Genomic DNA, 72,089 nt, shown 5'->3' on the forward strand with positions numbered 1-72,089 from the left:
AATAGCCAGTTGTATCATTTGATGTTAATTGGTTCATAGTTTATTTTTGGAGTCGCACATTTTTTTTCTTTATAATTGATATCACATTTTATCGTTATTGATTTATATTTCATTAGTTAACTTTATTGTCATTGGTCAATGTTTCTTTTAAAAATGACTAAAAAAAATCGTTACCTTTGTTTCTAAAAGATCGAAGGTAAATTCGTCTAACCTCACCCCAACTTCTATGTGATAATCTCTTCCAGAATCCCGGCTTGAAGCTTATCACACTTGACGCATCACAGCATTGTTGATAAAGAATAATTGCCACATACACAAATCAATCGCAACTCCTTTTCACTCTTCCAAATTTGATTATCCGACCCGCGCGTTGGCCACTAGACCAATAATAAAATAGAAAAGAATTATTTAAATTATATTGCAGTTGGTTAGTCTGAGGGGCGGCGGGCTACTTCTCTTGTTAACTTCTTTATAGGTGAAAATCAAGACACCTTTATATATTCCAATTCTGGATATAATGTTTTATATTTTTTAAGAATATATCTATGATCTATAAAATCTTTTGATATGAAATCTTTTACATGTGAATCACTATGCCTAATGGTATACTCAAGACATTTTCCTACTCATTTTACAAGTTGTCATTGTTCCCACTTCCCCGTTGCATTGAGAGAACTTGATGCACAACCAGTGTTGCAACCATATGGATATATTAAATTAATCCACAGCATTAGGGTCTAAAGCTCAACTAATGACAATTTTTTTTTTTCTAGGTATGATTTGACAGGTGGTTTAATATGCATTGTACTGTCTAACCATACATCCAATAATAATTCATCATATTGTCACATAAACACATTTTTATAAGATACTAGTAGTAGTATATACTGTAAGTAAATATCCAGTTTTCTGATTATATATATCTTGAAATGAAACATTTAGTTTCACCAAACCATATACTGTATTTTTCTCCAACTTTCACCATCTTTAACAAAACTTAATATTTCCCTTTTTCCTTTCATTTATAGAATTTGATTCACTATGAGTCTATGATGCATTACCTTCATGTTCATTTACCAAGCCACATTTTATTTTCTTCTTTCAATTTGTCACTCTAACTCATTTTCTTCTTTTTATTTACTTTTTATTGAACTGTTTGCTTTCAGTTTCAACCCTCCAATTTTCTTTGTCCCCCTAGTTTTTCCTGGTCGAGAATTATGAAAGACACATCCGTTCCATTTCGAGGAATTAAAAATGATGTGAAAAAGAGATTGATGTGTTACAAGCATGACTGGATTGTTGGTCTCACTGCAGGCTTTAGGTACATCATTCACATGAAGTCATGCAACAAAAACACCGACTTCTTTTTATGGATTTCGATATTCATGATTTATACTTCAATGAAGACAGAAGCTTTTCTTTCTTTATTTAGCTGATGAAGAAATGAATATTACTATACTTTAAGGCAGTTCTTAATAACTTCATATTTCTTATTTTAATTGGAATGTTAACTTGGCACTTGAATTGTTATTTCTTAGGATATTAGCCCCTACCACATATATATTTTTTGCATCAGCAATTCCAGTTATTTCATTTGGAGAACAATTGCAAAGAGATACAGGTACATTGCTAATTTCATCGATGCATGGAATCTTGTTTTTGTTAAGATATCTGATTAGATAATTTAGTATATATTCAATTTAATGTCATGTGTTCCAACAATTTCTAGATGGGATACTGACTGCGGTACAAACATTAGCATCTACTGCACTGTGTGGAACTATACATTCTATTATAGGAGGCCAGCCCTTGTTGATTCTCGGTGTAGCAGAACCAACTGTAATCATGTATATATTCATGTTCAACTTTGCCAAAAATAGACCGGATTTGGGTTCCAAGCTCTTCCTAGCATGGACCGGATGGTATAGTCTTGTCACATTCATATTTGAATTGATATAATCATTTTTGTTGTCTCATGACTTTTTTGTATGGGCAGGGTATGCATGTGGACTTCCCTCTTGTTGTTCCTATTGGCTATCTTAGGAGCTTGCTCCATCGTCAACAGGTTCACTCGTGTCGCAGGGGAACTGTTTGGCCTTCTCATTGCAATGCTATTCATGCAAGAGGCTATTAAAGTAAGATGCATTTTTCTGTATTCTCAGTCATTTATGTTAGTTTTGCTTTAGCAAACATGATTATGCAGTTCTTGCAGAAAGTAAGGGAAAATAATTAAGATGAATTATGATATAACGTATCTGATAAAGATGCTCTCCCATTGCGTTTGACAGGGAATCATTCACGAGTTTCATATACCTGAGAGAGCAAACCCTGAATCAACTGAGTTTCAATCTGCATGGAGATTTGGAAATGGCATGTTTGCTTTGGTTCTCTCCTTTGGTCTTCTGCTTACAGCATTGAGAAGCCGAAAAGCAAGGTCTTGGCGATATGGATCAGGTAAGACTTGTGTGAAATTTTAGAAGGGTTCAAAGTTACTGAATTTAATATTTTCAACCCATCTTTTGACCTCGTTCTTTTATTATGTTTCAATAATAGATTATTTTCCTCATATTGCAGGAACTTTACGGGGCTTCATAGCAGACTATGGTGTCGCGTTGATGGTTCTGTTATGGACTGTTGTTTCTTATATACCAGCTGGAAATACACCAAAAGGAATCCCTAGGAGACTCTTCAGTCCAAATCCATGGTCCCATGGTGCATATGAGAACTGGACTGTCATAAAGGCATGGATGGTCAATCAGTCCAAATTATTTCATTGTTAGGACATCTGCAATCGTTTTCACTTTTATGTGCGAAAATCTCAACTAATTTTCACCTATTTCATATTTTCTCGTTGTTTTCATTTTCAATATTTCCTACGCAAATATTTAAAAACCAAAACCGAGTGAAAATAAGATGGCGTATCTGTAATAAAAAGTGAAAATAGAAAATAATTTCACACTTGTGTTCATAGTACTTCTTTGGACATTTCTCATGAAATGATTCTAAATCAATGACAGGACATGCTGAATGTGCCAGTTCTCTATATTATCGGAGCATTTATTCCAGCTACAATGATTGCTGTGCTTTACTATTTTGATCATAGTATAGCATCTCAGCTTTCTCAGCAGAAAGAGTTCAATTTAAGAAAACCACCTTCTTTCCACTATGATTTACTTCTTTTGGGATTCATGGTACATGATCCTTCTTAGGTTTATTTGAAACTCCTATCTTTCTTTGCCTAAACTGTTCGATTTCCTCTTGCGATTAAGAAAATTTGGATTTCTAACCTGTCCACAAACTGAATATGATGTGTTTTTTTACATATATTTGACAGGTCTTATTATGTGGTCTAATTGGAATACCGCCATCAAATGGTGTCATTCCACAATCTCCAATGCATACCAAAAGTTTAGCTACATTGAAGCACCAGGTATACATTTGCATACATACTTATATTGAAGTAGGTTTCCTGTTTTCTTGTTTTATAGCTTGACTGTGATAAATGTTGCCATTACACTTCCAATACTAAAAGCTTTGGTAGGCCTACAGGTTTATGGTGCAATGATGGACCATTCTTATTGGCTATTGCAGTTACTTAGAAACCGGCTTGTTGCAACAGCTCGAAATTGCATGAGAAAACAAGAACCCTTAGGACAAGTATATGGAAGTATGCAAGATGCTTACTGGCAAATGCAAACCCCTCTAACTGACCAGCAAGCGTCCACTCAGGTATGTATGATTGAAGTCTTTTTACCACCCCCTTCTGCCTTTAAACTATTTGACATAATCAAAGTTGATAGCAATTTTCTGGAGTATAATTCCTAAGTTCTGCTTTGTGTTTTGACAGTCACAAGTCTAGGACAGATGCAAAAGAATCTTTCGTCATGTAACTTTATTATATGTTTTAAGAAACTGAATACCATACATCAACTAATATCTTGCCTAACTTTGTTTTGACAGGGATTAAAAGAGTTGAAAGAATCAACAATTCAATTGGCATCAAGTACGGGAAGCTTAAATAATGCAGTTGATGAGTCAATATTTGATGTTGAGAAAGAAATTGATGACTTATTGCCTGTTGAGGTTGAAGAACAGCGAGTAAGCAACTTGCTTCAATCTTTGATGGTAGGAGGATGTGTAGCGGCTATGTCTTTCCTGAAAATGATTCCAACGTCTGTATTGTGGGGATATTTTGCTTTCATGGCCATTGAAAACTTACCTGGCAACCAGTTCTGGGAACGAATTTTATTTATTTTTACTGTGTCGAGCAAAAGATACAAGTATTGTCTTTCACACCATTTCCCGTCTTCTTTTCTTTTCTTTCGGAAAATTTGTTGAGTGATTCACTAACCAGATGTTTTTCTAGAGTTCTGGAGGAATGCCATGCAAGTTACGTGGAAGCCGTACCTTTCAAGATAGTTGCAGTATTTACACTCTTCCAGACTGTATACTTGCTTGTTTGTTTTGGTATCACTTGGGTTCCAATCGCCGGCGTTCTCTTCCCATTGATGATCATGCTTCTGGTTCCTGTGAGACAATACATTCTGCCCAAGTTCTTCAAAGAGGTGCACCTTCAAGAGTTAGATGCTGCAATATATGAAGAGGTCCCAGCATTACCATTAAACCTATCTGCTGTAAGTTGCTAATATCAAGGGTTTCTTGGCTGAAAGAAATGGACGAATGTGTTCAAACTATATATAAACAAATTATGGAATTGCATGAAATATAAATGACATTGATATCAATAGTTTGAAGTATCTCTTTAATGATTTATATTTCTATATGAACTAAGCTTTTTTCTCATGTTTACTTCTGGCAAAACTAATCTGGAGTCAATCCACACTTGGGCTGTTTCCGTTGCTTTTTTTTCATGCAGACAACTTCCTTTGTAGATGATGGAGAGATTCTGGATGGGATTATCACTAGAAGCCAGGGTGAGGTTACACAAACTTGCATTCCAAAGGTGATAAGCGTCACTGTTACACCATCCAATGAGTTTACATGTCTTCCAAAATCCAAGCTTACCAGATAAAATACACAACATTCCAAATTCCAAGATTACCATATAAGTACACAACCCTCATGTAAATCAACTCAGAGGAAACCCTAATACTGTAGCCCTAGAGGTAGAGGTGTTGGGAGAATAAAGTATACTGATATACAGTTTTTGTTTGGAACTTATGCCTATAATACAAGGGTTGCCATCAAAGGTGGCAATGCCACTTGCTTATATTTTAACATCTGAATGCTACAATATAATTTAGTGCAGGGATTGTTACAAGAGGTCCCTCTTTTATATTTTTCTTATAATATAAAAGCTAAATTGCAAGAATGGTTTTTTGTCATTGATTGGTTAGTGAATGCACCTTGTGGAGGAATTTTGTTTTGATACCTTGTGGAGGAATTGTCTTGTCATCTCACCAACTTCTAATCAAATGTCTCCATAAATCTGTCAACAGTGAAATCAGAATGAAGCTCTAAAAAGCATCATTTATGTAAATATACTATCAGGGAGCTTACTGAAAAATACTATTTGAGGAGGCCTTGGTTAAATTATTCCAATATATCTTGACTTCACTGTGTGTTAAGAATTATTCTACCATATTTAACAATTAAATAGTGAAGAACAATGTCAGGGTGAGTGAAAACTTAATTTTGTAGCTTTAGACTAAACTCAGTGGTACAAAGGAAATAATGAAAAACATACGCAGGCTCAAAAGTAATGGATTCTTGAGAAAATATGAAGTTATACTTATTAGTTAACAAAATGAAATTCGTCTTGTATATTCCTTGGTAATATATTGTTTCAGGAATTGAACTTAGAAATTTGAAGCATAATAATTTACAACCTTGGTTTAAACTTCGACACTTTTCAATGTAACCACAATAAAAATTTAAAAACGAATAAAATTGACTGATTCCTTCCCAGGTTTATTAGTTCTAAACTGATACAAAAGTCAAGAATCAGCCACAAGAAGGCATAATTTAGGAATCATTATCTGCCAAACGATGAGTTAACGAGACACTGAATCATTTGCCAGAAACTAGAAAATAGTTGTAAGAAACTTGAGCACTCTTGATATGAAAAAGAGTGCAGATAGAGAAAGCAATTGAGCAATTTTCTACAACTTTTTTTATTTCAACAATATAATACAACCATCATAAAAATCACGGAAGGTCATGTCTATATGCTTGATCTGCCAAACCCAGCACTGATGAACAAACTGAATCAACAGGGATTATAAAAATTAAGCTTCTTTAGGAGGAGTCTTGGTAAATTTTCGACCAGAAATTTTCTCAGACTCGTACAGTATGTGATTTATAAGTCCCCTTGCAGCACTACAAAACATGAGAAAGGAAAAGAAAAATATTATTTTGTGCTTGGAATAACCAATCAATTCATAAGTGATTAAATATAAAATTACTATCTTTTTGTGCACAAAGACATCAGAATTGTATTGCATCTGTTGAAGGGAAAGGAGAACCAACGAAGAAAAGAGAACATGCTAGGAATCCAGAACAGATGCACAATATAAATGCAATATATATTAGAGCACAAACTTACTCGTCCTTTAACTTTTGAACCTTGTCAGGATCTGTCTCATGCAGGTTTTTCTTAAACTGTTGTCTCACCATATCAACAAGAAGCTGTGTGTTATGTTGCTGAATCAGAAAGAAAGTGCACAGTTCTTAGTTTTATCACACAGATAGATATTTGGTATAACAAGTACAGTGCTTCAGAAGAACGAGCGCTACTAGGTGTGAAAGGAAGAAAAAGATACTAATGGAAGTGACTGATTTAGAATAAGATAGGAGGTAGTACAACCCCCCTTCTCCAAATTTTACCCTCTACCCCCCAAATGAGTTAAAATGTGCACCATTATCATACATGATTGAATTAGAATCTGGAGAGGCTCTAGAATTACCCTTCTCCAAATTTCGCCCACCCTCCCCCAGGGAGGGTAAATGAGTTAAAACGTGCACCATGATCATACATGAAAAGTGTACCAAGCAAAGAAAAGGACAATTGTTTAACTAACTATTGTGCCGACTAAATCGTCTTCAATTATTTTTATTTTAAAAACTATCTTAACATGTTATATTTAGCAATCTTTAGTTACCCACATTGTATTATTTTACCTCTTTTGACCTCCTTCACTTTCATGTTGTGCAAGCCTTAGTTCTAAAGTCATATCAGTCAAGGATTTCACTCATTCACTGTACTTTCTTTCCTCTGTCCACCTTCTTTAAGGCTATAATAGTAAATTAATTTTATATTTTCCTCTTCCCCTTGCAAACTAAACAATGGAAGATAAAATAGAAGTTATATTCACTCAGCTTCCATTTGAACCAAACAAGGAAATTTTACTTCGGATAAAACATACACACAGTTCGCTATCTCCCGTTCCTACTATTCTCCTATCAGGGTTTCACATGTGTATTATTCTACCGATGTCAGATATCCTAAACTTAACACCGTTGCCTTCGTTAAAGAAGTTTTACAACAGAGGTTCTGTCAAAGAGGGCTTTTCTGCAGCATCAACGAAGGTTGCATGGGTGTTTTCCATTCACATCTTGTCGTGCATTCCTACTTGTAACAAAACCTTTTTTTTTTGATGAAAGGGAGGGCCGAAGCCCGGAAAAAGAAATTACATCTTAATCAAGCGCGGAAAAGTAACCCCCACTTGATCAGCAGCTAACAAATGGTTAATTTGAGTCGGACACGACTCATAAAACATCATCTCATTCCCCATGATACATCCAATATTAGCTAACGCATCAGCGCACCTATTTGCTTCACGATACGAGTGTTTAACCTTCACTTCCCATTCCATTTGAAGAAGTTTTCTAATTTTTTGAACAAGACTCCTACCACTCGCATTGCTTTCCTTCCCACTCGTAATAATATTCACAACCACCAAAGAATCCACATTTAATTCTACTGCAGTGAACCCCATACATTTTGCACACCGGAGACCTTCCAAAACTCCCCATAGCTCTGCAATAAAAGCATTACACTTCCCTAAAAATTTGGAGAACCCCGCTAACCACTCGCCTTCCGAACCTCTAATAAGTCCCCCACACCCCGCGATACTACCATCCTTACAAGCACCATCAGTATTGATCTTGACCCACCTAATCGGTGGTTCCTTCCATCCCACTTCCTCCAAATGTCTTGGCTGAGATGTCACAATAACAGACTTTGCTATTGCATTGTGATAATCATTAACATAACTCATAATAATATTCTTAGCATGTAAAGGTCTTTGGTAGTTATCATTATGAGTTTCCTTGTTTCTCCAATTCCAAATAGCGTGACAAGCAGTGGCCCAAAAGTCTCTCCACTCCACATTATGATTCCAATAGACATTAGTAAACAAATTAAATTTAATCCAATTAGATAAATCACCTTCAAAGAAATTTGGTCTTGCATCATTGTCCACTACACACAACCAAAGTGCCGTGGCTTTTGGACAGTCCCTCAAAACATGAATTTCAGACTCAATCTCATCATGACAGAACCTACACATAGGATTACCAATCCCCATCTTATGCTTCCTCAAATTTGTTAACAATCTTCCATGGTAGAGCATCCACATAAAATGTTTTATACGTTCAGGTGCTCTAATCTTCCACAACTTTAACCAAGTCTCATCTTGTGCAGCATTGTCAAAATTTGACAGCATATGATAAGCTGATGCAATTGTGAGTTTTCCATTAGAAGAAACCGACCACATTTGCTTGTCATTTCCATCATTCTCATCCTTTTTAAATGCTAGTGATGTTTGTATTCCATTCTTCCAACTTCTAAGTCACATAAGTCTTCTACAGGCAGGCTGCTACTGGTAGCCTCTTTTGAAAAACACAAAAATTCTTATAAACAAACTGAGAATATTTTAAAATAGATCCATATTTTGAGAACCCAGAGGTAATAAAATGGAGTCACAGGATCATTGTTGTAAACGGTGGCATTATTCTAGGATCATTGTCTCCCCAATCTCTTCTCAACCAATCACCACCACCACTGATCTCATAATTAATTACCCCAATATCAACGCCAATTGTAGCTGCACCACTCAGACAGAACAGACGCTAGTAATGGCATGAATAAGAATGCAAGGAAGAAGTCATCACCATGTTCTTCATTTGTCCACCCTCTCATATCTCCAGAAGGGACCCCCTAAATAACCATCAGCCCTGTCACAACTCACAAGTATCGCCACAGCCGCTAGCACCTTATATTCCACCGTCCAACATCTCAAATCCCATCATTAACGACTAAATGAATCCGGTCCGGTGAAGTCCTGAACCTCCATTAGAATGATAGTAACAATGTAGAGTTAAATAAACTATGACCTAGAATACATTGCTAAAACGTAAAACTGTGATACGAAAACATTACAAACAAGATGTAGAGAACTGTCTGTAAATTTTACCCTATAATTTTCCTCTATAGTCTCCTCCCTCCATTATATCTCCTACCCCCCACATCCCCCTCTAAACAAAATAATCCACAAGTAAATGAAGCTGTGTACTCAAACTCTCAAAGCATCTGAGTATGGCTACCATGTTAGCTAAAATGCTAAATCTAAACATCTAAATATAAGAATATATGGATCTCAATTACAGGCCTGTTTGGATTAGCTTATTAGATCTTATCCACGAGCATAATCACTTGCGAGATTGTTTTTGAAAACAGCTAATGCCATGTTCATAAGCTGTTTTCAGCTTAATTTCATAAGCTATCCAAGATAGCTTATGTAAACAATTTGTAGCTTATACGAAAATAATTAAACTTTATTTTATCTTTTGTGATAGAAACAGTTTATACATAAACACTTATAATGATACGTGCTTATGCTATAAGATAAGCTGCAAAATAAGTTGTTTATCCAAACAGAGCCTACTTGTTGTCATTAGAGCTTTCACCACCAATAAACTAAAATTTAATTTCAAAAGAATTCACTATGGCAAACAAACAGTTAACAAAAAACTTCTACTAAACCTGATTGATAGAGACATAAGAAATAATTACTTACCCGATGACCAATATATTTAGCTCGTCGTAGGCATTCACGGTAAAGCTGAAAATAGTCATTTTTTTTTTAATCAGCTACAAAATTTGAAAATTTAAAACAAAGGTAAAAATCTTACACCGAATGGAACAAAATGATGTTATATTTTACCCTAATGGCATTGTTGGCGAGTTCAGGAGGGAGTGAAGTTTGAAGGGAAGGCATTTTCGAAACTAATTACCAGCAAAATGGAAATTGAAAATGAGAAACTTCATTGAGACAATTCATCAAACAGCTTGGAGACAGAAATGGAAAAATGGTTAAACAGAAAATAAAGATGAAAATGGTGGACTGGGATCATGGGTAGTTACTTACCTGATTCTAATATCAATTTCTGAGGAGTCCGTCGCTGAGAGAGAGAGATCACTAGCACAGAGAAGAAGACAAGAACGCCGTGTGCGTTTTGGTTGAAACGACTTGGCCTTTTTATTTGTAATAATTTTTTATTTTTTTTTATAATCTTTTATTATTTTTTTTATACATTTTTTTTATTTTTTATAATCTTAATAAGTTAATATATGTTGTTCCTAATTTTATCCATTTTCGTTTACCGACCAATGTTATTTTGGTATTTTAAACATATATTTGTGAGAAAAATGTGTGACGTGATTTAATAAAGGATAAAAATTTAAATTTTTTTATAAAAGAAATTTATTCACTTTTTGTTCAGTTTTTTGTCCTTAGTTTGTTCAAGTCTTTTAAAATTTTTTACAATCAAATACATTACAACTAAAATATCATGTTCAATCCCTTATTTTTTAATAAATCAAACGCACCTTTATCACTACTCTTTATTTTATCATGTTTGTATAGAATACGTACTTGATTCTCAAGTCTATAAATAAGATTTCCACCATTGTCATATTTTATTAGTGCAAGTTGTTCTATTATTCTTACAAAGTTCCACCGCAGTAATTATGGATTATGTGACATCATTATAAACAAGAGAAAACCATTACTTATTTTTCTCTAATAAAAATTTAAGGTGAGAGGATAGTACCCTAATTAAAGATAGAGAAGACCTTCAAACTCAAACAACATTTAAAAAAAACATTACTTAACATTAAACATGCTTATCTAGAAAAAAATATGCTTGAAATGGTACACGAGCTGATTATTGAAACCTGATATATAAAAATCCAATCAAGCTATATAGCTATTACAATGTAAGTCCCAAAAAAATAGACTTATCTATATCTCATTACTCATCACACAATACGGGACTAATACCCCCAATAGGGACGAAATCCTAAGTAACATACACAATACAACAATTCCCACTAACACAATAAATTATAATGTCTCTATACATATAGTCTATAAGATATACTTTCCATATATTAGCAACCACAATTTAAAGCAACACTATCTTAATTAAGGGTAATCCGATGCACTAAAGCTCCCGCATACGTAGGGTTTGGAAGGGGTCCCATCATTTAGTGTATTGTAAATAGTCTTGCGCTGTTTTTTACACAAGAGAGTGTTTTTAGGGCTTGAACCCGTGACCTTTCAGTCACATTCCCTTAATTATTGCATTCATATTCAGATAACTCCACAACCGTTTCAGGCTCACCTTCCCTTAAACAATCAAGTGGAGGAATAGTCAAAGTCTCTTGTCTTCCATAAGCATTCCAACAAAAAGGGTCATCAAGTAATTCACCTTCATAAGGTAAAAGTTCAATCTCAGAGAGGGTGATGTTTGTGCAAGCAACAGTGTCACTACAAGCAAAGTGTATTGGAGGTGTTCTCACATCATATGTACCCTTTATTTTTCTGTAGGAGATATTGTTTACATATACTGCTGATGTTTGGTTCATACACTCTTTTGATAAACAGTAGAATTGGTCTATGTTGATACAGTTTCTTACATTCTCCATTTGGATGTTGTCAAATGTTAAACCTGTTACTGATCCTGTACCTCCTTGCCATGTTTTGATTCTTAGTCCATTGTCTGATTCTTTTATGACTGAGTTGCGGACTGTTAGGTTTGAGACACATGCATGAGAGTTGTGTACTCCAAGGCTTCCAATGCTGTCGAAATCACATCAGTAAGGTTTTTAATTATAGCTACATAGAAGCTTGGTACTCAGAGCAATTCTTACATGGTCACAGACCCAAATCAAATTTATTTGGTCACACATACACAAATGTAATAAATTTAAAAAAAAATTATTTAGTCACATCATTCAAATTCATTCTCTTTTATTTTTTCTTCATTTATGAGTGTGTGTCCAAATGAAATTAATTTAGGGTTGTGTCCAAGTTAGAATTTCTCTGGTACTCAAAATTCCATAGGTTCCAAAATAGCACATCACATGTAACTTCTAGGAAGATGTCTCATACTAGAGACCAAAATAATTCTAAGAAGATGTATACTAGAGACCAAAATAAATTTGAAGAAAAAAAAGAACTCTCATAACTCAATGAACATTTACAATTTTTCATAAAATGATTACATAATTGGAATCAAGCCATACGACATAAAACAACTTCTAATCTATGACACTGATTGCAATTATGTAATTATTTTATGAAAGATTGTAAATGTTTTCAGAGTTTTTTTTTTTTTTCAAGTTTATTTTGGTCTCTAGTATCAGACATTTTCGTAGATGTTATAACATGTTTAGTCCACTAAGTGTGTACTTCTCATCAACTGTGGTATAAGTAGTGCGTTGAATGTAAATTTATTTTTTGTTGTATATATTTATGTAAAAGTGAATTGAAAAAAAAAACTTAATCTTAAAAACAATTGGAGAGTTAGAAGCTCAAAATTCTAGCTTAAGTTAGAGTTAATTTTTGAGACAATATCAATTATACTCTATAACATCCAAACATATAAAATCAGTTTTATACCTCTAAAATAATAAACTTTGATTTTAAAATAAAATCATATGAATATAAATCAGTTTTCTTTAAACTCAATTTTATGTTAATAAGTTTTACAAAATCAACATCTTTAAAAGTCATGTCCAAAAAATTAGTCCCCAAGGTAATAGATTGCTACCTAGGAGCAGGGGACAAAACAGAATTACAGAAATGAAGAACAAAAACTATTGTCACATTAATGATTGGCAGTTTGAAACTTCCAACTGTTAAAGTACTATAGTCACATAAATCTCTAAAAGAAGAAAATTAATCCTGTGATCATTTGAAGTTAGAAAGGTTTCTATTTCAAACAAAAATGTTCCATTATTTATTTATTTATTTATTTATTTATTTATTTATTTTTCTTGAAGATAAATTGCTATCTTATAAGACACCTTCAAGAGTTATTACACTCACACTACAGGTTAAAGTCACTTTTCATTCATTTTGCCTTTTGAAATGATTTTTGGACCACAGAATTTGGGTGTATATATTTATATGAATACCATCAACTAAGTTTGTAGCTTATTTTTATTTTATTCCTAAATTAATCATAATTAATTGATAGTTAACAACCCAATTTAACTAAAATAACAGAAACTATGTGACATACCTAATTCCGTGGGTAGGAGCACAAGTAACACCATCCACATTCACATCTGAACATCCAGGACCAATTGAAATGCAATCATCACCTATTAAATAAAATGTAACATTATGTGACATAATTAAATAAAAAAACCATAGAATAAAAATTCTATATTGAGAAAGTGTGACAATGATCTTTATTATTTACCATTGCTTATCAAGGAATTATATATTCCAACATCCCTTGTGTTTCCTAAGTGGATTCCATCAGTATTGGGACTAAGTTTTGGTGCAGAAATGGACAATTCATCAATTAATACTCCTTGACAACCATCAAATTTCACATGGAATTGAGGACTATTTTGTATTTTCAACCCTCTTAACACCAAATTTGAGCTCATGAAGAACCTTATCATCTATAAACAAGATATTTCATAAGAAAAAAAATTATAAGGCATTTCATATTTAAAAAAAAAAAGAAACTGTGATGTAATGGTTAAGGTAAATTCTGAATATTTTACTCACTGTAGGGCTAACACATGGTCCTGATACAGTTTTTCCATTTGGACTCTGAAATGAAAATGAAAAATTACTAGAATTTTAGTTTTTAACATTAGATAAATAAATAAAAAAAATAAAGTTTTAATAATAATTATTATTATTACCCTATGAGGTTTGCAAGGAAGATCCCACCATTGTTCTCCATTGCCTTCAATAATTCCTGTCCCATTTAGAGTCATTTGATCAAGTCTATAAAACACAAGCCATTGGCTTTTACTGTCTGCCTCAGGCCAACAATTTGGTCCATCTGGTGCCATCAAAGTACCATCAATCTGTATACATTTCAACCTTGTTAGTTAATTATATAGGAAATTAAATTTTACATAATCATGGTCATGTTAAATTGCGGTTCCAATTACGCTGCAAACTTTTATATTGCGGCAAAATTAGAGATAATGCAGCTGATGCAGTCAAAATTATAGTTACAATGACTTTGAAGAGACTTCAAAATCCTTTACGCTGCGGCCTCTATTACTGTTGTAGACCACAATTTAAAACCACGATCGTGATTCTAAATTGCAGTCTATAACTGCAATTGCGACCACAGCGTAAATTAAAGTTTCGGCAGCCTTTGCAACCATAATTGAAGCTACATCAGCCACATTTGTCTAAAATTTAAAGGATCGCAACGCAACTGTGACCATAAAAGGAAATTCAAGAAACATTCTTACTTGAAATACCAGTCCTGGTTTGCATGGACCAGAAAAGATAGTAGAAGTGATTTTAAAACAGTAATTTTCAGGAGCTAAAAGAACTCCTGAATCAACCGCACAAGCTGCTTTCCATGCTGCTCTAAATGCAGCTGTATCATCAGCATTACCATCTCCAACTGCTCCAAATGATCTTACATCGAAAACGCAATCCGAAGGAGATTCTCCAGGATTATTTGGATATGGATATGGATCAGAGGGAACACTAGGAGATGTAGGAGGATTGGAAGAAGGTGGTGAAGGGTCACTAGGTGCTGGGGAAGTTTTCTTTGGTTTCTTGTGATGGTACCTTCCTTCCACATTATGGATGAAAAGAATCATTGTAATCCATAGGATAAAAAATCCATGAATTAGACTCATAGTGATTTTTTTTTTTTGAGTCAATGAATATTGTACCAATGTTAAATCATACAAGTTTCTCCAATGATGATATATCTGTGAAAAGAAAATATAAAATGTCTAGCTTAGAAATTTTAATACTGCAAAGATAAATGAAATTTCAACTGATTTTCAGAAAAATCAAAGCAAATTGGCCTAGTAAGACATTTATGAATCTAAAGGTTATTATTTATACCAAGAGAATTTGTATGATGGCTAAGATATAAGTTCTCAAACATAAAGTTGACACGTGTTGATTAATGGTTGATCAAAAGTGTAGTGTCTCAAGGAACAGTTGGAAGTTTTTTTAGACCTTTTGTGAGGTCAAATTTCTTTAGGAACACTTTTATGCGTCTTTTTTCTCCAAACTCATTTTTTTTGGACCAATTTCTTACTTTCATTCTAAATGTACATGACTTTGTGTTAAAATTATGTTATTCATTTGTTATGTTTTTATTTCTTATTCCTCCAATTTTGTTCATCCATATTTCCTTTGTTTATTTGTTGAAGAAGCTAAATTAGTCTGCTTAAACTAGCACTAGGGAGAATCGAACCTGAGACCTTGCGAATAAACACATTCCCAAGTCCCAAGTCATTACCACCAAACCAACTCAAATGAGTTTCCACTGTTCAGATATATTTTCTCAAATTAAGCTCCCAAAAGAGAAATAAATTGTTATCAGTACTTAGAATAAAAAAACTCAATAACAATGTGGCTTCTTGAATTTCAAGTAATTGAATTATGGCAACTGATTACATGCACTAAATGAGTATTAAATTTCAATTTTATAAATATTTGTATATATATATATATATATAATGCTATAAGCCTATAATTAAAAACTTAGGTGAAAAGGCAAGAACAGTATCTAGACAAAGTATATTTGTTTGTTACTTTGAGAAAAATTGACTAATTTTCAGAAACTGAAATATTTCCCATGGTATATTATTTAATCTAATACCTCATTTTTATTATAATGAGGAAAATAAAAAAAAGGAAGGAGAAATTGTACACCACACTTCTACACCCTCATTCTCTCACTCACTCACACACATATAGGGCCAATTGTGTAAAAAATGAGTATAACTTTTTAAAATTGTAACAAGGCTAAATGCATTGTAAATTAGAATAATGAAGATAAAAGCCATTTTTGTATACTCTCAAAGAAAATTATTAAAATAATTCTTAAAGCTGAAAATTAGATTTTCATATATAATTTTGTCCTAGTCATACGTACATCTTTGTTTACGAGTTTTACCTTGAAAAAGGTGAAACCAACACATGCAACTCCATAAAGAAAAAGAGAAATGATATTTATACAACCATTTTTGACAACTTTTAAACAACTTTGTCTCTCATATTCACATTATATTCTTAATCTCTCTCTTCCTTTTTCTCTCTCCATTGTTTTTAACCAATAAAAAGAGAGGAAAAAAAGGTTGTCACAAAAGTTGTTAACAAATGGTTGTTCAAATATCATTGCTCAAAGAAAAAAAATCAACATTATATAAGATATTGCATGTGAGTATATATGGCTATATATGAGTTAGAACCAGAAATCTAACGACCAAATTAAAGTACTAGCAGATAGTAAAAAAAGAGAAAGCTACGCATCATGAGAATCGTAAACGTAAGAGATCTATCTAATATTCTATTGGAAGACATAAAAAACAATTGAACTTGCATATATAGAATCACAACAACTTCACTAGTTTGAGTTAAACAAAATTTTAACTTCCACTTATGAATAAAAAAAATTTCTCTTGCTAAATTAAGAACTCTCTAATATATTTTGTTTCCTCGTATATTAGTCGATTATTTTACTTGATTTAAAACAATTAATCCTAATGACACTGCCATATATTTGATGTGTTTTGAATCCTCTACGGCTGCAACACCATGTTGCAGCCCTAGAGGATTCACGTTCTAATTTTGAATTAATGCCACTTCAGTTTATACCAAAATACATTTTTTATGCTAAAGTTAATAACAATTTCTTTGGTGATAATAAGAAAATATAAACCACTATGTTGTGTAACATTTGGGGGGATAAATATTAATACTCACATTTTCAAAAATTGCACTTGAATTATTAATTATTGAGATTGGAATGTGAACGTTTCAAACAAGTATTACACCAATTTTTTTTGCTTTAGTAATTTGAGATTCGTTTTGATTGGACAAAAGAGAAGTGTAAAATGGGGGAATATAGTGTTGATGTAAAAGAAAACCATATCGTGACTCTTTGTTGTTGTTTAGCTCATTGTGGCCCTGAATTTATTGTAGGGAGCTTATATTGGTACCCGACAATAGAATTAAGGCATTCACGGGTGGAATCAAATTCTCTACGATTCAAACCAAAAACAAGGGTAAAGAAAGCCAAGATACACAAGCAGAGTTAGAACATGGAAAGTGACCTTCATATAGAAATTAAAACCTATATATATATAAATATATGTATTGAAGAAAATGATATGTTTGTCATGCACGAAAATCATTTTCACAAAATGATTAGTATCCTTTAACCTATAAAACTACTTTTCTTGATTTGCACCAAAGACTATAGTCTATAAAGCAAGTTTGAAAACAATCCTAAATAAAAATGTTTGGGCACGCAAATGAAAAGAAATTTAAAAAAATTAATTTAGTTTCCCTCAAAAAATAAAATTAATTTAGTTACATCGTTTAATTATTTTCTCTTTTTTTTTTTTAAATTTTTTTTGTGTGCCTAAATATTTTAATTTGAGGTTGTGTCCAAGTTAGTTTTTCTGAAAACTAAATTCAGCATCAATTTTCTCTTTAAAAATTGTACACGTTGTTTTGTGCATTTTGTGATGAAATTCATTTGTACCAAATTGCATGATTGATTAATTGGTTGTTAGAGCTTTCTTAGTTGACAAATGCTAAAATTGTTAGGTTTAATATCTTTGGTGTCCCGATTTTGAACTTGAGATTTTCTATTTCTGTATGTGAATTTTATGCGGTGTTTATCACTTTATCTACGATTGAAAAAAGTTCACAATAAAAAAATATTGTTGGAATTTTGTGCAATCAAATTGCATTCATTGTGTGCCATGTTTTTATATTACACAAAGTACATCCATACAATCGAAAGTGTGCATAAAATAATTTTACACTATAAATATATAATACGTGACCATTCAAGTACACAAACAACATTGAAAAATTAACTAGACTTGTTAAATTCACCTGATAATAAGAAATGAAGGGTATGCTTATTTTATCTCTTCAATTTCTTTAAGCTCAAGAAATTGCTGTAACAATCCAATGCATTAGACTTAACATGAATTTTGTGATTATTATGTATGTGTATGTTTTGCAAAATATGTCTATGATAAATGGGACTTATATAGAAGAATGAAGATTTAAAACAAACAACATTATGTGAAAATATTTGAGCATATGCACTCACTCACTAACTCATGTTTGTCTTAACATGTCACGTGTGTACAAATATTCACAGGTGAAAGAACAGATAAAGAAACTTCATAAACAACAAAACCAATTAAGTGACTAGAGAGATTCGTGAGTGCACTTTTTTGTGTTCTGAGGTGACAAAAGTGTTTGCGATTATAAGCTATAACACGTGGCATGTTATTAGTGGTTTATCGTTACGTGTTTGTGTGTGTATAGTATGGTCATAGTTTCAATTCTTATGCAAGTATTTTCACATGCAGCTATAAGAAGATTCTGCAGAAATTTCAAGAACTAAGAAAGTCTTCATTTTCAGTTTGTGGTCACATTACTTTATTTTTCATGAGAGGAGAAGAAGGACACGTGTTGATGAGAATATTTCACGGGATGCTGTTTTTATTTTGTGTGTCACGGACGAATGGAATTGTTAGTGGATTCATTCATTAATATAAAGTTGAATAATTGATTATATTGTTAGTTATTGGTTTTTGGATTTCAACAAGTAAATGGTATTTACTTTCTTCTAAAAAACAATTATATATTTACAATTTACTCATGTTTGATGACATGAGTCTATTCTAACTTTAAGACCAGCTTAAGAGTAAGACTATTAAAATCCTAACTTTGATCCCACAGACGAATAATTTATTGTTTATTAGTTTTTACAAACATAAAAGGTTCCATATGTAGACAAAAAAGACCCATATTTCCAAATTCGCTTTATGCCTCACTGACAATCGAATATTATTGGACCATTGTTTAGCCTAATCAAGGTCCTGAGTTCTATTCGAGCATTGTACATGCAGCAGCGTTAAAACTCTTATAGAGAGTTTGCCGCCTATTTAAATTAATCTCATAAGATTTGAAGGATTAATCTATGCAACTGCGCGTAGAAGATACTCGATTTAACAAAAAAGAAAGATTTAGTAATGTTTTATATTGTAAGATAGTGATGTGGATAACATATATAAAGAATGGGAACAAAACACAGTATTCTGGTGTCTGATTCCGTGACATTAAATAACCCATTAGTTTAAACTTAATCTTGTTTGCATTTGGTTTTATGACGGGTTTAATTAAGCATAAGTACCAATTAGGCTGTAATGTGGAAATGCTGTTAGGTGTTCCAAGTTACTTTAACAGGTGTTTTGCCTTGTTATTAATAATGCAGATATCCAAGCACATGAATGGTATATGCTTTCTTTTGAATGCTGATGAGTGTCAAGATTTTAGTAAAGAAATTCAGCAAAGAAAACATCAACTAAAAGATAAACATTCAATGTATTAATAATGTTAAAGCCAATATATTTCAATTAAAATGAATCAGCTTTGATTCATGAATAGTAAACTTCTTTTTTTATTTTTATTTTTTATATTTTGTTAATATATGTTCGTCAACAAATAAAAATTATTAACCATTTGAAAAAAGCATGTAATAAAGATAATTTTTCCTTAAGTTTGTAAGCATTGTTTTGGCTAAACTTTTTAAATGAATGGTGTCAAATGGATTTTGATGTCACTCTTAAATGTTCGCTCATAAGATATGGTTGTTCAAACACATATACAATAAAATTTTACTATGTTTAACATTTGGCTGGTAGTAGATTTAGACTTATCAGAGATTACTTTGGATCAACAACCAACATTAATCAGTGTTTTATAGTCCAATCATGTACAATTTATATTGAATTGTAAAATTGCCCTATGAGTGAAATATGGAGAAAATCTTGTGTGGTCCTGGTCCACACAAGTGGTCTTTGGTCACACAAAGAGAAAAAAGAGAAGAGAGAGAAGAAAGAAGAGAGAGAAAATGGAGAAGAGAGAGAAGGAAAAAACTTGTGTGTGTGACCAAACCAAAAATTCATGGTCCTGGTCCACACAAGTGTTTCTCGTGAAATATAATGAAACTTGTATAAATGTAATGTATCTAATTGGCTGCTGTGTTGGGTAGTAATAACAACAACATTAATTATAAATAAACAAATTATATTCATTAGTGTATAACCACTTTTTGCATGAACATACATAAAGGCAGAGCAAATTCCTGAACTATGTCGGTACAAGAAAAATTTGCTATGATAACTAATTTATAGGAGATTATTGTATTCAAACAAAAATATATGAAGTAGGGATACAAACATGGACACTGGACACGACATAAATATTGACATGCCGACATCGATAATTATTTAAGAAAATTACATAATTTAATATAATTATAGGCGTCGGTGTTGTGTCAGACACGGTTCGTGTCCGACACAGAAACACGCCTAATCTGAGTCGTGCTTCATAGATTAAAATTTGTACATTTCATTATTTTCTAAATTTTACTTCTAGCATATCTTTTAAAATATTAGGATTGTATTTTAAAGGGTTAACTTGTATCTAAGAACTACAAAAAAATTCCAAAGATTGCTCCAAAATGCAATAACATCAAGAAATTTCACAACTACTCAGTACAATTTTAAAACATAAGCAAAATAAGCCAGTAAGATAGGACATAGATAATAACACCTAGAAACTTCACAACTAAACAGTACAATTTTAAAGGCATTTTACCTATGCTATGCCACAACCAAGATATTAATGAGGATACTTCCTTGTGCTACTGCAAAGATCAACTAGTTCCTCTAAAACATTGGATAATACATATCCATCGAAAATCTTAAAGACATTAGATATATGAGTCACCTCTCTTGTATATCCATCAATTAATTTATTCATAATCGATGTGTGACTAGCCTTTGACACTTAAACCTACCACTCCATAATTTCTTTGCAGTGTTGCAACATGTGTTGGCCGAGTTGGTCATGTAACGTAAAATACATTCCTTAACATGTTTGAAGTCTTAGACACAGGTTCTTTTTGGGTGAATGTTGACACTTCTTGTAATATGGTTCTTGCCTTACTAGACTAACCAGTAAATGATTTGCTAAACTTATCTACTTGCAAATTGCATAGCAGCAAGCTAAGACTTAACTTTTTGTTAAGGCATCCGTTTATTTATAACATGAAAACTCAGATTTCAATACAGAAAAGATGTATTGAAATCCGAGTTTTCATGTTATAAAGGTAGATTGAGCTTAATAGTAATCCGGTGCACAGGATATGTGAAAAACAATAAAAAATATGACACAGACACACTAAAACTGTATTTTACATAGACACTCCCAAAGCCACATTCTTTTGATAGCTGATATGCCTAAACTGCCTAAAACAGAACAATCCCATAAAAACATATTGATATTCCATATAACATATCATTAAGCATACCAATTAAAACAATTGTAACACTTGTTTCGGACATAAATAATCAAAAGCACAATGCAAGGTTTAAAATTTAAGATGGCCAAGACTTATTTAATACATATCAGTCTTGCATAGGGCCGTATCTGAGGCAGGGCGAAGAGGGCGGCCGTCCTAGGCCCAAAAAATAAGTATGAAATTTGGGCCCCCAATTTGTTTTTAAGGGTCTATTAGGCCAAAAAAAGTTGCTTAGTTTTTTGTATCAAGTTTGATGTTTGAGAATTGCTCTTCTCCCATTTGTTTTTGCTCATTCCCGTGCTGCGTGAGTTAACTCACGCTGAAAAAAATGTCTGACTGACATTGAAAATACACCTATGTGAGTTAACTCACGTCGGTTTTTTTTATGGGAATGGGCAATTCTAAATGGGAGAAGATCAATTCTCTTGATGTTTATATATATTTTAGATTAGGATCCAAATTGTAGATTCGCCCTAGGCCTACCAAAATCTAAGAAATGGCCCTGGTCTTGCATATTTTTTGACCAAAGTAATATATTTGAAAATCATAGATTAAGTGGTTATAGACAAAGTAAGAAACTAGAAAGTACATATGAATTACAATTTTGTGTACAATACTTATTACAATCAAATCACAGTGGCAATAAGATATCTGAAATGAACCTGATCTAATAATAACATGTTAGTTTCACACCTGCATTTGACTTAAATAGCATAGTAGGCTTTTCAGATTTCTGAGAAGAACTTCTCATTTCCTACAGAATGATACCATGTGAGCATTCAGCAACATTGATACAGCAGGCATATCCTATGTTTCCAAAAACACTAGCAAAAGCAGGCATATAAAGATCAAGTGTTTAAATAAAGCGTTCGATAAGGTAAAATTAATTGTCTGAAAAATACCTCAAAAATTCTTAAATCAAACCATAGAACTGAATTCATAAAATAAAGAAATATCTCAAAACCAAGCATTTAATAGTCAATATCAAAAGTAAAAGTAAAAATACGATGATGTAGTCATAAGGTCGTCTACTTATTCATGATGTACTAATCCAAGACAATAACATGAATCCTCTCTTGTTTTACCGGTGGCATTTGCACATTTGAAGTCCTTGAGCGATTTTGTGGATTCTCTTGTTTCACCTGTGGGATTTGCACATTTGAAGTCCTTGAGCGCTTCTGTGGTTTCTCTTGTTTCACCTGTGACCTTCGCACATTTGAAGAGCTTGAGCCATGTTGTGGAAAAGCAGTTTGGTGAAGTGTTACCAAAGATTGTACCACTGCTGGATTTACCTCTGTGGTTGAAATTGACTCAAAATTTGCAACATTGTTGTTATAGTCAACCCTCTCCAGCTCCTGCGCAACAGCAAGTAAAGTAGGAAACATGGAAGGTTCGACTTTGTACCGTTCCACATTAGAAACCATACACATGAAAAACTGAGGGTAAGGATGCTGAGTAACTTTTGTAATGGCCTCATCTAAATTCTCCACCTCTCTTGAAACTCTAGGGTCTTCTAGGACAGGAGATTTAGGCATAATCAAAAAATTATTCATGAGGACCAAATGTCGCATATCAACCCAAGCTAACAGATTCCCCAAATAATGACAAATAGGACCAATTGCTGAATTTTCGCAATTCATGTACTTCAAAAGAAATTCAATTGCATCCTTGCAAAGCACTGAAGAAGCACCAAGCATAGTTCTAATAGCATTAGCTTTCTTATAATCAAATATAACACCAAACGTAGCGTCAGGATCACATTTAGCTCTCACTCTAAGTTCGCGAATAGAATTTGTCATGAAAATGTTATAGTTTTCCTCAGTAGTAAACTCCTTGAAAAGTACAAGGATACAACAACCGAAATAGACAAGTATTGAAGACCAATCGAAATTCGTAGTAATTTGGTAACCTCCAACATAGGAATGCATCCCCCATCCTGTATGGTTATCAATGGTTGCTAACCCCCATCTTTTGTTAGCATAGGTTAGGTACCCCAATGCATCAGGTTTTAAACCTATTGCACCCAATGCTGTTAACGCAGAGTTCTGGAATTCAGCAGATACATAAGTTATCATAGCACAAACACAAATGCATAACTCCTTGTTATTTTTTGAAACAACCGCCACATTATATGCCCTAGTGAAATTAGCCATACTAGTTTCATTCATAATAATAAACTTCTTTGACATTTCTTCAGTGGGATACCTTTCCCTCAGTCCATTCATTGTTTAACTCTAGAAAATAAAATAAGTAGTTAAATTAGAGATTGAAGAAGAAGATCAAGCTATATATATATACACACCCACACTCATATTGTAATATGAAATAATTATTATTAGGGGTGGCAAAGTGATCCGCCAAATCTATATCCATCAGATCTATCCATTACAAAATTCATCAAATCCATCCACCAAACAATATTTTTTAATGGATTGTATTCAATCCATCCATTTAAAAATATGGATTCAATTTATCTAACTTATTTTTAAAATCCAATGGATTAATTGAACTATTAATATAAATCTAATATAAAAAAATCCTAATTATCAAAAATTAAAATATTTTAATGTTAAAATTAATTTAGAACTAAGAAATTGGAAAAGTCTGAAAATACAAAACACAAAATTATAGAAATTTAATAGGGGTGACAAAATTGATAGCTTGGATGAATAAAATTATTTTCGAGTGAATAGGGAACCCCCCGAAATTGTAACTTTCGTCAAGAACCCCTAACTTCTAAGAAACTTCAAAAAACCCCCAGAAATTGTTAAACGTTAGCCAATTACCCCCCTCCATTTATTTTGGCCGTTAAAACCTATGATGAGACAGTTAACTGTACATGTGACACCTCCACACGGACTTGATGTCATGCCACGTCACAGAGGGGTATTGAATATTTTTTATTTTTTTGCTATTTTTTTTTTGTCAAATTTGTTTTTATTTTTTTATTTTTTTTTTGTGTCTAAAATTTGTGTTATTATAAAAATAGGCAAATAACCCCCTCAAATTTAATGCTTATATGCAAATACCCCCCTCAAATTTAAAACTTGTGTACCAAATACTTCCCTTAAATTTAACATTTATATGCAAATATCCCCCTCAAATTTAAAACTTATGCACAAATATCCTGAAAACAAATGGCACAATAAATATGGAGGAAACATGTAACTATCTAATGATGAAAGATACAACATCAGTGTTGAGAGACAAATAAATTGTGTCTACTATACTATAAAATGTTAAAAGTATAAAGATAAATGCAACTCAGGATTAGCCCCATCCTGGCCATACTTTTGTTAGGGTACAATATCTCATTATTTTGCATCATTTGTTAAACCTCCAATACCAAGACAGTGTTAAAGAAGACAAGGATAGATACAACTAAACAAACTTTGATTCTGGCTTTGGATTATTGTGTGTGTGTGTACACACACACAACAAGGATAGACAATGTATGAAGAATATAACATCGTTGCTATAATCGGTGATAGTAACCAGCAAATGTTATTGTCAAAGTCTATTGTTCTTTTGTCAATATTTTTTGTTTTTATTTTGAAGAACAACATAACAAGAAAATCAAAACAACAAAAATTATTGAAACAACGTAGGAGAGGGAAAAAAAAAACAAGAAATCCGTAGATCAAAATTATTGAACAAGGAAGAACAGATGTTATTTATAAAAAATAAAAGAGGAACAAGAAACAAACCTGAGAAGAAGAAAGGGACCCTAGAACGTGGAATAAGGAAGGAAGGACGGCGGCGACGATGGCGACACTTCAAGGATGGTGATGAATGGAAACCATGATGAAGTTGAAGGGGAAGACGAAAGATGTGGAGCGTGTAAATGGAAATGGAAACCACTCAAAAAAAAAACCAAGTTTAGTGGTTTTGGGTTTGAGAGAAACAAATTTCAAATAGAGTGAAAAACCAACTTAAACCTTTGTTTTCGAAACTGATTTTTAAAACTAAAGGAAATCATCGCAATTTTTATCTGCTAGGAATAAGGGAGAGATTAAACAAAAAGCCAAAAATGGCGGAGAATTGATTTCTATCTGGGAAGGGAACTAATGATTCCTATGACCATGGGATTTTATTTAATAAATTAGGGAACAAATAGTGTTAAGCCGAGAAAGGGGTGGAATTCAAATTTTTCATGGGATGGGAAGAATTGTATAAATCATTATAGGTAGGTTTGCCCTCGGAAGGCAGTGTATATTTATACCATTATATTTAGGGTTAAATATGTTTTTGGTCCTTATAAATATGTCAACTTTTCATTTTAGTCCCTCTAAAATTTTCCTTCAACTTTTAGTCCCTATAAAATTTTCAATCTTGACGTGTTTCCCATGATTAGAGACATCTCTGATTTTTCAATTTGTATCGTTTCCTCCTTCAGTTTTTGCTGGAATCGGTTTTCTGTTCAGTAATCCGATCGCTGCTTCTTGATACTCTCTCAAACAGTGTTTCCAATACAGTATTGTTGGAGCTTGATTTTACCAATTGACGTCGCGCAACCGCGCTAATGCACTTGTGCATTACAAAGGTTGATTCACGCGTGCTTCTTTATTAAAATCGCTCTGGTAATCTGTTAACGGACAACAGATGGCATACACGTGCCAATGGCCGTGTGTGTCTGATGCTGCGCCATCTCTTTCGAATATGGTGCAATCTGCTGCACCTGTTCACACTTCTTCAGCAGCGCCTAAGTCTTTTGCAGCAGCACTTGTGGGTGCTTCAGCCTCTGATGACAGACCCTACCCCTCACCGTGCATTAAAGGTGACACTTTGAGCATAAAAATCACTCAAGAGGAGTACCGTAAGGGGATTGAGGATTGCAAATATGCGTTAAGGGCTCGCCTGACCCTTAACAAAGGAGAGAAACCTTACTTGGCCCGTGATCTAAGTAGCAAGATTAGTAAACTATGGAAGACAACGGCTAGTTGGAAGATGGTGCCTCTTGGTAAGGGGTATTATGATTTTCTGTTTGATTCGGCGGAGGATTATAGGAAGATTTGGGTAGTTGGCACAGTTAACCTTAAGCCGGGTTTGCTAAGATTATCACAGTGGACTAAAGATTTCAAGTATCAGACACAAAAGCAAACACATGTATCGCTTTGGATCCGGTTAGTGGAGCTGCCACAAGAATATTGGCGGGAGAGAACGTTGAAGGAAATTGCTAGTGCGGTTGGGACTCCAATTGATATAGATGGACCTACTAGAAACCGTACGTTTGGGCATTATGCTAGAATTCTTGTCGACATTGATCTTTCGAAGAAATTGTATGATGAAATCCTTGTCGAAAGAGAGGACTTCGCTTTCAAAGTGGAAGTGCAATATGAGAGAATGCCTTTGTTTTGTCATCACTGTCACTCTATTGGGCACAACATTGCATCATGTCGTTGGTTGCATCCGCAACCACAAAAGGACAAGGCTGATCGTGGGAAACAGATAGTGGTTGCCGAATCAGACCCTAAGCATCCTACTCAGCAAACTAAAAACAAAACTGATGTCGGTACCTCTAATGGTAACAATTCATGGGTTCCGGTTCCGGTTGCTTCGACTGTTACTACTACTCATAGAGTTCCAGACACCGCAACTACTGCCCCTATACCTACATCATCGGCTTCAGGTTCATTGGCATTGCCAGCTTCATTGCCTGCTTCGACTTCAGTTTTGGGACCGGTTGTTTCATCAATGGTGGCCACCACAACTATGACGGCCCCAGCTCCGCAGCCAGCTACTCCAGTTCCGACACCTGTCAGCACTGTCCCGGTTTCTGTAGTACTGGTTTCATCAGTTCCGACACCTATCAGCACTATCACTCAATCAATTCTGGTATCTTTACCTGCAGTACCGGTTTCAGATTTATCTTCAAACTCTTTCAGTTTGCCGCTTCATAATGTTTTTGATGTCATTGAGCGTTCCTCGACTGATGAGTTAGCATTGAATATGCCGGTGTCTGAGAAGATTGTTTCCCCTGTTGCGCACGTTGACGTGCATTCCGTAGAAGTGGAGAAGTCTCATCAGGCATCGCGGGAGGTGTTGGAGAACCCCACAGTGACTGTTGCTACTAACCCGCTTCTGGATAGTGTGAAAAACAATCATGTGAATCACAGGGAGCTGGAGGAGAGTCCCATTGGTTCTATTGAGAGTGCTTCACACTCATCCCCTCTTGGGCGTGAGGACGTACGGCCTGACGGAGTGGAGCAGATGCATCAGATATTGCGGGAGAAGTTGGAGATCCCTGTGATAGATGATATTTCTGAGCCACTTCAGGATGGTGTGGAACATGATCATGTGAGCTCGCGGGACGTGGAGAAGAGTCCCAAGGGTGCTCGTGAAAGTGTTTCAAGACCATCCAGTGTTGCGCATGTTGACATGCATGAGGTATCTGCTGAACATCAGAAGCATCCGAAGGACTCTATTGTTACAGGTTCGGATGCCCAGCCCATTGATCACAATATAACTAATATCGATATTTCTGATGACTCTCTGGTTGATGTTGATGTGACCGAGATTTGTTCTCAAGATGGGGTACCGCAGTATGTGGTTACTAATATTCATAGCAGTGAAAGGATTCAGCATGATCTTGAATTGTGGCGCCGAGTAAAAGAATATGACAAAAAATCTATGGAAATGCCTTTGGTTCCGGCGTTAACTAGAAAGCAGAAGCAACACCTCAAAAAGACCACTTCTGGTAAGCCTTACATAACCCGATCAACGGGTGATAATTCTACCTCTAATCAATGATAGTGTTGTATTGGAATGTTCGCGGTTTTGGCAATCCAGATACGAAAATTGCCTTGAAATTTTTTTATTTGTCTCATAAGCCTAATTTTATTTTTTTGGCTGAACCTATGATTAGTTTTTCTCATGTTCCTTCGTGGTATTGGCATGGTATTGGAATTACAAAGTGTTGTCAGAACAATAGAGGTTCGTTGTTACCTAATTTATGGGCTCTTTGGGGCGCTGATGTGAATGTTACAGTTGCCTTTGTATCTAATCAATGCATAGCCCTGGAAGTAAAGTGGCAACACTCGTCTGTGTATATTGTGGGTGTATATGCAAGTACTTCTTATTTACATCGTCGACATTTGTGGGCTGATCTTACGAATCTGCAAGGATGTTTTCCGGGTCCCTGGTTGTTCATTGGTGATTTTAATGCTGTTATGGGTGCTCATGAAAAACGGGGGCGTTGGCCTCCAAATTCTTTATCCTGTTTAGATTTTGGAAACTGGTCGAATGCTAATTTGTTAACGCATCTCCCTACTTCTGGCCCTTTGTTTACTTGGACTAATGGTCGATTTGGTTCTGGAAATGTGGCCCTTAGACTTGACAGGTCGGTTTGTAATGAGGAGTGGTTGGCTTTTTGGCGAATTACTTGTTGTTATGCTCTGGTTCGACATCAATCGGATCACCATCCTCTTTTGCTTACTGCAGATGAGTTAACGGTGAAGAATGCTATTCCTTTTAAATTCTTTAAATCTTGGACTTCTCATGAGGATTGTCGTAAACTGGTTATGGATTCTTGGATGAAAAATGTCAGAGGTACTGGTATGTTGCGGTTACAAATTAAATTGCGTAATTTGAAAAATGTTTTCAAGCAGTGGAACCGCACAGTTTTTGGGGATGTTGATAGGCAGGTTCGGTTGGCTTTAGATGAAGTGGCTCGTATCCAGCATATTTTGGACACCGAGGGCTTCTCCGATGATCTTTATCAACGGGATATTGAGGCTCAGTTGATTTTGACTAAGGCTTTGACTGTCAGGACCAACTTTGGAAGGATAAGGCTCGTACTCAAAGTTTTATTCATGGTGACAGGAACACATCGTACTTCCATAGAGTTGCCAAAATTAAAGCAGCTTCAAATAATATTTCCCTGCTTTATGATGGTAATGATGCTATTTCTGATGCTGGTGAAATTGAGAATCATATTCTTAATTATTTTCAGGCTATTTTTAGTGTAGATAATGTTTGCATTGATAATGATATTGTTGTTCGAACTATTCCTGCCTTGGTTTCTGAGGATGAGAACCATATGCTTACACGCCTTCCTTTAGGTGATGAAATTAAATCTGCTGTGTTTGATCTTAATGGGGATGGTGCTCCGGGGCCTGATGGATTTGGGGGGCATTTTTATCAGACTTTTTGGGACATTGTAGGTGCTGATGTAGTGCATTCGGTGCAAGAATTTTTTCTATCTGGTAGCTTGGCTGATAATATAAATTCTAATTTGATTGTGCTCATCCCTAAGGTTCCAGGGGCACAAACTATGAGGGATTTTCGACCTATTGCTTTAGCAAATTTCCAATTCAAAATTGTTACAAAAATATTGGCGGACAGACTTGCGAATATTACCGCGAGAATTGTATCTATTGAGCAACGTGGGTTCATTCGTGACCGTCAAATTGCTGAATGTATTATATTGGCATGTAAGGCTATCAATTTGTTAGATAAAAAGCAATATGGTGGTAATGTGGCTATGAAAGTGGATATTCGGAAGGCTTTTGATACTTTAGACTGGAATTTCCTAATCTCTGTTTTGAAGCAGTTTGGGTTCTCTACAGTTTTCACTGGTTGGATTTCCGCCATCTTGATTTCAGCCCGTCTCTCTATTTTGGTGAATGGTAAGGCGGTGGGTTACTTCTCTTGCTCTCGCGGTGTCCGTCAAGGAGACCCTCTATCTCCACTTCTTTTCTGTTTGGCGGAAGAGGTCCTTAGCAGAGCATTGTCTTTGACACGACATACAGGAAAAATTGTGCCCATTTCTTATTGTCGTGGTGTTTCTCTGCCAACTCACATACTTTATGCTGATGATGTAATGATTTTCTGTACAGGTCTTAAAAGTAATATTCGATGTCTTCTTGATATTTTTAAGCAATATTCTGATGTTTCGGGGCAACAGATTAATAATAGCAAGAGTCGCTTTTATACGGGAGCTATGAATTTGGCGCGTGAGCAGATGATTGGGGACTTATTAGGCTTTGGATCTGGTATCATTCCTTTTACTTATCTTAGCTGCCCGGTGTTCAAAGGGAAACCGAAGAGTGCTTATTTTCTTGCAATTACTGACAAAATTAAAATGAAATTGGCAACTTGGAAAGGTACGTTACTGTCTGTCATGGGTCGTGTGCAGCTAGTTAAATCTATCATTCATGGTATGTTAGTGTATTCCTTCCATGTTTATATGTGGCCTAGGCGGTTATTGCAAAATTTAGATACTTGGATAAATTTTTTTATTTGGAGTGGGGATGTTAACACGCGGAAGATATGTACGGTTTCTTGGAAGGTTATGTGTCTCCCATGGGAGGAGGGTGGTCTTGATCTTAAGCCTACCCGTCTTGTGAATGAAGCACTTATGTTACAGCTAGCTTGGAAATTGATTTCAGAGGATTCCCAATGGGCTGTCCTATTGAGGTCTCGTTATTTTTCTAAGGGGCAGCCTATTCAACATTATTTTAAATCGTCTGTCTGGTGTGGTATTAAACCTCAGATTGCTACGGTGATGGCTAATTCTATTTGGGTGGTAGGTACTGGTGAGAAGATTCATTTTTGGACTGACAACTGGCTCGGCGATTCATTGGTTGATATTTTGCAAATTGAGCCGTCGGTGCATATTAATTTTACTGGTTTGTTGTGTGATGTTATTACTAATGCAGCCTGGAACATTCCGGATGAGGTGAGTTCTATTCCTGATGTGGCCTCTCGTCTAGCAGGTATTACTTTGCCTTCTTCTGCTCTTCCGAATTTATACTCTTGGTCCCATGCTTCGGATGGTAAGTTGTCTGCAAAGCTTGCTTTTTCTTTTTTGAGGCCGCAGGCTCCTATCTTGCCTTGGGCGTCCTCTATTTGGAATACTTGTATTCCACCTGCTCATTCCTTCATATTTTGGCGCCTTGTTCATGGTAAAATGCCCGCGGATGACAATTTAGCTTCCCGTGGGTGTGCAATGGTCTCAATGTGTAGCTTTTGTCTGAAAAGTATTGAAACTTCGGACCATTTATTTTTTTATTGTGATTTTGCTGTATCGGTTTGGACTTGGCTTGGTCTCTTGTTGAATTTCGTGATTGATCACACTTCTGCCCTTGCCTTATTTAATAGCATTCCTCGGCCTTGTTCCTCTCAATTGCATGATATCTTCTTGGCTGCTATTGTTCACTCGGTTCATGCTATCTGGTGGGCTAGAAATAATATTCGGTTTTCTTCCACAACTCCTACTTTGCATGCGGTTCAGGTGAGAGTGCATGCGTTGATTGGTTTGAGTGGGGGTTTATCCTCTGGTAAATGTGTTGTAGCAGATGCCCCTATTCTTGATTTGTTTCGTGTCCCCCATCATCAAAGGAAGGTAAAAGAGGTAATGATGGTTTGTTGGAAGCCGCCATCAGCTCCTTGGGTGAAAGTTAACTCCGACGGTTCAGTTTTGGCTTCTAGTGGAGCTTGCGGTGGTTTGTTTCGGAATCATTTAGGTACTTTCCTGGGTGCTTTTACATGTAATTTGGGCCCTTGTTCTGTTTTTGATGCAGAGATATTCGGTTATATTTTATCTATGGAGTTTGCGGCCCAACAGGGTTGGTCTAATATTTGGTTGGAAAGCGACTCTTCTAGTGCACTTCTAGCCTTCAAAAATGTGTCGTTGGTTCCTATCCGGCTCCGTAACCGCTGGCACAATGCTTGCGCGCTTAATATTCAGGTTATTTGTTCTCACATCTATCGTGAAGGCAACAGGTGCGCTGACAGGTTAGCTAACTTGGGTCATTCTGTTGTTGGGGAAGTGTGGCTGCCATCTTTGCCATCAGAGTTTCAGCAGGATTTCTTTGAGGATCGTTGTGGTTTACCTCGGCTTCGTTATCCGTAGGCGGCTGTTTTTTTATTATTTTGTTTTCTTTTTCTTTGTTTGTTTCTTTTCCTTTTTGTTTTTTTCGAGGGTTTTGGCCTAGTCCCCCCTCATGTATTTTTCCCCCTTTTTTTAATAAAATTTGAGATTGGCGGTATAGGATGGGAGTTCATCGGGGTGCCAACCTAGTTGGGATGTCGTTGCTTCTCCTTGATGCCTGTCCTTTCTCCTGGTTTACCGAAAAAAAAAATCTTCACTTTTGGTCACTCTTTTAAAGTAAACTCATATGTAGAATTCATATTTTTTAATAAAAATTTCCAGAAAAATTCAAAATATTATAAGAATCACTCCAAAAAAAATTCAGAATTTTTTAACAGAACATGAATTTTTATATTTTTTATAGTTAAAAATTCATATTTAATTTGTGTTTTGTTAAAAATTCTAATTTTTTTTAGGAAATTTTTTTAGAATATTTTACACATTTCTGCATAATTTCATTAAAAAAATACAAAAATTAAATTAAAAATAGGGACCAAAAGTAGTGATTGAAAATTTTATAGGGATAAAAAGTCGAAGGAATATTTTAGAGGGACTAAAACAAAAAGTTAACATATTTATAGGGACTAAAAACATATTTAACCCTTATATTTATATATGCTATCCGTCTCAAATTATATGTTACTTATTATCACTCAAATTAAGAAATGCTATTAATATTGTATGGAGATGAAATATTATCAGTCACTTTATAAAATTATTGTTCATTAGTATGAAAAAAATAAATTAAAAAAATTGGAAAAATATAAATTAATAAATAGGAAATGACATAATAGGAAAAGAAACGTCAATGTTCATTGATATTGTAAAAGAACATATAATTTAGAACAAATATATTTTTTAATTAGAATGAGATATAATTTGCGACAAAGAGAGTATAAGCACAGTAGAAATAATGTACGTCTTCTTAAGCAAAGAGATAGACATGTTAGTTTCAGAGTTTCTGTCAGTTCTAACATAAATTTTTTTAAGCAGAAGAATGCTATTTACTTTTAAAATATATTTAGATGATAAGCACAAATCAATTAGTGATGGTAATAACGAAATATCCTTCAAAAAAAAAAAAGGAAATATGGTAACTTAAAAAAATGAATTATCTATCCAAAAAAAAAAGAAAATTGAAGCTTTCCGGTATTATGGACCAAGGAGTAGGGATGGGAATAGGTCAGGCCGGCCTACGTCAGGCCAGGCCAGACCAGGCTTTTTACTTAAATAGAGAAGGCCTAGGCTTTTTTAAAAGCCTATTTAGATTAATAGGCCAGGCCACATGCCATTCAAAAAGCCTCTTAGGTCTATTAGACCGACCTATTTAAGTAAAATGAATAATATTATTTATTATTATATAATATTTTGTACTTTGAATTAAAATAAAAACATGTTAACTTTTTCAGTAATTTAAGCTTATTAGTATAAATTAATTTTTTGCATATTTAAATGTATTATTATAAAGTAGAACTGAAATATGGTACAATATATAGTCAAATTCCCTAAAAACTCATGTTGATTATCAAAAGAGAGTTTAATCTAATTGATATATTAGTTTGCTAGTCTATTTACACTTAGATCACATTGCTGATTTAAATATGTTCATATGAAATATAATAGACTTTTAAATAGGCTAGCAGGCCGTATCAGGCTTTCAGAAGGTCAGACTCAGGCCTAAAAAGTAAGCTTATGACAGGCCGCAGGCCAGGCTTAGGCCTTCAAAAAAATTGGCAAGCCAGGCTCAGACCTTACAAAGCCTAGCTCGGCCTAGCCTATTCCCATCCCTACCAAGGAGTAAAACCAATTCACAAGTTTCCCCTAATATTGATGCTAATAAAAATGAGGTCCATGTTATGGAAGTAATTATGATGCATCAAAGAAAGATAGAATTACTATTTCTAGAAAAATTTATCTACCCCAACACTTAATTCTTTACCCTACAAACCATAAAAGTGAAACTATTACCCTTTTATCCTATGAAATGGCCATATATTTTTTTAGAATGAGATATAATTTGCGACAGAGAGAGTATATGCACATTAGAATTAACACTTCTAAAGACATCATGTGCATGTTGAAATTTAATTCATATTCTAATGTTAGTTAGTTAGTATGGGTTAGTTTAGTTAGTTAAGGGGTTAACCCATCATGTATCAATTTATTTGTGAAATCTTTAACATGTACCCTTATAACAATGTTATGCATGCAACCAAATCCATGAATCAATAATAGGAAAAAAAATATAAATAAAAAATACCTGCAAAAATAGAAGTTCGGCATTGAGAATCAAAAGATATTTATTTAAGTTTGACATAATGTCAATTCAATGAGTACATTTCATTATATAGAATCATCTATACACATTATATAGAATCACTTTCTGTATGAACTACTGCACGAGCACCTACAAAAAATAAAATAAAATTTGTATTTGCTAAAAAAGAAAATAATAGATGAAGAGAAAGTAAATCTAGACACAATTGTTGATGGTATAAGATCATAGTAATGTTTTTTCGTTTTTACCGGCGCCTAGCATTTTTTATTCTCACAATCTATCACGCATTCATCAAATTTGTTGTGTATCATGTCTTTAAGACATGACATGTTACACTTAAATACACACCATGATCTTGGGAGTCCTTTGAGCTTAGTTGGCCCAAATTTTTGAGATGGAGAGTTGCATTCAACATGTGTTACAATTAACATAATCATTAACATCATCACACCACATTTTCTTATCATGCTTACTTCCATGACTCTTTTTGATGTGTATATTTTAACAATCTCTATTATAGTTTATTTTGGTGATGTTTTAGGTTGTGCAAAAAGACCTTATTTATCGCCAAAAAAGTGAGGTATAAGACTTTTCAAGCGTGAAGCAAAACACATGATAATAATTTTCAAATATAAAAATGTCAAATCAATCTCTATTAGAATTCCCTTTTTGTGAATTTTAGGTTTCTAAAAAGACCTTATGACATTAGACGATAATAGTTTTCAAATATAAAAAGTCAAATCAATCTCTATTAGAATTCTCTTTTTAGTGAATTTTAGGTTTCTCAAAAGACTTGCTAATAAGAGGTTTCTTAGGAGACCTTATTTATGGCCATAAAGTTTATGTATAAAGGTTTTCAAACGTAAAGTAAAATACATGATAATAATTTTCAAATATATGAATTCAAATTGAAGAGGCTAAATAATTCACCCTAATTGACACAAGAAAGAATTGAATTTGAGACCTTAAAAAAAGTATACTCGTAGGTCCTAAACCAACACCATATGAATTCGTATATAAAAGAAAATAAAAATTAATATTAATGAAATCAAGGAATAAAATTTCCATATTTCAGAGTTAAACATTAATCAGTATACACCCCCTCTCAATTTGGAAAGGAGTTTAAACATATCTTTTGTCGAAGTGGAATGAGATATATTATTTCAGTGCGTTTCTAAAAGAGGGATAAAACATTAATCTTATGTTAAATCAATCCTTGGATAAAAAAATAGAATGCCTGCTTTTCCAAAATATGTCATTTATTTCATTATAACATATTTTATTCTTCTATACTTTCTATGTCATTAAATTTCAATTCTCATTGCCTAGACCTTCAAAAGTGAGAAATTTGAGAATCTAGACTAATTTGGTGAAAGTTTTTAAGTAATTTACTTCATTAGTAAGATTGAAGATATATCTTACCATTACATATTATGTTGATATATCCCTTTTATAATTAAGTGCATAATCTCTTATATAATAGACCTTCCGATGTAACACGGTTTTTAATAAATGTCTCTCACTCTCTCTTGCTTTCTCTCATTCAATATGGTTTCAGTCTCCACCAATATTTGTTATAGGCCACCGGCCATAAGGTTTCCTCTCGTACCGTTCACCATTTAATTATATCCACGCATAAAACTCATTAGTAATGGGCCTGAGGGTGTGCTAAAGACTCCTACATTGAATAAAGAGATGGTATAATGGACAAATATTTATAGATGAGGGCAATTCTTATCTTTTTTTTTTCTTGAACGGCAAATATATTAAGCAAGGCTAGCGCAAGGTGCACTTAACCCGCATAGGAGGAAAAAGAGTACAACATAAGAGAGCCTTATATACACGACACCTCTCCACCAAAAACAAACTCAATAAAAAACCCCCTTTGTTCCTATTACAACAGAAGCCGCAGGAACTAGAAAACAACCATAAAACTCCCAACATTAACAATCCCAAGACAGTCTGCACCGAAAAACAGCAACACCAGCAGCCAAGACCTCAACAAGAACAATTCTGCTGCTGCCAACAGGGGCGCAGACAGCAAGGAAGCCAAAACCCCGCCGACTGCACAGATACTGTACACAGACAGCAGCCTACAGCAGGTCCGAAACCACCCAAACAGCCACCTACAACAAACTACCGGATGCAACACCAAGACAGCAACGTGGGTTCCAACACCATTCATAAAACAAACACGTCACAATATGCAAGCGCGTCATGCTCCATTGCCACGAAAGCACTTTGATTTCCTCCACCATCTCGACCACCCCAATAATGTTATTATTAAAAATCCGATTATTTATTGTCCTCCAAACCACCTAAACCACCGTGATAGACGTTTGACAAGTGCACCAAATACTATCGAAGTAGTAAAAATATCGATCCCACGAGGACTGTTTTTAACTTCAATAATTCAATTTCGTTATATAATTAGGATGTGTAAAGTTTATTTTGTTTTGCCACGAGGCAGAAGATTTGGTTTGATTTTATGAAATCAAATAAAAGAAATTAGATTTGATTAAGAAAATATGAGAGAAAGATGAGATCAGATCCGTCGAATCCTCTAAGTTCCCCTAATTGGTCTACTGCACCTATTTGTTATGAACCCTCTTCTAGTTTACGATGATTAACAAATTAGCCCTAATCAATCCCTTGAGTTAGGACCCTCTTCTTAAACTACAGCCCCTAATTCCTTAGGTGGTCTAATAATTCTTGAAGGTTTTACCGAACGTTAACCTATTATCACTAACAAACGATTATCTATTCCTAGACTAACCCTGTTTATTAGAACAATTCAATTAGGTCTAAGTCAAAAGCCATGGTCAGTGGTCATTCGTTCTCACAAAATCAAGTTATATGTGATCAAGATATAAAAAGCATTAAGAACAATTGAATTGAATAAACTAGAATTGAATTCATAAACAAAATAGAGTTTCACAGCAACATGTGTCAATTAGGGTTACAAAGATTCATCTCGGATCTAATCTTTAAGAGATTTAGCTACTCATAATCGAGTTTACAAATAGCATAATCAATGAAATAATTAAAACATACATGAATTGGTAAAAGGTTGAAGAAATCGCCCTTCTAGCCGTCTCTGATGTCTCAAAATCGCACTTTGCTCTCCAAAATCGTAACTCCTATTCTTCAGATTGAGTGCAGTATTTATAGAAGTTTTGGGCCTGAAGTTGCAAAATCGCGCCGCGCCGTGTTAATAATCGCGCCACGATTTCACTCAAACAGGGATGTTGTAATTTTCTGCATCCAAAATCGCGCCACGCCTCATAAAAAATCGCGCCACGATTCTGCAATTTCCAGCACTTCCAGAATTTCTGCTTTTCACACCCCCAGACTGTCTAAAATTGCTACAGACTCAATAAAAACATCAACACAACTGTTTCTTCGAAATCTTCTATTTTTCTTGCTTTTCTTGCTTTTCTTGCTGCTTAATCTTGCTTGTGAACTCCAAAATGTGATGAAAATGACACTAAAAATAGCGAATAATTGACTGTCATCACAGCCCCAAACTTGAACCATTCCTTGTCCTCAAGGAATCTACTTGCAATATTGACAATCGACAGTAAAATAACAATTACCTGATCAAGCGATAGTACCCAAAAGTTCAACACCTTACTAGCTAAAGATGAGCTAGTTTGACTTGTACGCATCCACCAATTCACAACTCCACGCAAAAATATGAAAGGGTTCACACATAGTCGACATGCAATCTACATATTACCATACGCTTGAAAAGTTTCTAAACGTCAATCAAAATCAATGTCAATGCACACTTTGAGGTCTTTAAGGGTTATAACGGGGCTTAGGTGAAGGTGGGATAATATTTGGATAAGTAGGCTACAAAAAATTTGAGTTAGGCATTCCTACGGAAGTTAAGCACAAAATTCAATCCATCATTCATTCACCTTATGGAACAACAATTCCTGCAAAGGTACTAGAGAACACTTGTAACTATTGGGACAATCGAGTTTAAAGTTACTCGGATTTTCAATGTTTTGTCGCTTTTTCATTCTATTCTTTTCTTCCTTTTTTTTTTTGATACACCATTTTTGTGTGTATTTTTCATGATAATGTTCTTTGTTCTCTAGTACCCCCAGCCCCAAACTTAGTTGGTTGCAAATTCCAATAGCAACCCCAAACTTAATTATTTAGCAACATTCTACAATGCCTAACTCAGAAAAGCAATATGGGACAAGTCCTAAAAGTCTCTAAGCTTGTAATGTAGTTTGTCACCGAACAAAAAGTTCTAATCCTACCGGCTCAAATTGGTTAAGAAAAGGATAAAATATAACAGTTATAATCAGGGTAGGCTTCAAAAGGCTCACATGACCAAGCACTTTTGCCTCAGTGTGCTAATGACAAAGATCAATCAACATTAGAGAAAAATCGCAAGTTCTAGAAATGTAAATGCATGGAACACTCTAATATAAGTAAATTGAAAAACAAAATTTGGCCATGAATCCTTACAGTTTAGATATCTGGGAGTTGTGACTACCTATCTTTAACGCCGTACACTTCGCTTTTGAAACACAAGTCACTCCTCCTTTTGAACTTTTGGAATACCACTTGAACAAATATTTGTTACTAAACTGGAAAAAGTCAACAAACAAGCAAATTCATTAATCATAAACAAGTTCAAGAACAATTACATCAACGGGGGGCACAACCGAGTTAATCCAAAATGAAAATTAAAGACAAATTGTTTGACTCAACAATAGAAATAAAATACTGAAAATAAAGACATAATAAAAAGGATGGGTTGCCTCCCACCAAGCGCTTTCTTTTACGTCATTGAGCTCGACGCTTCAACCACTGTTAGGGTGGCAAATATGTCAAAAAGAACACATCATCCTTCTTCTTCCTCTTGTTTGATAGGAATTCCATGAATTTGGCACAAAGAATCAGATACTTCCATGCACCCACTGTTAAACCTTTAGAGTTTGAACTCTCCCACCTTAGAGAAGGACATTCATCCATTTGCACACGAGTGATTTCCTTAACCCCTGTTTGTTCAGACTTCGGAAAAATGTCAGCACTCCTCACTTTTGGATTTTCTTCCACCACAACTTTGTGACACTCAATCTCCATCTGAACTAGCTTCCTCTGAGACTCATGTGCTTTCTCAACAAGATCACCACACTGAACATCAAACTTTTCAAATAAAAGTTGATTTGACACCAAGAAATCATCTAAAATATTCTGAAGTTGAGTATTGTAATCGATGTTGATCACCTCTTTCTTCCCTTCACCATCACTACCTGGTTGATTTGCCTCATGATGATCACAACTCGAGATTTTGTTGTCCAAAATTTTGATCTTAAAAGATAGCATATATTTTTCATACTGCAACTTAGCAATCTCTTCTGTGTCATAGAGGAGTACCCTGTCTATCATAGCTGCAAAACTTGGATAAACTTTTCAGTAGCACAGTACAATGAGAAGAAAATAAAGAGCATAATATTTTTTTTAATATATATATACAAAAATATAAAAGACAGAAATCCTAAATAATAACGTAATTGCCAAATTGAAATGACTCAACAGTCCCCGGCAACGGCGCCAAAAACTTGATAGACGTTTGGCAAGTGCACCAAATACTATCGAAGTAGTAAAAATATCGATCCCACGAGGACTGTTTTTAACTTCAATAATTCAATTTCGTTATATAATTAGGATGTGTAAAGTTTATTTTGTTTTGCCACGAGGCAGAAGATTTGGTTTGATTTTATGAAATCAAATAAAAGAAATTAGATTTGATTAAGAAAATATGAGAGAAAGATGAGATCAGATCCGTCGAATCCTCTAAGTTCCCCTAATTGGTCTACTGCACCTATTTGTTATGAACCCTCTTCTAGTTTACGATGATTAACAAATTAGCCCTAATCAATCCCTTGAGTTAGGACCCTCTTCTTAAACTACAGCCCCTAATTCCTTAGGTGGTCTAATAATTCTTGAAGGTTTTACCGAACGTTAACCTATTATCACTAACAAACGATTATCTATTCCTAGACTAACCCTGTTTATTAGAACAATTCAATTAGGTCTAAGTCGAAAGCCATGGTCAGTGGTCATTCGTTCTCACAAAATCAAGTTATATGTGATCAAGATATAAAAAGCATTAAGAACAATTGAATTGAATAAACTAGAATTGAATTCATAAACAAAATAGAGTTTCACAGCAACATGTGTCAATTAGGGTTACAAAGATTCATCTCGGATCTAATCTCTAAGAGATTTAGCTACTCATAATCGAGTTTACAAATAGCATAATCAATGAAATAATTAAAACATACATGAATTGGTAAAAGGTTGAAGAAATCGCCTTTCTAGCCGTCTCTGATGTCTCAAAATCGCACTTTGCTCTCCAAAATCGTAACTCCCATTCTTCAGATTGAGTGCATTATTTATAGAAGTTTTGGGCCTGAAGTTGCAAAATCGCGCCGCGCCGTGTTAATAATCGCGCCACGATTTCACTCAAACAGGGATGTTGTAATTTTCTGCATCCAAAATCGCGCCACGCCTCATAAAAAATCGCGCCACGATTCTGCAATTTCCAGCACTTCCAGAATTTCTGCTTTTCACACCCCCAGACTGTCTAAAATTGCTACAGACTCAATAAAAACATCAACACAACTGTTTCTTCGAAATCTTCTATTTTTCTTGCTTTTCTTGCTTTTCTTGCTGCTTAATCTTGCTTGTGAACTCCAAAATGTGATGAAAATGACACTAAAAATAGCGAATAATTGACTGTCATCACAGCCCCAAACTTGAACCATTCCTTGTCCTCAAGGAATCTACTTGCAATATTGACAATCGACAGTAAAATAACAATTACCTGATCAAGCGATAGTACCCAAAAGTTCAACACCTTACTAGCTAAAGATGAGCTAGTTTGACTTGTACGCATCCACCAATTCACAACTCCACGCAAAAATATGAAAGGGTTCACACATAGTCGACATGCAATCTACATATTACCATACGCTTGAAAAGTTTCTAAACGTCAATCAAAATCAATGTCAATGCACACTTTGAGGTCTTTAAGGGTTATAACGGGGCTTAGGTGAAGGTGGGATAATATTTGGATAAGTAGGCTACAAAAAATTTGAGTTAGGCATTCCTACGGAAGTTAAGCACAAAATTCAATCCATCATTCATTCACCTTATGGAACAACAATTCCTGCAAAGGTACTAGAGAACACTTGTAACTATTGGGACAATCGAGTTTAAAGTTACTCGGATTTTCAATGTTTTGTCGCTTTTTCACCTTATGGATTTTCAACAAATAAGCAAATTCATTAATAATAAACAAGTTCAAGAACAATTACATCAACGGGGGGCACAACCGAGTTAATCCAAAATGAAAATTAAAGACAAATTGTTTGACTCAACAATAGAAATAAAATACTGAAAATAAAGACATAATAAAAAGGATGGGTTGCCTCCCACCAAGCGCTTTCTTTTACGTCATTGAGCTCGACGCTTCAACCACTGTTAGGGTGGCAAATATGTCAAAAAGAACACATCATCCTTCTTCTTCCTCTTGTTTGATAGGAATTCCATGAATTTGGCACAAAGAATCAGATACTTCCATGCACCCACTGTTAAACCTTTAGAGTTTGAACTCTCCCACCTTAGAGAAGGACATTCATCCATTTGCACACGAGTGATTTCCTTAACCCCTGTTTGTTCAGACTTCGGAAAAATGTCAGCACTCCTCACTTTTGGATTTTCTTCCACCACAACTTTGTGACACTCAATCTCCATCTGAACTAGCTTCCTCTGAGACTCATGTGCTTTCTCAACAAGATCACCACACTGAACATCAAACTTTTCAAATAAAAGTTGATTTGACACCAAGAAATCATCTAAAATATTCTGAAGTTGAGTATTGTAATCGATGTTGATCACCTCTTTCTTCCCTTCACCATCACTACCTGGTTGATTTGCCTCATGATGATCACAACTCGAGATTTTGTTGTCCAAAATTTTGATCTTAAAAGATAGCATATATTTTTCATACTGCAACTTAGCAATCTCTTCTGTGTCATAGAGAAGTACCCTGTCTATCATAGCTGCAAAACTTGGATAAACTTTTCAGTAGCACAGTACAATGAGTAGAAAACAAAGAGCATAATATTTTTTTTAATATATATATACAAAAATATAAAAGACAGAAATCCTAAATAATAACGTAATTGCCAAATTGAAATGACTCAACAGTCCCCGGCAACGGCGCCAAAAACTTGATAGACATTTGGCAAGTGCACCAAATACTATCGAAGTAGTAAAAATATCGATCCCACGAGGACTGTTTTTAACTTCAATAATTCAATTTCGTTATATAATTAGGATGTGTAAAGTTTATTTTGTTTTGCCACTAGGCAGAAGATTTGGTTTGATTTTATGAAATCAAATAAAAGAAATTAGATTTGATTAAGAAAATATGAGAGAAAGATGAGATCAGATCCGTCGAATCCTCTAAGTTCCCCTAATTGGTCTACTGCACCTATTTGTTATGAACCCTCTTCTAGTTTACGATGATTAACAAATTAGCCCTAATCAATCCCTTGAGTTAGGACCCTCTTCTTAAACTACAGCCCCTAATTCCTTAGGTGGTCTAATAATTCTTGAAGGTTTTACCGAACGTTAACCTATTATCACTAACAAACGATTATCTATTCCTAGACTAACCCTGTTTATTAGAACAATTCAATTAGGTCTAAGTCAAAAGCCATGGTCAGTGGTCATTCGTTCTCACAAAATCAAGTTATATGTGATCAAGATATAAAAAGCATTAAGAACAATTGAATTGAATAAACTAGAATTGAATTCATAAACAAAATAGAGTTTCACAGCAACATGTGTCAATTAGGGTTACAAAGATTCATCTCGGATCTAATCTCTAAGAGATTTAGCTACTCATAATCGAGTTTACAAATAGCATAATCAATGAAATAATTAAAATATACATGAATTGGTAAAAGGTTGAAGAAATCGCCCTTCTAGCCGTCTCTGATGTCTCAAAATCGCACTTTGCTCTCCAAAATCGTAACTCCCATTCTTCAGATTGAGTGCAGTATTTATAGAAGTTTTGGGCCTGAAGTTGCAAAATCGCGCCGCGCCGTGTTAATAATCGCGCCACGATTTCACTCAAACAGGGATGTTGTAATTTTCTGCATCCAAAATCGCGCCACGCCTCATAAAAAATCGCGCCACGATTCTGCAATTTCCAGCACTTCCAGAATTTCTGCTTTTCACACCCCCAGACTATCTAAAATTGCTACAGACTCAATAAAAACATCAACACAACTGTTTCTTCGAAATCTTCTATTTTTCTTGCTTTTCTTGCTTTTCTTGCTGCTTAATCTTGCTTGTGAACTCCAAAATGTGATGAAAATGACACTAAAAATAGCGAATAATTGACTGTCATCACACCGCATGCCAAATCAACCAAAAACCTCTCCTAAGCTTCTTGGTAGTCGCCTCTCTAGACCAACAAAGCGCATGAATGAACAAATTCGGTGGCGTGATAAAATTCAAATTCAACCACCTCATAACCTCCCACCAAACTTTAGAGACTACCTCACAATGTAGGAATAGATGGAGCGCCGATTCCTCTACAAGATCACAAAAAACACAATGCCTTGAGTCTTCTTCCCCCATGAGTCTTCTCTTATGAAGGTTAACCTTTGTCGGGATCCTATCAAGTAACAACATCCAAGAAAAAGCCACAACCTTCGCCGGCGCCCTACTCCTCCAAAGATCCCGGAAAAACTTCTCCTCCACATAGGGCGTGGCTCCTTCGTCTAGGAGTGACCGTTGAAGCAACATGTAACACGACTTAACGGAAAAAACTCCATCCTTGTCCGGTTTCCACACCCATGAGTCCGCACCCTCCCCAATGGCCACCCCCTCCAACCGAGCCAAAAGAGTAGTAAGGAGGTCCTTTTCCTACTCAAACAACTCTCGACGCCAAGATAACATCCACCTCACCCCCTCCGAGTTCCCTTGGAAAAACTCCCCAACCAACCCCTCTTGATGAAGGGATAAAGAATAAAGGTGCGGAAAAGATTCCATGAGAGATACATTAGACCCCCACGCCTCCTTCCAAAATAACGTCTTCATACCATCACCCACCTTTCTAACCAACTCCGCATTAAACCACCCAAACCCATGGAGCCCTTCCAACATCATTAAATCTTTCCACCATCTAGAGGTATACGAATTCCAAACTTCCCCCACTCTTCTACTTCTAAAACTAACCATCGGCCCATATTTATCTTCAAGAACCTCCTTCCACAAAGCCGACTCCTCTTCAAGAAGACGCCATTTCCACTTCGCAAGGAGGCTAATATTCATCAATTTAATGTCTCTCACCCCAAGCCCACCTTTGGCCCTAGGTTGGAAAACTTTCTTCCACTTCACACAACATATCCTCTTTCTTCCCCCAACTCCTCCCCAAAGAAACCGTCGTTGGATACCCTCCACCTTTTTAATCACCTTTGCCGGCATCTTCAAGAATGAAAGGTAGAAAATAGGTATAGAATTTAACACCGAGTTTAAGAGAACAATACGCCCTCCTAAACTAATGTACTTATTCCCCCAAGAGCTAAGTTTCTCACTAATCCGCTCCAACACCGGCTCCCATGTTGACATCTTCCTCGCATTAGCGCCAACCGGTAGGCCCAAATACATTAAAGGGAGCGAACCCAATTTACAATTGAGAAATGAGGACGCCATATTCAAAAAATCCGCCGAAAGATTCACACCAATAAGGCAACTTTTATGGAAATTTACCTTTAAACCCGACACCATCTCAAAACCTCTTAGCACCGCCTTAAGAGTCCATAGGTTCTCTATCGACGCTTCGCCTATACACAATGTATCATCTGCATATTGAAGATGAGAGATCACCTTACCCCCCCTCTTTACTTCAAACCCCTTAAAAAGGTTCCGGTTAACCACATTTTCCATAAGACCGCTAAAACCTTCCGCCACCAAGAGAATTGTCATGCTACCACAACAAACACATGCCTTCATCCATGAAATCCACTTACCCATGAAGCCAATTCTCCTAAGCATATATTCCAAAAAGCTCCACTCCACCGAATCATATGCTTTCTCAAAGTCCACTTTAAGAATTAAACACTCCCTCTTTCGCAATCTAGCCACCTCCACCACCTCATTAACAATCATCACACCATCCACCAAATGTCTACCTTTCAAGAACGCCGATTGAGATTTGGAAATAACCGCATTCATCACTTTTGAAAGCCTACCGGCTAAAACCTTTGCAAGGATCTTATATAAACCACCCAACAAAGAAATGGGACGAAAATCTTTTAGCGAAAGAGGACTCTTCACCTTTGGAATAAGCGTGACAAAGTAAGATAAAAGACTCCTCGGAAACACCTCGTTACCATGAAATTGGTCAAAAAAGATTCTAACCTCATACTTAATAAGATACCAAAATTGCTTGAAAAAAGCAAAATAGAAACCATCCGGACCCGGGCTCTTGTTACCATCACTTCCTTTCACAACCAACTCAATCTCCTCCATTGAAAACGGTGCCACAAGCGCTTCATTATCAACATCGAAGATGGATGCAAAGTTCACCCCATCCAATGTAGTTCTTTCCCACTCGGAACTCTCCACATGAGCCTTGAAATAGTCAACCACTGCTCTCTTAATGTCATTAACCTCCACAACCCAATCATTGTCCACCTTAAGAGCTTTGATACCATTGCGGTGCGTTCTCAACTTAACACAACTATGGAAAAACTTGGAATTAGCATCACCCTCTTTGAGCCATTTAGATCTAGACCTTTGGAAAAGTAAAGTCTCTTTGCTCTTCCATAACTTCCATAATTCCTCAAATTTTTGTTTCCTAACCTCCACTTCTACATTAGTCAAAACGTCTCGTTCACCTTTCCCATCAAGTTCCTCTATCTCCTCCCTCAAAGAATTTAATCTCATATCCACATTACCATACTCCACCCTACTCCACTCTCTAATAACCCCCTTCAAGCCTTTCAACTTGGATTGTAACACAAAACCCATCCACCCTCTTCCCCCATGATTCCTCCACGCCTCTTCCACCACCCCCTTGAAATTACGATTTTGAAGCCAAAAATTATTGAAACGGAAAGGTTTCAGGCCCCAATCACACATGTCCCTTTTTAACACCAACGGCAATGGTCGGAAACATCTCTAGGTAGTGCCCACAATGAGACATTATGTAACATCCCGCTCGTCAGCTAATGGAAATTTTACCTGTTAAATGTATCAGATGACTCAGGTTCATGGAAAGTGAGTATGGCGAAAATGTTAAGTACGAGGGAAGCTAATAGTATGTAATATTAGTCAGGTACGGATGTATGTATCAGTGTTAGGCAAACACGTGCTAAGACGGAAGGGCATTTAAGTAATTGCGCGCAAGGGAGTATATAAGTGATGTTGGCACCAAAATCTCTCATTTCCACTTCTCTTTCTCTCTCTAGGTTAAGAGAAGAGAATTCTCTCCTCCTTCTCTCTATAAGGCCGCCCCATCTCTCCCTCTCTGGACCATCAAAGCTTCCCAAAATCATGCAAATGGTGATCAAGCAAGGATCTTAGAAGCTTCATGAGAAAGAAACAACAAAGAGAAAGGATTGAACTTGGATTTTGGGCTAGGGTTTAAACTTGGGGAAAGCTTGGAGCTTGAGGAATCACAAGGAATATGTTAAGGTGAGTTCCATAGATAGATTACCATCCTTTGGGTTGTGTAATTTCATGTTTAAAGGATTGATTTATGTTTATGAGGGATTTAGAACCCTAATTGTACTTTTGATAAATTCTTGTCAATTGGATGTTAAAATTGCCATGAGATATGTTTAAATGAAGCTATATATGTTGTTGGATGTATGGGTGCATTACAGGGTCCAATTGGTCGAATTTTGGGTCGAAAATGGCGAAAACCCGTAGCCGAAAGCACCGAAAACGCGAAAATTCGCAGCGCTGCGCCTGCACAAGGGCGCTAGGCGCCCACACACAGGGAGCCAGCGCTAGGCGCCCTACTCCTGGCGCCAGGCGCCCCAGACAGGACAACGTTCACGTTGTTCTGCGCTCGGGTGCTTGGGGGCAGTCGCGTGGGGGTCCGTAGCGATCGTTTCGGTGTATTCTTGTACTGTTTTCATTTGTTTTTCTACTGGAACATATATGGTTTTATCAAATCTTAAGAACTTATAAACGGCTTGGAATTCGGGTTTCGGCACATTCGGTCTTTGGAAATTAATGAAAAATCTGTACACATCATCCATTGATCTTTGAATCAAAATCATGGCAATCTTAACATGAATGGCAAGAGTGAATCAAAAGAGTTTAAGTCGATATTATTCGGGTAGTAAGCACTAAGAAAGGGAATAACTTAGAGCCTCGACATAGTAGTCGAGAACTAGCAAGCTTAGCAAGAATTCTAGGATGTCAAGATGCGAAGTATATTATGTTCGCATATGATCGAGAATGATAGGACAAGTATGTTGAGATGTGGATAGGATAGTTTATCTCTCCTCTATGAATAAGATATTACAAGCATGAACAAGTATGATATTACCATTAATCGGATCGATTAAGGTTCCGAGGTAAACATGTATGCATAATTAGGTTTAACCTATACGAAAGACAAGACCATGATTAATATGTGTAGGTGACATGTCTCTTGCTATCCACATCAGGGGGATACAAGGGGTTCTCGTAATGAGAACGATTCAAGCCGTAAGGGACCCGCATGTCACTGAGTAAACAAGACGTAGGTGCTCGTGTCTCTTGTTATCCACGCCAGGGGGATACGGGAGGTTCTCGACCTAAGGGGAACGGTTTAAGCCGCAAGGGACCCGCACGACACCGAGGGAGTCCGATGTACGTACATCGGTCATGTATGGGATTGATCTCGGGGTTACTCCACTCGGGACTATCCGTAAAATGAATCAAGATAATAACTGATTGTTCAACGCTAACCTATGAATGAACTTAGATACGTTTATGTTTATTATGATTATGTTTAAGCTCATGGACGAGCCCATGTATGATTATGTTTAAGAACAAGAACAAGAGCAAGTTATGGATAGAACAAGTAAAGAATATGAAACCGTGACGAACTTAGGTTCCCCTAATCGTCCGGGTTAGATTTATGTCATGATTATGTTAGTTTAGGCCTTGATACGTAGATCGTATACTTGGCTATGCGGTCTTAGATTTTCCCCCCTCGACCGCCATGACATGTATAGGAAGTGAAGCCTATAACAAGTGAGGAAAGACTATGACGGCTCTAGTATGCACTCCCGTCTGAGTATGCAAGTCCCCACACACGTATAATCAACCGCCAGGTTGTAATGTAGACACGTGGTGACCGTAGGTTTCCCCTTGAGGTTGCCTATAGCCTAGGATTTAGGGGAACTCACTGAGACATTATGTCTCATCCCAATCCTTATTTGTTTCAGATAAACAGGATGATTATGCATGCTTGGAGCCGGATGGATATTACTTCAAGGGTTCGTTCGTAAAGCTGCAGGACGTTATGGACATCAAGGATGTATTTTTATGTATGGATGAGTTGTATGGTATTATGATTTATACGAACGTGACTTGATGTAAATATTATTCATTCGTAAAATTTTTATGTTGCACATTTTAATGTATCCAGTACTAATATTAACACACGTGCCAGACTTTCTAGATACGTCTGGTATGGGTGTTACAATTGGTATCAGAGCAGGTCGATTCAGACCGTGCCTTGGGTCATTAAAGTACAACTAAAGTAGTGGGACCATTGGGTTCCGGGTAAAAGTTCTAATTGTTGTTGTTAGTTGAGCCTGATCAACTCAATTTAGCATTCGACTATTGGAATGGATGCCTGAGAGCTGAATAGGACCCAGGAGGAATGAAGTATGTGATGAAGGTGCACTGGAAAGTGTGGACTCAGGAGTAAGAACTCGGAATGAGTATTAGCAAGAGCTTGATCGTGCCAAAAGGTGGCCGGTGAACTAAGCAAGCTCAAGTGTGAATCCTCCGGGAATGTAAGGCATGTTAAGAAAGAACGTTCCGACAAATTCTAGTAAGATGTTAGTGATACTTCATGTATCCGTAAGTGAAGAAGTGGATATATATATATATATATATATATATCTAAGCATGACCGGAAGCTTCGGTAAGAATTGTTGTTGGAATGGGATTATTGTATGCAAAGGAAATGTACTCAGGAACGTAAGTACAAGACTAAAAGTTAAGGAGAAGTCGACATATGTTGATGGGATTAGTAAGCTCTCAGGGATTGAGATACGAGAACAGAAGATTTATATGTTCAGTAAAGGTTCTAAGCAGTGAATGAATTAGCAGAGAAATAAGTTAAGCTGTTCATAGGGGATGAAGTTGAAGTATTATGTGGAAGTTTTATGATAAGTGAGGTGATGAACAAGGCATTAGTTTTAATGTGCCGTGAATTGAATGGATTGGTGTTAATGCTTGCCATGTAACAATTATGAAATATTTTTTTTATGATGACCAGAAGGAATGATGTGCATTAGATTACTTGAGAAAATGAGATTTTTATGTAAATTATGTTTTTTTTTCGGGAAACTAATTTTTAGAAATTACGCCAATAGCGAAAAATTTCACTAATAGCGAAACTGGGGCGAAAATTTTCAGTTTTTCCAAAAACTGTCATTTCGTCTCTAGGGCCTTAGTAGCTATTGGGGGTTGTTTTCACAATCTTTTATGTAACAAACACTCTCTATAACATCAAGTATTGGATGCACATCGCACCCTATGATTTCTAAGGAAGAAAAAGCATGGACAACTATTAACGGAATCAATCCGGTTCAAGGTAACATTAGAAGTTAACGTGGCAAGAGCTGGCGAAGAGCTTGGGTCAAGAGATTTAAGGTTTCAGCTCATGGAATGGATTAAGTGGATGCAAAGACATGAGATGGAAAGTAAAGTGGTAGAGAATTATGCGAAGTCACAAAATTTTCAGGTTTTATGAAGTCATGAGTACCCCCGGATCTATGTTTTGCTTAATTGAATTGCTTAAGCCCGTTAAGATGATGAATTCAAAAGTTTACAAGATTTTTGAAAGGTAGACACATATGTGCGATTGGAGTTGATGTTTATAGATTTTAAAAGAAATTTGCAGGTACCGGTTGTTACGACTCATGTAGAGTGGGCTAAACTCATCGGAACTAATGTTGGATGACACAGTTGTGTCGTCAACTTATTCCGTGATTTTAGAGAAACGACTGGGGCCAAACTTATTACGTTTTTATGTAAAGAGAAATCGTCAACACCAATGACTCGTATGTTAAATTAAAATGTTTTCTGAAAGAAATTAACGAGCAAGCATTCGTTTGATTACGCAAAACATAGTACGTGAGAATATAAGAATACAATAAAGTATGATCAAGAAAAGTATGTATGAATTTATGATAAGTCTACAATGGGAATTCAAGATTTTTCAGAAACAAGTTTATGTATGATAAGTATATGTTATGAGGTGAAATCAACCAGTGAGAATATAAGGTCCATCCCCAGGTAAAATAATATAGTAATGCGTCAAGTCTACCGTGAGATCCAATCTTGCAAAGTATTGTGAGGTGCATGTTTATGACAATGGTTGCCACATGGAAGGTTCAAGAAGATGATGCTCGTAAGGAAAAAGAATGTGAAGTATCAGTTGTCTCAATGGATTAGAGTATCAACATGAAACATGGCAATGGATTTGGAAGCTCAACCTCCCAGAGAATCTGAAGCATTTTATTTGGTTGGCTGTGCATGGTAACCTTCCAACGAATGCATTTCGGGTTGGTAGACATTTAACCTCAGATTCATCATGCAAGAGATGTGGAGCTAGTATTGAGTCACTTTTTCACACCTTTAGAGATTGCCCCCTCTCATTGGCGATCTGGGATGCCTTGCTGTTTAACAAAGATACAAATTTCAATTCTCAGGATTTCAATTGGTGGTTCAAACATTATGCCCTTGCTCCTAATGGTAATATCTTTGTTATTGCATGTTGGGTCTTATGGAAGGCTCGGAATCATAAGGTTTTTAATGGAAATGATTGGGTAAATTGGGTTTGTCTTAGCCATATTTATTCTCTTCATTCAGATGTGGTGGTGCACCTTTCTAATGATGCAATTCAGAGGCCCATTAGACGGGTTAAATGGATTCCTCCTTTGAATAATATCATCAAAGTTAATGTTGACGGTAGTTCTCTTTCTAATCCTGGGAGATCAGGTTTTGGAGGTCTTATTAGAAATAATAATGGTGATTGGTTGCTGGGTTTTTCTGGATTTTGTGGTATTACTTCTTGCTTGGCGGCCGAATTGTATGCCATTTTTCATGGCCTTCGTATTGCATATGATGCGGGACACAGGAACATTATTCTTGAATCAGATTCTATGATGGCTCTTGATTTAATCATGTCGGATGTCCAAACTCATCATCCTCATGCTCCTCTGATTAGTCAGATTGTCCAACTGCAACATAGAGATTGGATTGTTAATTTTCATCATACCCTCCGTCAAGGCAACGAGTGTGCGGATTGGCTTGCTAAGCATGGTGCTTCTTCTTCGGATGCTTTTAAGACTTGGATTGTTTGTCCTCCTCAACTGCATCATTCCCTTCTGGATGATGCTCTTGGTGTTGCTCGCATGAGATTGTAGTTTGTTTTTGTTTTTATCATTTCTTCTTAATCAAAAAAAAAATGGATTAGAGTATTAGTTAAGGTCAACTGGTGGGAATCAGAGTGGCGCAATGAAAGTTAATAGATAACGTTTCGGACCGTAACCATGGAACTTGAAAGTAAGAGTCTTCTTAAGAAGCATTATGGAGCAGGCGGGGAGTTTTCGAAATATTAAATAAGTAATGAGACCGATACAGTCAGTGAAGAATATATGCTATGATAAGAAAAATGCAAGTAAGAGTTGAAAGGTTCTTGCTTGTGACTCAAAGTAACGGCTGGATTATCAAGTGGGATAATCGGTGTCTGAAGAATGGTGCCATATGGGAAAAGGTAACCACAATTGAACATTAGCCGGATATGATGTTTCGAAGATCTAAGTTATTGTTCCTGGAACGAGGAGATGAAATGACGACATGTGAGATAAGGATCCTATATGATTTATGTTATGCAACTATGTGAGTCTCCAAGATATGTATGTAAGTCAAGAAAGCATAATAAGGAAGTTACTTTTGGAAGTTCAAGAATTTCATTATGGAAAGAGATACAAATCATGAGTGGTGCACAAAGGAATGTATACCCACTTATGTCAAATTTGTTAAATGATCACGATACTTGCTATGAAGATTTTGAACTATGATTTAAAAACTCCCAAATTTAAATGGGTATTGAGAGACTTGGAAACGAAATTGTTTTTAACATGATATTTTCTCACCAAAATTCTTTTAAAAGGTTATGCCTCTATTCGTTCCAAGAATCTGAATACTGATGTTTAGAAAATTTCTTAAAGCAAAGTGTTAGAACGAGTATCGTTATTATTTAACAAGAAGTGACAATTGAAAGTAAGCGAATGCTATGGAGAGAAAAAGGTGTTGAAGTGAACAACAAAGTTTTACGAGGTGCACAAGTATATGTTAAAAGTATTCAAATGCAAGAGGTCTAAGTCGGAAGTTTAATAGCATGTAAGTTACAAGATGGGTTGATGAATGTCAGAAGTAGCGGTGCATATAAATTTTACTTCTCCATGATAAGTTATATGAGTTGCCATGAATTCGAATGCTAAGAGAATAGTTATGAGATCAGAAGATTTCTTAAGACTCTAAAAAGAGACAAGAGATTCGTAGAATTGTCAGGATAAGTAATGTCAGAATGAGGCACATGTCTCAAAGTACAATAAGTAAACTGATGTATGAATTATATGTTTAACCGATAAGATTATGTATGTATGAAAAGATGTTTTAAAGTTACAAGTAAGCACTGCAGGGCAAACCTGGTTTCTGGTAGGATTTCAGTTAAAAGGCAAATCCTGAGTGTTCATGTTTATGATAAGATACCTTTATGACTGATTTATGTTAAGTGAGTACGGTGCGAGTCTGAGACAAGGAGTTATGTGTAGCAAGGTAAGTTCCAAGTCATGATATACTAAGATAACTCTAAGTTGAGTGATATTAAGATCAAGAAGGTTATGTTCAGTTACATGTGGGTTAAGAACAAGAGGAGGACATGATGCGTTAAACCCTTTGGATATGTATGAATGGAAAGATGTTTGATTCAGACTATAGATGATAAGATTTTTGTCATGAGGATTGGTAGTTGGTCTTTAAATTTCGAGGACGAAATTTCTTTAAGGGGGGTAGAGTGTGACATCCCGCTCGTCAGCTAATGGAAATTTTACCTGTTAAATGTATCAGATGACTCAGGTTCATGGAAAGTGAGTATGGCGAAAATGTTAAGTACGAGGGAAGCTAATAGTATGTAATATTAGTCAGGTACGGATGTATGTATCAGTGTTAGGCAAACACGTGCTAAGACGGAAGGGCATTTAAGTAATTGCGCGCAAGGGAGTATATAAGTGATGTTGGCACCAAAATCTCTCATTTCCACTTCTCTTTCTCTCTCTAGGTTAAGAGAAGAGAATTCTCTCCTCCTTCTCTCTATAAGGCCGCCCCATCTCTCCCTCTCTGGACCATCAAAGCTTCCCAAAATCATGCAAATGGTGATCAAGCAAGGATCTTAGAAGCTTCATGAGAAAGAAACAACAAAGAGAAAGGATTGAACTTGGATTTTGGGCTAGGGTTTAAACTTGGGGAAAGCTTGGAGCTTGAGGAATCACAAGGAATATGTTAAGGTGAGTTCCATAGATAGATTACCATCCTTTGGGTTGTGTAATTTCATGTTTAAAGGATTGATTTATGTTTATGAGGGATTTAGAACCCTAATTGTACTTTTGATAAATTCTTGTCAATTGGATGTTAAAATTGCCATGAGATATGTTTAAATGAAGCTATATATGTTGTTGGATGTATGGGTGCATTACAGGGTCCAATTGGTCGAATTTTGGGTCGAAAATGGCGAAAACCCGTAGCCGAAAGCACCGAAAACGCGAAAATTCGCAGCGCTGCGCCTGTACAAGGGCGCTAGGCGCCCACACACAGGGAGCCAGCGCTAGGCGCCCTACTCCTGGCGCCAGGCGCCCCAGACAGGACAACGTTCGCGTTGTTCTGCGCTCGGGTGCTTGGGGGCAGTCGCGTGGGGGTCCGTAGCGATCGTTTCGGTGTATTCTTGTACTGTTTTCATTTGTTTTTCTACTGGAACATATATGGTTTTATCAAATCTTAAGAACTTATAAACGGCTTGGAATTCGGGTTTCGGCACATTCGGTCTTTGGAAATTAATGAAAAATCTGTACACATCATCCATTGATCTTTGAATCAAAATCATGGCAATCTTAACATGAATGGCAAGAGTGAATCAAAAGAGTTTAAGTCGATATTATTCGGGTAGTAAGCACTAAGAAAGGGAATAACTTAGAGCCTCGACATAGTAGTCGAGAACTAGCAAGCTTAGCAAGAATTCTAGGATGTCAAGATGCGAAGTATATTATGTTCGCATATGATCGAGAATGATAGGACAAGTATGTTGAGATGTGGATAGGATAGTTTATCTCTCCTCTATGAATAAGATATTACAAGCATGAACAAGTATGATATTACCATTAATCGGATCGATTAAGGTTCCGAGGTAAACATGTATGCATAATTAGGTTTAACCTATACGAAAGACAAGACCATGATTAATATGTGTAGGTGACATGTCTCTTGCTATCCACATCAGGGGGATACAAGGGGTTCTCGTAATGAGAACGATTCAAGCCGTAAGGGACCCGCATGTCACTGAGTAAACAAGACGTAGGTGCTCGTGTCTCTTGTTATCCACGCCAGGGGGATACGGGAGGTTCTCGACCTAAGGGGAACGGTTTAAGCCGCAAGGGACCCGCACGACACCGAGGGAGTCCGATGTACGTACATCGGTCATGTATGGGATTGATCTCGGGGTTACTCCACTCGGGACTATCCGTAAAATGAATCAAGATAATAACTGATTGTTCAACGCTAACCTATGAATGAACTTAGATACGTTTATGTTTATTATGATTATGTTTAAGCTCATGGACGAGCCCATGTATGATTATGTTTAAGAACAAGAACAAGAGCAAGTTATGGATAGAACAAGTAAAGAATATGAAACCGTGACGAACTTAGGTTCCCCTAATCGTCCGGGTTAGATTTATGTCATGATTATGTTAGTTTAGGCCTTGATACGTAGATCGTATACTTGGCTATGCGGTCTTAGATTTTCCCCCCTCGACCGCCATGACATGTATAGGAAGTGAAGCCTATAACAAGTGAGGAAAGACTATGACGGCTCTAGTATGCACTCCCGTCTGAGTATGCAAGTCCCCACACACGTATAATCAACCGCCAGGTTGTAATGTAGACACGTGGTGACCGTAGGTTTCCCCTTGAGGTTGCCTATAGCCTAGGATTTAGGGGAACTCACTGAGACATTATGTCTCATCCCAATCCTTATTTGTTTCAGATAAACAGGATGATTATGCATGCTTGGAGCCGGATGGATATTACTTCAAGGGTTCGTTCGTAAAGCTGCAGGACGTTATGGACATCAAGGATGTATTTTTATGTATGGATGAGTTGTATGGTATTATGATTTATACGAACGTGACTTGATGTAAATATTATTCATTCGTAAAATTTTTATGTTGCACATTTTAATGTATCCAGTACTAATATTAACACACGTGCCAGACTTTCTAGATACGTCTGGTATGGGTGTTACACATTACCCCAAAAGTCCACCCATTCTTCCGAAATAAAAGCTCTATCAATTCTACTCATAGCAAGGCCATTTGAATTATACCACGTAAACTTCCTCCCGACGAGATTAACATCCTCCACCTCTAAATTATTAACCACCTCATTAAAAAGCTCCACCTCCCGCCTATTATCCAAAGTAGACCCCACATTAACCCCCCGTCTTTCCTCCCGGTTAAGCACCAAATTAAAATCACCAATAAAACACCAAGCTCCACCCCCCAACGAGCTCCTCATTAAAAGCAATTTCTCCCATAAACATTTTTGCCAACCAAATCACATTTAGAGTACTCATTAACCACCAAACATCTTCGACTCAACGGTCCCCATTCCAAACACACACCAACAAGCCCTTCCCCCACAAAAGAGTAAATAAAGTTAGAATTAGACTTACGCCATATCGAAAGAATACCTCCACTATTTCCAACCGACGGAAGGAAAGCCCATTGGAAATCATCATCTCCCCATACATTGCGACAAACGGAATCCGAAATCAACTCCCTTTTAGTTTCTTGAATAGCCAAAAAATCAACTCTTTGACCCTTCACCAAGTCCCTAATTTTCTTTCGTTTTAACACGCCCCCCCCCCCCCCCCCCCCCAAACCTCTAGCATTGAAGGACAACACTATCATTGATTACCTTCCATCCTCTCCCTAATAATTCTTTTCGCTACATCACCATCTTCTAAGACAACCAATCTATCCACCACCATGCCATCCGCCATTGTAAAAGTTACGCCGGCCTCTTTGTCCACCTTCAAAATATGCTCCGCATCCACCCTCTTCCTTGGCAATTCTCATCTTAAAAGTCGGTTTTACGAGACGTGATAGCCTCGGTGTAATTTTCTAGCTCTTGTGAAATAGCTCAGTGCAATTTTCTTCATATTGACATGCATCCTGACATAATCTTGAACAAGAACCAAGATTAGTCCTAATTGCATTTGCACTCTTGAAATCAAATGGAAAATCCAAATCAGCATCATATATATCCAATTATCTCTTTCAACTCATTACTAAACTCAATCATAAAAGAATGATAATCTATCTCATCCGTAAACTTTTTCAAAAGCATAATGATACAACAAGCAAAGTTGACAGTAGTGTCATCAGATGGTAACCAAATCACAACAGGTCTTACACCAATTCTATACAAAGCTTCTTCGATGGAGTTTCTGAATGCATCATACACATCACATAAAATAGAACCAACATCAGTGCATAACTCTCCAAAGTTTCTTCGATGGAATTTCACCCTTAATTTTCCACCAAAGAGTTGTCTTCTTCTCACCAATGTCGTCATCATTGTTCTATTATATTTATGGTGCATCATCTTCTTCAATGCTTGTGATTGATAAAATATAAAAATTATTATTTTATGATGATGTGGCAAGAATGATTTGGGTGATTGACACTTGAATTTTTTTCCGAAAGGATGGAGGATGTTCTTGTAAGATTAAGATTAAGACAATATTAAGATAAAATTAAGACTAAGATAAAATTAAGACTAAGACCTTATTTATAGACACAAAAAGTGAAGGTATAAGAATTTTCAAGCGTAAAGCAAAATACATGATAATAATTTTCAAATATAAAAAGTCAAATCAATCTCTATTACAATTCTCTTTTTAGTTAGTTTTAGGTTTCTCAAAAGACCATATTTATAGCCATAAAGTGTATGTATAAGAGTTTTCAAACGTAAAGAAAAATACATGATAACTAATTCTAAATATAGGAGTTCAAATTATATAGTATATAAAAGAAAATAAAAATTAATATCAATGAAATCAAAGAATAAAATTTTCTTATTTTAGAGTTTAACATCAACCAGTATGTCTATAACCATCCCTTTCAATTTCGAAAGAAGTTTAAACATATCTTTTCTCAAAACGGAATGAAGTCTTGAAATTAACTTTGATTCATTTAAAATTCTTTAGAAGAAACATTAAAGGCGAAGAATACGATGACACACTTAAAGTTTGATTGGATATGTACTCATCATCCAGTTATTCAATGATATGTCATATTTTTGTATTAAATAGCGAAAAGACGGGCGCGTGAGTGCCCGTCTTTCTGTTCATTTTATTGCGTTAACGTTTTAAAATTATGAACGGTGTTTTTTTTATGAAATTTTGATTTTGATTAAAACTAAAAAAACTATAAATGTGTGTTGCTTTCAAGTTATAAAAAAATCAAACTAATCATGATTATCTATTATTTCAACGACACCGACAATAATAAAATATAACAAAAAAATATAATCTAAATTCTTTTTTAAAGACACCATAAACAATTTTATTATAGAAAAAATTGTTTAAGAGTATAATTGAAATGATAAGAAAGTAAGTATAAACTAGACTCTAACCCATACGATGTACGAGTTTTGTAGAGTTTCATATATAGGTATAAAACTGACTATATTAAATTCTGTGAAGTAATCAAAATGTGAAATATGATTCTTCTGCTGTCTGTGTAATTTACCACGGTTTAGGTTTTTTTTTTAGAGAAACACGGTTTAGGGTTTGCTATATATAGCCGAGTTTGCATGGAAATTAGGGTAGCCGAGTTTGTTTGGAAATTAGGGTATTCTGTTTGTAAACGTATTAAATAAGTGTACAACAACTTGTCCAAAAAAAGTATAGAAACAATATATACAAACGATGACACAGCATGATAGGAATAAAAAACTCATCAGTGAGGAGAAATATTAGGGATTGCTGCATTTTAGAGTGAATTTGTTAGATTAAATTGGTGCGTTAGGGAAATTATTAGGTTAAGTTGCTGCAGACCTAATAAAATTAATAAATAAGGATACACTCATCTAGTTTGTTACACTTTTTAAACAATAAAGGAAAAAAACAAAAAAACATAGAGTAAATTACACTCTCATCCACTCAAAGACACTTGAATTACACTCCCCTCCGTTTGGTTCGAGAATTAGGAGGGGAGGGGAGGGGAGAAATTTTAACGGAGGGGAGGGGAGGGGAGATATTTTAATTAAAAGTGTGTTTGGTTCACAAGGGGAGGGGAGGGTTTTTAAAATTATTTTACTGTTTTACCCTTAAACTTAATTAAATACGGATAATAAAGTAACGAAACAATAACGATGTAATCGATATAAACTTAATTAAATAAGGATAATAAAGTAACGAAACAATAACGATGTAATCGATAACAACACGATGTAGACGATGGAATAATGAATTAGTAATAGGGTTGTTACAATTACAAGTAGTAATAAAAGTTGTTACAAGTAAAAATTGTTAATAATATGGAATAAAAGTTGTTACAAGATAGTATAATCTATAACCTAATAATAGTAAAAGTTGTTTCAAAATAATATAGCCTAATAATAATAAATGTTGTTACGAGGATAATATTGAGATTTCAAATTTTTATAAGGATAATTTTGGCAGTGCAATAAAATTTGCTCCCTCCCCACCCCTCCCCTCCCCTTCTAAAAATTGAACCAAACACTTCAAATTAAAAATCTCCCTTCCCCTCCCCTCCCCTCCCCTCCCCTCCCCTCCCCTCCAAAACTCTTGAACCAAACGGACCCTAAGAGAAGCTTGAATTACATTCTCTTCCCTTCTTATGTTAAAATCTACACTTTACTCCCTCAATTTTTTTTTATTTCTAATAATCTAGCAAAAAAATAATGAGCTAACACACTTCGAATAAAATAGTATTGCTGGTCTATTTTAATATAATAAAAATTTGAATACATATTTTTTTCTATTTTTTATTCACAATTACATTAACATGTAGTCCTAAACCCTATTATAAAATATGAAACAACCCAAAATAAAATTTAAATATGTGAAAAAAAAATATACTAAAACAAGGTTATTTAAAAGTTAATTTTATACTCTAAATTATAAAATCAATAGTAAAATATTTAAATTTAATTATCATTGACATTTAAATTACAAAGAAATGAATTAATTTTTATTAATTCTAAATTTCAAACTTTTGGAAAAACCATAATTTTGTATGATATATCATCCCACCTTGCAATCCTTAACCACGACCCCGTTTACAACCATTTGAAAAATGCCTTTTGAATCATGTTTACTTTCACAAGAGATGTAGTGAAGATATAGGTTTATATTCAAGCTTATGATAGGACTTAATCTTTGATGAACCTGTGAGGAAGCAAACCACCTTGTAACGTTGGAAAGTAATCCCTTGGTTTTGGACTTTGTGCAACACTTACACATGCACTTGAATTTTCTTTTGTTTTGATGTTCGTTTGTTCCTAATTTGTCTTAACTGGGCAATTGCTTGAGGACAAGCAATGGTTCATGAGGGAGTTGAAAATCATAAATTACAATTATTTATAGACCATATTCACATAATTTTCTTGACATGCTGTAAATCACGAATTGATACGTGCATACCTGTTTGTTGTACTTTTGTGAATTGTTGGTTCGTATAGATTCCCCTCTAATTCATGGAAACCAGCTAACCGATGAATCAAGACAAGTGGGTGAAGATTAAAGAAACAAGAAGAGGAGTCGAACCGTATGTAAAGCTGGACGAAAGAGAACCGCGCGTCTGTGAACCTTGAAGAAAGAGACTCTAATCCTTCCACACTTCTGTACTATTAATCAAATATTATTAAAAGGTTTGTAGTCCTTGAGATAGCATACTTACTGAGGTAGTAATAGTAATATGAACTGACGTATACTGAAACTCTATATTTCGATACGTACCAAATTCTTCTTATCTCACGTACCACGTATCAAAGCACATTGTGAATTATGTGACTATGTTACAGACAAACTTAACTACTAGCTTAATGAAAAAAGTTAGAAACTAGCAAGTACGTTTTTTTTCATGAATGGCACTAGCAAGACATATAAATTATAAATTTTTTGTAAAACACTTATTACAACCAAAGCAAAATAGCAATAACGTATGAAACTGATCCAATAATAACTACATGTTGCTAGTTCGACATGTCAATTCAAATTAAATAGTAATATCAATTAGTTATCATCTAAATATAATTTTCTATCATGAGAAGAACTCCTCATTTCCTACAGAATGTTACCACATCAATAATAAGCAACACTGATATAGTGCTAATCCGCAGATAGCATCTTAAGTTTCCAAAATCACTTCAGCTACAGGTAGGCATATCAACACCCAAGTGTTTAACTAAAGTGTTTGATAATGTAAAATCAACGGTCTGAAAAATTACATCATAAAGTTCTTAAATCAAACCATGCAACTGAAAATTCATAAAAGAAAAACATCAAGACCAAGCATTTAATAGCTAATGTAAAAAATAAAAATGACATACTCATAAGGTAGTCTTCTTACGATGTACTAATTAATCCAATATAATAACATGACTCCTCTCTAAAGACGACTTCTCTTGCTTTACCGGTGGCATCAGCACATTTGAAGTCCTTGAGCGCTTTTGTAGATTCTCTTGTTTCATCGGTGGCATTTGAACAATTGAAGTCATTGAGCGCTTATGTGGATTCTCTTGTTTCACTTGTGGTGTTTGCACAATTGAAGTGCTTGAGCCATTTTCTTGAAAAGCTGTTTGGTGAAGTGTTACCAAAGATTGTACAGTTGATTGATTTGCCCCTATAGTAGAAATTGTATCAAAATTTGCAACATTGTTCTTATTGTCACCTCTCTCCAGCTCCTGTGCAACATAAATTAAAGTAGGAAACATGGAAGGTTCCATCTGTGGCATCGGTAGCATTTGCACATTTGAATTCCTTGAGTGATTTTGTGTATTCTCTTGTTTCATCGGCGGCATTTGCACATTTGAAGTCATTGAGCGCCTTTGTGGATTCTCATGTTTCATCAGCGGCATTGGCACATTTGAAGTCATTGAGCGCCTTTGTGGATTCTCATGTTTCATCAGCGGCATTGGCACATTTGAAGTCCTTGAGCGCCTTTGTGGATTCTCATGTTTAATCAGTGGCATTGGCACATTTGAAGTCCTTGAGCGCCTATGTGGATTCTCTTGTTTCATCGCTAGCATTTGCACATTTGAATTCCTTGATTGATTTTGTGGAAAAGCAGTTTGGTGAAGCGTTGCCAAAGATTGTACCGTTGTTGGATTTGCCCCTGCAGTAGAAATTGACTCAAAAATTGCAACATTGTTGTTATTGTTACCCCTCTCCAACTCATGTGCAACAGCAATTAAAGTAGGAAACATGGAAGGTTCCACTTTGAACCGTTCCAAATTAGAAACCATACACATGAAAAACTGAGGGTAAGGATAGGAAGTAACTTTTGCAATGGCCACATTCAAATTTTCCACTTCACTTGAAACTCTATGGTCATGTAGTACAGGAGATTCAGGCATAATTAAAAAATCATTCATGAGGATCAAATGTTGCATATCAATCCAAGCTAACGAATTCCCCAAATAGCGACAAACAGAACCAATTCCCGAATTTTCGCAATTCATGTACTTCAAAAGAAAACAAATGGCATCCTTGCAAAGCATTGAACTAGCACCAAGCATAGTCCTAATCGTCCTAGCTTTCTCAAAAGAAAATGGAATAGCAAGTGTAGCATTAGGGTCACATTTAGCCATCTCTCTAAGTTCGCGAATAGTGTTTGTCATAAAAGTGTAGTAGTTTTCCTCATCAGCAAACTTCTTGAAAAGGATAAGGATACAACAACTGAAGTATAAAAGTATTGTTGGCCAATCGAATTGAAAGTCCCTGGAATGTTCGTAATACCTATCATAGATTGGTACACAATTCAGAAGATACCTCCTATTGAACCGTGCTGCAGGTTTTATACCTTCTATTGCAGCCAATGCTGTTTTCACAGAGGTGTGGAATTCAGAAGATACAGACTTTATCATAAAACAAACACAAGTGCATAACTCCGTGCTATTGTTACAATGAATTGCACCATTATATGCTAGAGTGAAGTTAGTCAAACACCTTCTCTTTATATTAAACTTTGTAGGTATCTCTTCTTCAGTGGGATATTTTGCACTCAGTCCATTCATCGTTAACTCTAGAAAATAAAACACTTGGTCAAGTTAGGTAATGACGTACGATGTAAATATCAAGCTATATATAATATATATAGATATACGTACTTTGTTGCCAATTTAAATCATGTGGCCATTATGTAGGTTGTTTTATAATAAACAGTTCATTTTAGAGTGTAAAGTGATCGAGTATTATCCTATATTTAAAGAACTCATGAGTTTGTTCACATAAAGTAATTTAATATTTTTCTACAAAAAATACCATAATTTTCTTTTGAATGAATGTCAAATGTTTATTTTCTTAATTGGTCTTTAACTCTCCGGCTTTCACGAAAATGAACCACAATAACATAAGATTCGAACTTAAGAACATAGGTAAAGTCAAACTAATAATTGTTTTCGGCCATAATTGAATTCCTATTTGGATAATAGAATAGAAACAAGATATTCTCGAAAAAAAAATAGAAACAATATTCAAATGAGTATTGGAATAAAATCTATATGTGCAGGAATTTAGTGTTTATCGCATAAGTACAAGTACCGTAAAAGAATTTGAACTAACAAAAGCTAAATATTTGGATAGTCAATACCATGGTTTTAAATTACGGTCAACATCCACAACTGTGGTCTTAATAATGCTGGTGCGATGGCCTTTGCAACCGCACCACAATTGCGTATGATTTTTGAATGTGTACAGCCGCATCGTAACTGCATAAGGAACCCAACGCCGGCCCTGTGCAAGTGCAACCAGTGCAGCATCACAGGGCCTCATATCCAGGGGTCTCAAATATAATAATAACAAGCATATTATACTGTTACTATGTCATTACTACAAGCTGAAAAAAAAAAAAAAGAAGCTAGATATTCGTTACACAGCCAGATTATATTTAATATACATAAATATGAGTAAAAAATGGTTGAAAGTAGTTTGTGAGATGTATGATTAGAATATGATTCTTTTTAAAAAAAAATGTGTTTTTTATTGGAGGCCTATTTGAAATGATAGAACAGAGGCTCTAATTCGATTGGGACGACGACCCTGAAAGAACCGCACTAGACTATTTCGGCCATGTTAGCTCAAGCGTTTATTTAAAGCATTTCATAATCAGTGGTTACAAAGCAAACTGAGACTGTGCAAAAACTGAGACTGTGCAATGGTGGGTAAATAGTGTAATAGGATGGAAGTGCATCGAAGCCACCACAATATGATCGCAATTGCAACGACCTTAAATCCAACCGCATCCGCAATTTAAAACCATGGTCAATACAGTATCTTAACAACAAACATTATTTACACAAAAAATTGCTAGATATAAGCAAAATAATATGAAAGTGAATAGGAGAATATATATTGGTGCAGTATTAATTTCAACCTATTTGTGAGATTTCATATATTAGATCAAGAACAATATTACTTACTTGGTTATGGTAGAATTCACGATGTAGAGTTTTGCTTTGCTCTCTTGTTTCACTAGTTCATCAAGTTCTCCTCCTCTTTCAAGTTTCAACCCTAACCTCTATTTCATCTCTTTTTTTCTTTTGGTGCATCAACCCTTAACCTATATCTCTATTTATTTATAGTTGTTATTTAGGTTTTTTTAAATGTGCAATCAATGATAATGAGAATCCCAGTCAAATCGGTATAATAATGTAGAGATGCAACAATTAGCCAAAAATCATGGAAAATCAGGAGCAAGGAAACTAATGATTCCAAGGATCATGGGATTTTTTTTCTCAATAAAGGGTACTAAACAATAGTTTTTTTTTTAGGGAGGGTATTAAACAATAGTTTTTACGTGTTTCCATGGTTTACATAAGTTTTCGAAAATATATATATGTCAAAAAACATAATATAACTTTTTCAAGCATCAAAACAGAAAAACTTATAAATTTTCCGATTTTGTATTTTTTTCAATTAATATAATTTTTTGCCAACAACTAAGAAAGTGTTACCAAAGAGGGTAATAAGCAATGTTTTAATGTGTTGCCATGTTTTACATAAGTTTTTAGAAATAAATGTATACAATGAAACTTTGTTTTGTGGGTTGTATCCTAGAATCAATAGTATATATATAAAGTAAGGTTTTTTATACCACATGTCACTTCCACATTCATTTTCAATATTTTTATTATTTTTTCTATTTTATTTAACATAAATATCTCAACAAACTTTTGATCTTATGCACTCAGTATTTTTTATCTCAACAAACTACACATCAATCAATCAATCAATAGTATATATATAAAGTAAGGTTTTTTATGCCACGTGTCACTTCCACATTCATTCTCAATATTTTTATTATTTTTTCTATTTTATTTAACATAACATAAATATCTCAACAAACTTTTGATCTTATGCACTCAGTATTTTTTATCTCAACAAACTACACATCAATCAATCAATCAATCAATAGTATATATATAAAGTAAGGTTTTTTATGCCACGTGTCACTTCCACATTCATTCTCAATATTTTTATTATTTTTTCTATTTTATTTAACATAAATATCTGAACAAACTTTTGATCTTATGCACTCAGTATTTTTTATCTCAACAAACTACACATCAATCAATCAATCAATCAATCAATCAATAGTATATATATAAAGTAAGGTTTTTTATGCCACATGTCACTTCCACATTCATTCTCAATATTTTTATTATTTTTTCTATTTTATTTAACATAAATATCTCAACAAACTTTTGATCTTATGCACTGAGTATTTTTTATCTCAACAAACTACACATCATTCAATCAATAGTATATATATAAAGTAAGGTTTTTTATGCCACATGTCACTTCCACATTCATTCTCAATATTTTTATTATTTTTTCTATTTTATTTAACATAAATATCTCAACAAACTTTTGATCTTATGCACTCAGTATTTTTTATCTCAACAAACTACACATCAATCAATCAATCAATCAATAGTATATATATAAAGTAAGGTTTTTTATGCCACATGTCACTTCCACATTCATTCTCAATATTTTTATTATTTTTTCTATTTTATTTAACATAAATATCTCAACAAGTTTTTGATCTTATGCACTGAGTATTTTTTATCTCAACAAACTACACATCATTCAATCAATCAATCAATAGTATATATATAAAGTAAGGTTTTTTATGTCACATGTCACTTCCACATTCATTCTCAATATTTTTATTATTTTTTCTATTTTTAAAAGCCAATATTTTATTTAACAAAAATCGGGTTTTCGGGCTACTTGATCGGATTGCTTCGAAACATCCCCAGAAAATCAGAAAAAATTCAAGGACCATGACTCCCATAGAAGGGACTTCTTACGGGACTCCGCCCCTCAAAATCCAAAATTCCATCGTTTAGACACATTTTTCATATTCTCAGAAAAATCCGAAAAAATTTTCATTAGTTTTATTTGATTTTTAGAATTTTTTGGTACTATTTTTTATATTTTTATGATTTTATTTGAAAGGTTTTTAGCATTTTTTTACTCAGTTTTTTGTTGTTTTTAAAAGGAAAACTCAAAACTATTGAAATGTGAGAGAGTCTGATGGCTGATTATACATAAGAATTGTCCATATTATAAAATCCGAAATAGTAAACATGAATCCAAATTTTAAAATCCGGAATGCACAATGGCATTTTTAGAAATTTTACAGGGCGCGGGAGAAGGCAATAGGGTGGGAAAGTAATAGTCCATGTTTAAAGGACCCAAAACTATTACCACTTGGACTAATTCATTATTGATTTTGTTTCACTTTTTATTCTTGCATTGGACATTCATCTCATCATTTATATTTATTTTTAATTTTTTTTTGAAATATTTATATTTATTTTTATGATATTATTATAATTGTAAATTTAAATAAATTCAATCTAATATACTGACACGTGTATTCGTGCACACAAACTTATAAAACTTATTTAATATCTAACCCGGGCAACGCCGGGTCTCTAAACTAGTAGTTTTAGAAAGTATGAGAAAAAGAAATGAAAAAAAAAATGAAGGATTATAGTTTATATATGAGGGAAAAATAGGCAAGTCACATGAAAAATAGCGGTGATGAATTTTGAAAATATCCCATCCCTACCCCTCTTTGTTTTGATAGAACAATGATTCATTTTTAAAAACAAGCATGAATAACAATTAGAGGATCCTATAAGAAATAAAAATTTGATCAATTGTTTTGGCATTTTTTTTTTATCAATTGTTTTGGCATTCTAATGTAAACATTAACATTTTGAACCATGATAAAATGTTCATTGACCGTTATGTTTCATTCTTTGAGAGGTACCATTATGTTTCTTTGTGTGATAGTTATTAATAGTTGGCGTGCCACTGGTATTTATGTCTACTCCTAATTAACATCGGCTTATATTTGAGGATTTTAATATTGTTCTTGATAATAATGAAAATATAGGTCCCCGTGATCTTGATTTAGTTGGTAGGTACAATGCATAAAATGTGTGAACTCCAGCCACTAGGCTACTTGACAAAAAAAAAAAAATATAATGAAAAGATGGGAGGTAAGTTGGGAATATAAGTTTCCTAGAAATATTAAATATCATTTTCTCCCTAAAAAAACTATCGTTTTCTCCGGTATACACATGACCACAATCATATTATGTTGGAATTTTGGTCTAACCATTTGCGAAGATGCATTCTAAGTATCATTAGATTAAAATATTTGCAAAGGTGGGGATAGTAGTGTTACGACCCAAAATTCAAAATCGTGACCGGCACACGAACTAGAACATCCTAATTCGGCAAGCCTATTGACAACACTTAACAAACTAAAATTTAGACTATTTCCAATTTGACTTTCAGTTCAAAATAATATCCACTAAAATTTCAACAGAGTATCCTCTGTATTTTCAATATTTTCCAAGATTTTAATCCTGTTTGTCAACCTGTATTATCATCTAGAGTTTCAAAATGGTATATTTACATAACTGTACATGTCAAAATAAAACATTCAGACTTCAAATAGTTGCAGATACTCTGACTCCACATATGCATAAACAAAAGAGACATTCTTCAAAGAAACCTACCAAACAAGAGACGGCTGAACTTTGAGACTACTAGCAGCTTTCTACCTAGCTACTTGGAAATCTGAAAAAGAATAAAAAATAAAAAGAGTAAGTCACAAGGACTTAGTGAGGAGACAACAACCACTACCAACTAGAAGGGAAACACACAAGGGCACGATTATTTATTTTTCTCAAATCTAATTTTTTACTTACAAGGCTAGTATTCGTATAAAAATATAATAAATTCACAATCAAGTGTACCATGAAAATTCATAAAACTTTGCAAATTTATCAAACCAAATAAGACTATATCATGTACCAAAAAAAAAAAAAAGACTATATCAAAATTTCAATGTCGTCAAGAGGTGAAACCAAATCCACAACTTTAAAGAAAATATAGAAATCGATTATAATGAAAAGGAATAGAGATAATCAAATCCAAATAGAATATAAAAATCGGACTTAATGAAATGGAATCAAAATAATCACTTCAAAGAAAATATAAAATCATATTCAATTTCATAATACCAAAATAATCAACTTTAAATAAAGTATAGAAATCTAACTTTAGTGAAAATAATCAAATGGGTGAATCGAGAACTAGCTGCATCTCGTTGATAGCCCTCTCCTCCTAATGGCGGCCTTTCCATGGGGCGGCTCCATCTAACGGATAGCTCTTTTTTCTCGACTCAAAACAAAGTGTAAAACATTTTCAATTAGAGAGTTTACCTCTCATTGATAGCCCTCTCCTCCTAATGGCGGCCTTTCCATTGGGGCGGCTCCATCTAACGGGGTAACTCTACCTAATTGAAATCACATACTAGGTGCACCTAGGTCGTCGTCACTAAAACCATAATTTTCAAAACAATTTCTCAAAACGTCTCACAAACCATATTTTTCAACATATCGGATCAAAATATGTATCATCAAAACTCAATTAAAAATCTACCACTTGTAGTCATAAGTAAATCCAAATCAAATCCACATCGAGTACATATAAATACCAAAATCATTTTAATAATATACAAAGAAGAATTTTAGTCGTTCTTATTAGAAAAGAATCTAGATAAATTTTCTACTATGATGAGTCACTTTTTATGTCTCTTATACAAAGAAGAATTGTATAATTTTTTGTTATAATTTATATGTAATCAGAATGAAAAATGGAACAAATGAGTATTATTTTGATGAAATTAGTTAATAAATTAATCATCATTTTAATGCTTTTTACTACAATTAGTTTATAATGGAGTTTATCATTTTCTCCATTTTTTAAAGTCGGTTTAGTCAAAATAAAAAATAAACATCATGCACACACATTATCAAACGGCAACACCCAAGTTTCAATTCCAAACAAACAATCTCATGTCCTCTTTTCTTCGGTAAATTGTATATTCGTTTATTGCTTACAAATTTTAGTATTTAATTTGTTATGATTTTTTTTTTTTTTTTTGTTGAGGGAAGTAATAATCTTAATTGACATATTTAATTTATCCATCACAACACCATATATGTTGTAATGTAAATGGTAATTAATAAAAATAATAAAAAAATATTAATTGATTTATATAGTTACAGCTCATTTAGTCATTTTCACAAAAGAGTAAAGAGAAAACTCTTTTTTCGAGAAAAATTTAAGAATGCCATGAAATAAAACTTTTTTTTTTGTAGTGCCATGAAATAAACCTTTGACCAAATAATTAAGGAGTTTATATTTTATGTTTATAAATTATGAAAATTCGAGACATTATTATTTTTTAATTAAGACAAATATCTCTAAGGATCAACAATATTTTGAATGTAATTAATTTGGTATAAACTTTCTAAATAAGTGATCGCATTGTAATATTTGAAATAAACATTGTAATATTTTGAAAGAAATTAATTTGGTACAAACTTTCTAAATAGGGTATCTTTTTTTTCTTTGTTTCACGACATTTGATTCCAAAGACTTGGGAGAAATAAAATAGTTCAAGTGATTGTTATTAGTTGTTGTGTATGCTTATAGCAAGGGATCGTGACTTCCGCGTGAATACGACATAAAAAATTGTTAGAAAGTACCTCTAAATAACCTTTAAATAAGCATAAAAAAATCCTATTTTGTTCTTTCAAAAATTAAACACATACTTTAATTGTATTAATTATAAATGATTTGTTGAAACTTTGAAATGCTACAATCAGGGCTATCTTAAAAAAGAAATTCACTGAGTTCTTTAAATCATTTGAGAATATAAAACAAGTTTTCCGTTTTCCATAGTCAATCAACTTTAAATGACTTTTAAACCATCATAAAAAAAAATCCTCTTTTATTTTTAAAAAAATAAAACCCATGAATTAATTGTATTAAAGGTAAACAAATTGTAGAAATTTGAAATGCTTCAATCAAGTCAATCACAAAAAACAAATTCAAGGAATATTTTAAATCAAGCAATAATAAATAGGTATGTCTCATCCTCTTAGTTGTGTTTACTCTTGACCCTCATCCGAATCTTCAATACATGTTTTGTAATATCCCGCGTAATTTTAAATAAATTGTCGTATCAGTTACATGTCAGAACGGTAATAATTTCTGAAGGGTTAATTATTTATTGAAAAATGCGACGTCAATCGGTAAATATCTCACACATTATTCCAATGAACTTGAAGAATTATATGGTTACAAATTAATGGGGCATTTTAGTAATTTTGCCATCCTAGATATTTGAAAATGGACCAAGACATATTTTCTATCATTTTCTTCATTCTTCTACATCATTCTACTCACCAAAGCACAAAACTTTCCTCCTTCTCACTCCAAAAATATCGGTCCACACTACCACCATGTCAACCTCTCAATTCTTCACTAAAATTACTATGAAATAATCAAGAACATGATTCAAGGAGTGTCATGTGGAGTGTTTAGCAAGAATTAAGTTTCAAGATCCATCCTCCCTCCTTAAACACTCAAAACCGCCCCTCCTCTTTCTTCCTCCATAACCTTCATTTTCATTCAAGCTTCATGGGAATTAGCTTATGAGTTTGCATAAGAGCACCAAAGAATGAATTGATCACAAGGTAAGTGGCATAATCACCTTTTCATGGGAATTTATTTAATCCAAACTTTGATATGTGTTTTATGTGTAATTGGAAGAGGATTATGTGTGGTAATGGAATTTA

The 72,089-nt window shown here is 34.7% G+C and overlaps 4 protein-coding genes, 3 long non-coding RNA genes and 1 pseudogene across 10 annotated transcripts in view; 5 read left to right on the plus strand and 3 right to left on the minus strand.

The window, feature by feature from the left end:
- Positions 1-1,087: 1,087 nt before the first annotated feature.
- On the plus strand, positions 1,088-5,281 carry LOC146945155 (boron transporter 1-like; annotated as a pseudogene). Its single transcript, XR_015026257.1, has 13 exons — positions 1,088-1,321; positions 1,539-1,621; positions 1,730-1,922; positions 1,997-2,135; positions 2,289-2,454; positions 2,575-2,741; positions 3,018-3,191; positions 3,335-3,430; positions 3,592-3,729; positions 3,961-4,280; positions 4,367-4,634; positions 4,877-4,962; positions 5,004-5,281. The product of XR_015026257.1 is annotated as a boron transporter 1-like (transcript).
- Positions 5,282-5,957: 676 nt separating this feature from the next.
- Positions 5,958-10,470, minus strand: EMB2786 (COMPLEX 1 LYR-like protein). The gene is made up of 5 exons (XM_085743525.1): positions 10,388-10,470; positions 10,188-10,253; positions 10,041-10,085; positions 6,566-6,663; positions 5,958-6,339 (listed from the first exon to the last, which is right to left on the minus strand). Exons 2-5 carry the CDS (start codon positions 10,239-10,241, stop codon positions 6,249-6,251), a joined length of 288 nt encoding a protein of 95 aa, XP_085599651.1. The 5' UTR covers positions 10,242-10,253; positions 10,388-10,470; the 3' UTR covers positions 5,958-6,248.
- Positions 10,471-11,192: 722 nt separating this feature from the next.
- On the minus strand, positions 11,193-18,520 carry LOC146945157 (polygalacturonase At1g48100-like). Of its 2 annotated transcripts, none has more exons than XM_085743526.1 (7): positions 18,390-18,520; positions 14,762-15,235; positions 14,195-14,362; positions 14,055-14,099; positions 13,738-13,945; positions 13,555-13,636; positions 11,193-12,107 (listed from the first exon to the last, which is right to left on the minus strand). In XM_085743526.1, the coding sequence occupies exons 2-7, from the start codon at positions 15,158-15,160 to the stop codon at positions 11,600-11,602; spliced, it is 1,410 nt and encodes a 469-aa protein (XP_085599652.1). In that variant the 5' UTR covers positions 15,161-15,235; positions 18,390-18,520; the 3' UTR covers positions 11,193-11,599. The 2 variants fall into 2 exon arrangements, with proteins under 2 accessions (XP_085599652.1, XP_085599653.1); XM_085743527.1 differs by lacking the exon at positions 18,390-18,520 and adding an exon at positions 15,375-15,576.
- Positions 18,521-22,732: 4,212 nt separating this feature from the next.
- LOC146945158 (uncharacterized) lies at positions 22,733-26,067 on the minus strand. Of its 2 annotated transcripts, XM_085743529.1 has the most exons (3): positions 25,587-26,067; positions 23,079-24,113; positions 22,733-23,021 (listed from the first exon to the last, which is right to left on the minus strand). In XM_085743529.1, exons 2-3 carry the CDS (start codon positions 24,102-24,104, stop codon positions 22,926-22,928), a joined length of 1,122 nt encoding a protein of 373 aa, XP_085599655.1. In that variant the 5' UTR covers positions 24,105-24,113; positions 25,587-26,067; the 3' UTR covers positions 22,733-22,925. The 2 variants fall into 2 exon arrangements, with proteins under 2 accessions (XP_085599655.1, XP_085599654.1); XM_085743528.1 differs by having other exon boundaries at positions 22,733-24,113.
- A 2,669-nt stretch (positions 26,068-28,736) lies between these two features.
- On the plus strand, positions 28,737-32,734 carry LOC146945159 (uncharacterized). Its single transcript, XM_085748032.1, has 2 exons — positions 28,737-29,672; positions 29,831-32,734. The coding sequence occupies exons 1-2, from the start codon at positions 28,737-28,739 to the stop codon at positions 32,732-32,734; spliced, it is 3,840 nt and encodes a 1,279-aa protein (XP_085604158.1).
- A 14,902-nt stretch (positions 32,735-47,636) lies between these two features.
- Positions 47,637-49,784, plus strand: LOC146945160 (uncharacterized). The gene is made up of 2 exons (XR_015026258.1): positions 47,637-47,777; positions 49,529-49,784. It is a non-coding gene; the product is annotated as an uncharacterized LOC146945160 (long non-coding RNA).
- Positions 49,785-54,207: 4,423 nt separating this feature from the next.
- LOC146945161 (uncharacterized) lies at positions 54,208-56,829 on the plus strand. The gene is made up of 2 exons (XR_015026259.1): positions 54,208-54,892; positions 56,644-56,829. It is a non-coding gene; the product is annotated as an uncharacterized LOC146945161 (long non-coding RNA).
- A 14,634-nt stretch (positions 56,830-71,463) lies between these two features.
- LOC146945162 (uncharacterized) overlaps positions 71,464-72,089 on the plus strand; it is a 3,094-nt gene continuing 2,468 nt past the window's right edge. The window contains exon 1 of the long non-coding RNA XR_015026260.1: positions 71,464-71,987. This is a non-coding gene — a long non-coding RNA (uncharacterized LOC146945162). The remainder of the gene's footprint in view (positions 71,988-72,089) is intronic.

Source organism: Medicago sativa, chromosome 2 (genome assembly GCF_051527215.1).
Source record: "Medicago sativa cultivar Bolivia chromosome 2, Bolivia_mono, whole genome shotgun sequence".
Classification (NCBI taxonomy): domain Eukaryota; kingdom Viridiplantae; phylum Streptophyta; class Magnoliopsida; order Fabales; family Fabaceae; genus Medicago; species Medicago sativa.

Coding starts and splice junctions, on each gene's coding strand:
- EMB2786 (XM_085743525.1), bottom strand. CDS start 10,241: ATGCCTTCCCTTCAAACTTCACTCCCTCCTGAACTCGCCAACAATGCC. Junction 10,086..10,187: donor TCGCCAACAATGCCATTAGG/GTAAAATATAAC, acceptor GACTATTTTCAG/CTTTACCGTGAATGCCTACG. Junction 6,340..6,565: donor GTTCAAAAGTTAAAGGACGA/GTAAGTTTGTGC, acceptor CATGTTTTGTAG/TGCTGCAAGGGGACTTATAA.
- LOC146945157 (XM_085743526.1), bottom strand. CDS start 15,160: ATGAGTCTAATTCATGGATTTTTTATCCTATGGATTACAATGATTCTT. Junction 14,363..14,761: donor AACCAGGACTGGTATTTCAA/GTAAGAATGTTT, acceptor AAATGTATACAG/ATTGATGGTACTTTGATGGC. Junction 13,637..13,737: donor TAATTCCTTGATAAGCAATG/GTAAATAATAAA, acceptor TTTATTTAATAG/GTGATGATTGCATTTCAATT.
- LOC146945158 (XM_085743528.1), bottom strand. CDS start 24,104: ATGAATGGACTGAGGGAAAGGTATCCCACTGAAGAAATGTCAAAGAAG.
- LOC146945159 (XM_085748032.1), top strand. CDS start 28,737: ATGATTAGTTTTTCTCATGTTCCTTCGTGGTATTGGCATGGTATTGGA. Junction 29,673..29,830: donor ACTTTGGAAGGATAAGGCTC/GTACTCAAAGTT, acceptor AATTATTTTCAG/GCTATTTTTAGTGTAGATAA.